This window comes from Lathyrus oleraceus, chromosome 1 (assembly GCF_024323335.1).
Source record: "Lathyrus oleraceus cultivar Zhongwan6 chromosome 1, CAAS_Psat_ZW6_1.0, whole genome shotgun sequence".
NCBI classification, from domain to species: domain Eukaryota; kingdom Viridiplantae; phylum Streptophyta; class Magnoliopsida; order Fabales; family Fabaceae; genus Lathyrus; species Lathyrus oleraceus.
The window spans coordinates 384,001,143-384,073,231 of NC_066579.1; the positions used below are offsets into that span (position 1 = coordinate 384,001,143).

The 72,089-nt window shown below is 38.6% G+C and overlaps 1 protein-coding gene and 1 non-coding gene across 2 annotated transcripts; one reads left to right on the forward strand and one right to left on the reverse strand.

Annotated features, from left to right (window-relative positions):
* The first annotated feature begins 9,485 nt into the window (after nt 1-9,485).
* Nucleotides 9,486-10,687, forward strand: LOC127138524 (protein SRC2). The gene has a single exon (XM_051064996.1). The coding sequence runs from the start codon at nt 9,599-9,601 to the stop codon at nt 10,547-10,549; it is 951 nt and encodes a 316-aa protein (XP_050920953.1). The 5' UTR covers nt 9,486-9,598; the 3' UTR covers nt 10,550-10,687.
* Nucleotides 10,688-21,451: 10,764 nt separating this feature from the next.
* Nucleotides 21,452-21,522, reverse strand: TRNAG-CCC (transfer RNA glycine (anticodon CCC)). The gene has a single exon. It is a non-coding gene; the product is annotated as a tRNA-Gly (tRNA).
* Between the last annotated feature and the right edge of the window lie 50,567 nt (nt 21,523-72,089).

The window sequence follows — 72,089 nt, forward strand, 5'->3', positions numbered from 1 at the left end:
AGAAATAAGTAGTCTTATCCTTTGGATGTAAAGGGACATCGTGGGGTCATCGATTGGTCATTGGAGGCAACATTTGTAAGGATACCTTAGCATTCGAAGGGACAATCATCATTAACTCGTAGGCTACAACGAAGGGTCATCGAGGGACAAAATCATATATTCGCAGGCGACATCCGAGGGACTATGATTTATCTTATAGGGACATGATGATTTAACCGAAGGGTCTTTGCTAAGTGTATCCTCACATTCGCGGGACATGACCGTAATACCGTAAGGCAACAAAGAGAGGGCCAAGATCATATATTCGAAGGCAACAATTTATAATCAGTTAGGTAATTAGGATGAATCTCCACAAGGGTATCCCACAAATAAAGTGGAATACCTAGCATGCTACCTTCTCCGGGAGTATGTGAGCCCTCACAAAATTCAGCAAACAGGTCAGAATACCAAATGGGGTGCGGTCAATAGTTGCACCGAACAAAGGAATCACAACAGTAATAATGTCAGGCAAATAATACACAGCTATGATAGAACATGTCAGATAAGCACAGAACAGAACAGAACCAAAAAAAACAGCGACTGTCATGTTCGCTACTGCCTCGCCTAGCGAAGGCTTGGCGAACGCTCGCTACCTGTTCGCTTAGCGATGTGCTAGCGAACGGCTGCGGGTTTTGAGTCTAATAACAGTACGATTTCAGCAAGCTCCAAACCCTATGGCATCCCTTACAGAAATTACATGGTTAAACATTCAAGACATCCATGCATACTTAAATCCACATGCAAAACCTAAGATATATTTATAAATTCAACCATAATATCACATGTAAAGTGGGAGCATGAAGCGGTAGTGGTAGTGCAAACCTGTTTGCAATTGAATTGCAACGTTGAATTGGCAGATCACTCTTAGGGTTGGTGTTGGGTTGAGTTGGGCGGAGGTAACCTTTGTGCAGATGAATTTCCTTCAGGGTTTCCTTTAGGGTTGCTCTGAATTCTCTTGGTTAGCCTCCAGGGTTTGCTGTCTATGTTTGTGTTTCCTTGCTAGGGTTTCTGTCCGTCTGTCCTCTGTCCCCCTTTTCTGAATGAGGTCTTGGTATTTATAATAGTTTTTTTGTGACCTGATGGGCTCAGAATGAAGCCCAAAATTTCTGGTATTCGCAAGCTTCGCTAGGCGAGTGGTGCAGCGAAGAGTTCGCTAGGCGAAGGATTTTGCTCGCCTAGCGAGCAAGCCATTTTAAGTCATTTGCTGGATTTGGCCACCTGTGTGCTGGGTCTTTGTTCTTTTAAGATCAACGTCTTGAAGAATGAGTTGGAGTGCCTTGAAAAATGTCTTGCAAGATTAACGGGCAAATTTTGGGGTATGACAGGACTGCCCATTGAAGGTAAGGTTGTTAATGGTAAAACCAACTATGCAAATTCAATTTGCATGGATCTCTTGGAGACTGATTTGTTAGATGATAACGCAAGAGGTCAAGGTATACTACTTTCACGCCTTAAGTCGTACTATAATAGTTTATACTTAGATGAGCATTCTACCGAAGATACTCGAATAATAAAAACTAGGTGTTACATTATGCTGTTAATTGGCTCGTTTTTATTTCCCGAAGGTAGTGGTTCTAGCATGCATATTATGTATTTACCTTTACTTAGACATGTAGATAGAATATGAAGTTACAGTTAGGGATCTGTTTGTCTAGCCTACCTCTATAGCTCCTTGTGCAAAAACTCACACAAAGACACATCTCCATTTTCTGGATGTGCTATTTTGCTACAAGCATGGGATTGGTCAAGACTACCGTCCCTAGCACCCGTCAACAACAACCCTTTCACATTTCCGTATGCACAAAAATAAGTTGTTTAAATTGCTATATCTTTACTTAATTATTTAAAGATTATTATCTCTAACTAATATTTTTTGACTTTTTGGTGTAGATGGTCTGCACGTGGTATGAGTTACAACAGATGTCCAAGACACTGTATTACTCAGTATCGCAATCTGTTGGATGACCTTCAACCGACAGACGTAAGGATAATAACTTAATTATTTCGTTATATTTTGTTAACTTCTTCTACCTAGATTATAATCCTATCTTCTTTCACATTTTAGTTCATTTGGTGTCCATACCTTAATTTGGATAATGACCATGAGGTCAACGCTGAAGACGCAGCCGTATGGACTGCATGCACACCGATCATATGGTTCACAACTGTGGAGATGCACAACAGTGATCGTGTGAAGTTGCAGTTTGGTATGCCCCAAAACATCCCAGATCCCCCAACTAGCCTAGGAGAATGGCATCTGCGCAAAGTTAACGACCAATGGAACTTCAATCCATGGCAAAGCTTCGCAAGATCGGAGTGTCGCAAATGGAAGCACCGCCATGACCATGTCTTAACTGACGCAGTCATGCCAACTGAAGAAAAACCAAGTCGTACTTATATGGCTTGGTACAGATCGGTTGGTTTTCACTTCATCGCCGAGGATATGTACTTGTACGACCCACGCCAGATGACTTACACACCTGACACCTCAACATCAAACCCCCAACAACAGTGTCAGACCGGATACACACAACCCCTTATCCGTCAAACCTTTCGTTCAACCAACACACAAGCATACAACCAAAATATGCCATACACCCAACGCCAATACCAAGAGCATACCGCATACCACCACCAACAAATTGACCATCAACCTGAGACCCAACATCGCTTCGCACCCACCCCATCACCCTATCAAAGTTGCCTTAGCCAAAACACCCAACGATCATTCAACACCAACCGCCCATCCTCCTACCATAGCCAAGAAGCCCAAACCTCACAAAACCAAAACATCCAACAACCATATCTCTACCAAACACCCCAACAACCTTTCCAACCTTTCCTCGACGCATTGTTCACACCCATGTCTCCCTTCAACCATCCCGGTGCCCACCAATGAGTCGACCACAACCCAACTTCTCTGGCATGGGTCATGAGCTCAGCTACGGCGGTACACCATTGATGCATACTGAAGATTATGCCGACTTGTCTGACTACCTCAACAGGCCTTCTCCTGTAGTAGGTAGTGACGCTCCTGGCCCATCAGATGCTCAAGCACCGGTACTGAATCATCAATGTGGGTTAGGGTCACGGGTTAGGGTAGCTAGAGGATGTGGGACCGGAGGTCGGTTAGGTGATCCCGATCATCACCATTAGGCTTTTTTGTGTAAACGGAAAATTTTATTAATATCAATTGGTCATATTTCAAATTTATCTATCACGTATACCATTTACAAAAAAAAATTGCATTTTACACTGAGGTGCCAATCCAATTGGCGCCTCCTATCAACTTATACACATGGGCGCAAATTGGATTGGCTAGGGCACATGCCCTAGCCAATCCAATTGACGCCTCCATTCAAGTATTTAAGAGGAGTCACCAATTGAATTGACGTCTCCTCCTAAAAATGGGGTAGTTTGAGAATTTTTTTGAAACTAGGGGTATTTTAGAAATTATGTTTGTAAAAAATTGATAAAGTACCATTGGTTACTTGTTTATGATTAGAAGTATAGAATTAAATTTATTATTTATAATAGTAACAGGAGAATATATATATATATATATATATATATATATATATATATATATATATATATATATATATATTAAATTGAAAATATAAATTTTGTATCACTATAATTGCATCTATCCTCTCTATAATTGCATCTATCCTCTTTATACCTATTACTTGTGTGATAAGTTATCTCAACACTTCTACCTTGGACTCTGTTCCATTACCATTAATGACTCTTGATATTTCGCATTAGTGATCCAAATTCCCATCTATTTGATCCACTTCTCATTAGTTTTTTTCTACATTTTAGATGCTTTCCGTTAAGAGGTAAATAAATGTATGTGACTTACAAATTAAAGTTGAAATAATTGAAGTCAAAGCATCTAAGTCTGCCACAAAGTGAGTTGTTATCCTCCATGATATCCTCCATGATAGGTGCTTGTTTGGATTAAATATTATTTCCTTCGTCTTATAAAAGATATTTATTTGTATTTTTTTATTTTTAAAATAAATATATCTTTAAAATATCATTATAATATTTTTTTATTTTTCTTCCGACTATTATATTTTTATTTATTAATTTTTACTCTTTTTAACAATTTTATTAATTATAATAAATAAAATTAGTTTTTAGTAAATGATACAAATTTTATCATTAAAAATAATATAGTGTTAAAAATTTTATAAATCTCAAATAAAATATTTATTATGAGATGGAAGAGATATACCAAAAGAACGGAATAATGATTCCCATAACATAACTTTTCTTTTTCTATGATTTTTTTTTCGTTTTTTAATTTATTTTCTAGTCATTGTGTTCGTATTTCTATGGAAGGATTATTATAATTTAAAATTCGACTAAGGTTTCTCTTCACGTTCTTTTTAAATTATACAAGATTCAATTATTTCCTTGAAGTTAAGAATTCTCTACATGTTCTTTCTTATTTGAAAAGTCTAGAATATGGCGCAACATCATCAAATGCGCGTCTAAGCCGTGGCGCGGGCCGCGTCGATATACTCCTTACACGTGACTTAGTGTAGTGGATTTCATTATTTCAACCAGTTTCACAATTAAGAAGTATCTCGAATATTCTATGGAACAGTATGACTTTTTTTTATGAAGAGATAATATTTATTGATAGGTAAATTAGAAAAAGTATAAATATGTAAGATACATATATTTTATATTTTTATAAATATAAAATACAGTAAGTTTGATTTCAATTTTAATAAAATAAAAATATTTTATTAAGATGTGCTCCTATTTTTTAAATAAAATTTATGTTATAATTTTTTTTTACAAATGTGATATATTTATAGTTTCACGGGAGCAATTAGAGCATATTATTCACAAAGTATGACGAGATCATATTGTTGACGAGGGGATGACATCGCCCGTGACGTTCTACTCGTCCATGATAGAAAATTTTGGAAAGTGGCATGTCTTAGTCAGAGATAATATAGAAAAAGAGTCGGGAGAATAATCCATGTCTCCATAGGAAATATGGATTCAACGGTCCATTATCATTACTAGGGTGGTTGGTTGTTATTTTAGAGAAATCATAAACTCATGTCTATAGCCCTTTATAAATGTCAACATATACGTCTATATAAATATCTCAGTCTTAGGGTTGAGATTGATTAATCCATTATGCACCAAAAACGCTTCAAATACAGAGCTTCTCAGTCTCATGAGCTTACTCCCATCTCACAGAAAACACCTATAAAACAAAGTTTCTCACTATTGTGAGTTTGCCCTAACACTTAGAAATACTAAATCCTCTGGCCACCTCTACCAGCATACGAGTGTCACACATATGCATTTTTTTAGCAAGTACATTGAAACCCACTATGGAGCTATGGTAAAACTAATATGGGCCACACCTTCTATTATTACTACCACTTTAACTATTTCTCTAGAAAATGTCCAATAAAAATCCAAGTTTCACAATTAACACCATTGACAGGAGGTTCACCGAGAGAAAATACCTCACATAGGTCTTAACTGCAAATATAATCTCCCCCGACCTCTCAGAAGCCATGCGGAAAGGGCCACTGTCCAAAATTGTTTTATCTAACCATGACGCTATCAGAGTCAACCTTCACAACAACGACCTCATGGTCATCATTGTGTAATACGATAACTAGGACATCAAGCGAGTCTTGATAGATTCAAGAAGCTCAAAAAACATTCAATTCAAGAGTACTTTCTAGAGGCTCGAACTCGATTCTGACGGTATTAAAGCATTATAGGGATCACTAGTAGGTTTGCCAGGCGAGCAGGTGCAAGTAATGAGTCACATAACCCTAGAAATGACCTACGGGGCATGAGCAGACTTTAAGGCGGTCAAAGTTAATTACCTCGGGGTGGATGCCTTATCGCCCTATAATTCATCCTTGGCATGTCGACCATCAATTCATTAGGGGCGATTATATCCACCTAATACATGATTCTGAAATACTTGTTACCCAGTGGGCGAGTTGGGATAGTCCAAGGATATCATGAAGCGCCCATGAATGTTATCATAGTAACCTGGCTATGTGGAAGGATGATGTCGCCCTTTTTCTCGAAGCAAAGGATATAAACACCGCGAGTTGGGATCCCAAATTAGGCGTGAAGAGTGAGAGACTCACGCCCACAAAAGATCTGAATGAGGTTCAGATAGGTCCTTTGGATCACAAAGTAACAAAGATAGGCATCTCTTTTTTCAAAGAAGAAAAGCGCGAAATAGTCGACCAACTCAAAAGAAGCATTGACTTGTTTTCCTGGACCCCCTCCGATATTCCAGACATAGATACTAGAGTAATGTGCCATCGTCTAGCCGTCGACCCCTCTGTGAAGCCAATGTCTCAAAGAAAGTGGAAAGTTGGTGAAGAGAAGAGAATCGCCATCGACAAAGAGGTAAATAAGTTAGCAAGCATTGGCCTCATCGTAGAAGTAAAATACTCAACCTGGCTAGACAATTTTGTCCTGGTGAAGAAATCATCAAACAAGTGAAACATGTGTGTGGATTTCACCAACCACAACATAGCCTTCCCCAAGGACCCTTATCCCCTTCCAAATATTGATCACATGATCGATGGGTCCTTAGGCTACATGACCCTGAGCTTCATGGACGCTTATTAGGGGTACAACTAGATTAAGATGGATCCACTGGATGCATCCAAAACAACATTCATGTCAAACCACAACAACTACTATTATAATGTAATGCCGTTTAGCCTAAAGAATGCAGGCCCACTTAACAATGACTCGTGGACGCAATATTCTCACAACAAATAAGGTGAAACTTGGAAGTCTATGCCGATGACCTGATATAAAAACTTCAGAGGGGCATAGTCATACAACATACCTAAAGGGTATCCTAGGATCATTCAGGAAGTATAACATGCACCTGAATCCCGCCAAGTGCTCATTCGGGGAGTAGGTAAGAAATTTTCTTTGTCTCATGTTGACTAATAGGGGGATTGAGGCAAACCTAGATAAATGTCAATCCATCATTGACATGAGAAGCCCCACCAATGTCAGTCTAGCAGCTAACAGGTCGCCTTGCGGCTTTGTCTCGTTTCCTCTCCTGTGCGGGCAATAATGCCTTTCTTTTATTCGTCGTCCTGAAAAAGAAGGGGAAGTTAGAATGGACCAGGGAATGCGATGAGGCATTCTTAAGAATAAAAACATCCCTCACATTGCCACATATCCTCACTCACCCAAAAGTAGGGTCGTCATTACTTCTCTACCTTTCAATCACAAATTAAGTGATAAGTTCAATACTCGTCCAAGAGACGAACAAGGCATAGCGGCCAACGTATTTCATAAGCAAAGTATTTAAAGGCGTTGAAGCTCGATATTAGAAGATTGAGAAATTATCTTTGGCTCTCGTTGTTGTAACACCCCGATTTAAGTATTCTCTTATTTAATTATTTATTTTATTTAACTGAGTATTTGATTTAAATAATTATTTTGTGAATATGTGAAATGTTTGGTCGGTGACGGTATTTGTGGTGTTTTATGTCAATTAATTAGGTTACTGGGAATTAACTAAATTAATTAATAATTTAATTAGAATTGGATGAGAAATTAAAATAAAGTAGTATATATTTTAAAGGCTAGAATTAATTAGGTTTTTATAGGCTTTTTTATCAGTAGGTGAGAAAAAAGCTTGGAAGGGAGAGTATTAGGGCTTAAGAAACTAAGGGTCTTGTCAGGCAGGCTCAACTTAAAGTCTCTCATGAAGGACTTCACTAAAGTTTGGCTCGAAGGACTCCTGAGGGACTCTATTGAATTCTTACTTGAGAAACTCGACTTAAAGTTTAGCCTGAGGGACTTAGAATCTCATCAGACAGGTTCATCTAAATTCCTCATCCGAGGGACTTAGAGTCTTTTCAGACAAGCTCATCTAAACACATCGCCTAAGAGACTTAGAGTCTCATTAGACATGACCCTTTAAATGTCTCGCATGAGGGACCTAGAGTCTCATAAGATAGGCTTATATAAATGCATAACTTGGGGGACTAAGGGTCTCATCATACAGGCTCATATAAACATTTCGCCTGATGGACTAAGTGTCTCGTCAGACAGACTCATTTAAATGCCTTTCCTGAGGGAATAAGGGTCTCGTCAGACAGGTTCAACTTAAAATCTCGTTTGAAGGACACAACTAAAGTTTGACTCGAGAGACTCAACTCAAAGTCTCACCTGAGGGACTTGACTGAAGTCTTGTCTCAAAGACTCAACTTAAAGTATATCCTGAGGGATTTAGAGTCTCGTCAAACATGCTCATCTAAATGCCTTGTCTGAAGGACTTAGAGTCTATTTTTTATGTACCGATAATCACTCACCTCCCTCATCAATCTTAAATGCCATATTCAATATCCTAGATGGATCCGCATATTCTCTCACAAAGCCTAAATTTTATCAATTATCAAGAAAATACAAAATTAAACTCTTTATAATTACAATTTTTTTATCCTTTTGTAGAGCAAGCTCCTCATAGCTCACTGAAATTTTTATTATTTTTCAAAAAATTCAATTAAACATCCGATAACATTTAACCATTCTTCTAAGCGTTAAGCATTTTTATTATTGACCATTTTATTATATTAAATAAAAGAATGAATAGTTAAATAACTTACAAAATTATCTATTTATAAAAAATATAAAAAAATATGTTTATGTTCATTATGATTTTCAATTTTTATTTATTTTAATTTCTAACTTTTAGTCCATATCTTTTAAACCAACTAATGTAAAACATACAATACAATTTTAATAGTAAATATATATAAAATGACAAACAAATTAATGAAAAATACAAAGAGAGCCAATTGCTCGCAATAATTTTTATTATTTATTTTTTAATCATTTTGTTATAATAAATGGAAAAATAAATCTGTAAAAACTTAAAACACTATTAATTAATAAATCTAAAAAATTAATATAAAAATGAATTAAATATACTTTTTTATAATTATCTTGGTTTTTAATATTTGAATCTCTAATTTTTGTAATTAATTTCAATATTCACTATTTATAAAAAAATGATATTTTTCGTCCTTATCTTATAAAAAATGATTGCAAGAACATTCTTTTAGTCCAATGAACACAATTTAAAAAAAGATATACACTAAAGATGTTTAAAAAAATTTAGGAATTAAGCGTTAAAGTTTTTCCTTAAAAAATGGTCAAAGAATGTATTATTTTATAAATAATAAAAATTTATTTTTTAACATATAATTACTAAAAATATATTATTATCATTTACCTAAAAATACTTGTATAAACATATATTTAATATTAAAAAATAGTCAACCGCCTCCATACAAAAAAGCAAACAAACTAAAATTAAAAATAGTTAGTAATAACTAATAAGTTAGTAACATTTTAAAAGTAAATAATAAAAACAGTATCTACTAGGAAGTTTCTTCTATGATTATTTTCTCAAATATAAATACCATAGGTTGCATCGTATAAACATCCAAACATCACAAACTTTATTATACACACAAATCATTCATCAAAATTTCTCTCTTTTCTGTTGATTTCCATGGAATATAAAACCCTAGAACTCAACATAATTTCTGCAAAAGATCTCAAAGATGTTAATCTCTTCTCCAAGATGGACGTATATGCTGTCGTTTCAATCTCCGGAGATCCTGTGAACCCACAGACTGCCACCACCCATATCCACCATAACGGCGGAACAAACCCTACCTGGAATTTCCCGATCAAATTCACCGTCAATGAATCTCTTGCTAATCAGAATCGTCTCTCTCTTGAGATTAAACTCATCTCAAATCGATCTGTTGCCGGAGATACCTTGATCGGTACTGTTCATATGCCTCTCAAGGAACTTCTTGAGAACACTTCCGGGGATTCTTTAAGGCAAGTTAGTTATCAGGTTAGGACAACCTCAGGGAAATCCAAGGGGAGTTTGAATCTCTCCTACAAATTCGGCGAAAATGTTGGAGCTCCGGCGACCAAGTCAGAGGTGAAAGGGAAACATGACTCAAAGATGGGGAAAGATGAACCAGTGTTGGCGTATCCTCCACCCGGAGTGGCGGCAGGGTCTAGTTCTGTTCCGTACGGTACACCGTATCCACCACCGCAACAAGCGGCTGGATATGGGTATCCACCACCGGCGACTGCTTACGGTGGATACCCACCTGCTCAAACCGGTTATGGCTATCCACCCCAACAACAACAACAACCGGGCTATGGATATCCTCCACCACAACAACAAGGCTATGGATATCCACCACAACAACAACAACAACAAGGCTATGGATATCCACCACAACAACAACCGGGTTATGGATATCCAGGGGCACAGAAGCCTAAGAAGAATAAATTTGGAATGGGTTTGGGAGCAGGGTTGCTTGGAGGTGCATTAGGTGGGATGTTGATTGGTGATATGGTGTCTGATGGTGGTGCTTATGATGCTGGATATGATGATGGCCTTGATGCTGGTGGCTTTGATGGTGGTTTTGATTTTTAATTTGTTTGTTTAAAGACTATTTTGTTTTGGTACTTGTTTTTATTTTTACTTTGAGGTTGCTTCTTGTGTTTCAAATTGAAGCTAACTTGATGTATATTTAGCTTTTGAAATATAAATATACTTTTCATGTTTGTGACATCTAATTTGGTCTTGTATGTATGTTTTCTTTTATCTTTTTTATATGTTACATGTTAATGTTTCATGTTATTTTGATATCAAATAAATTTAGTTTTAACAGTAAAACTTGCACCGCACTCCACAGCTCTTAGCTCCCGGATTGAAGCTTCCACCCTAATTTTAACATGCAAGCTTTATGTAGGGGTGGCAAACGGGCATGCCCGCCCCATTTAGGCCCGCCCCACAAAAGCCCACAAAAAAACGGGGCGGGGCGGGGCGGTCATAGTTGAGGATGTGGGCCTAAAACTTAGACCCGCCCCGCAAAAAAGTGAGGGCGGGGCGGGGAAAGCCCGCGGGCACTGCGCTATTTAAGCCTAAAAATGCATAAATTTATGTAAATACACGTGCCCGCAAAAGCCCGCGAAAAAAACGGGACGGGGCGGGGCGGACACATTTAAGGGTGAGGGCCTAAATCCTTGGCCCACCCCGCACAAAAGTACGGGCAAAACGGGCATGCCCGGCGGGCCGAGCCCGTTTTGCCACCCCTAGCTTTATGTCTCCTCAACCCAAGACGACCGACCTCTTTTGATTTGTCCACATTATTACACCCTACCGCATGATACTTTCTCATTATTCCTCTCACCCTAGATGAATTTCCACTACAACCTATGAATTTCTTCAATGCAATACTTAGGAATCATAGCCGTCATCATAGGATAAATAAGAAGAGCTTCTAACACACTTTTAGCTAAGGTTACCCTCCTTGCAAATGTCCATTGGTTACCCTTCCAAGAAGTGAGTTTAACATTAACTTGATATATAGAGATAATTTTCTTTCCTAGAAGTTTTACTAGTCAAAGGCACACGAATAATACCTTTGATATTTTTATTTTTTAAGAAGTAGAATGTTGGTGTATCTTGATATTTTTTTAAAAGTAGAATGTTGGTCTATCCAAAATACGAATAACACAACTCATTTGAGTATCTGTAGTCTTCCAAAAAAACAACAAATCAACTACAAACATAAGATGAGACATCATCCGTCCTCTCCTTCCCACCTTAAATGTTTTTCAATCCCGTTTATCCACCACATTCGAAATAACATAAGATAAATTATCTAAACAAATCATAAATAAATATGGGAAAATTGGATTTTTTTGACGAATACCTCAATGAGAGCAAAAATAATTTGATCTAGCATCATTCCACTTAATATTTGTTTCCACACTAGTAACCGCATGCATGATAACATTGATCATTTTACCGGAAACTTTATCTCCTCAAGAATCCTCCAAACAAACTCCTGAACTAAATTTGTCATAAGCCTTAAAAAGGTCCACCTTGATAGGAAAAAACCTTTTTACCTGTCAATTTAATCATGCTATGCACCAATTCTTAAGCCACAACAATATTTTCATGTATGTTTCTTCCTAGTATAAATACAGTTTGAAAAGGAGACACTAGAGTCCGAATACACTCCTTGAGATGCCCGATTATCACTTTACTCGCAACCGTTTTGCCACCTCATATATATATATATATATATATATATATATATATATATATATATATATATATATATATATATAACAAAAATGATGTTAGATTATATGAAAATCTCATATACTAAAAAACAAAAGAGGAAGGAGGAGGGTCAAACCCACACGGAAACCCAATGGAAGAAAACACAGAGGACTAAGAGAAAAGAAAGTTAGGAATCCCTAACTTGTTTCGCACAAGATCTTTTCTAATAATCATAGGACTTGTATTCCATAAAATAAATTTCTTAATGGAAAGCCCCATATTTACAAGAGAGTTAGCACAAGTGTTACCTTATTGGAATATGTGAGTGATCATAAAGTGCATAGTTTTTGTTGCAGCCACGTTATTACACCATTTCTTAAGGATCTTCGAAGGAACAATGTTGAGATCGTTGGAAGTCAATACAACCATTTTAGAGTCAATTTTGATCTAGAGGTGGTTCCAATTCCTAGTGCTAGCTTGCTCAATGGCCATAATAATGCCTATGAGCTCGACAAAAAGAGAGTTTTGAACACCTAAATTTGGAGCGAAGTGGCCAATGCAATCTCCTGCATTGTCTCTGAAGATTCCAACACAAGAGGAAAAACTAAGATTACCTAAAGACGAGCCATATGTGTTGCACTTGATCCAGTTGATAATAAGGGGCACCAAATAACCTCTCGGATTTGAGGAGCTTTTGGAGGATGAGATTGCACATGAAAGACTTTGAGGATAGTGAAATCCATCATCGAAGGGCCAATTGACAAAGTAGTTAGATTTCCGGTGATTTAAACTAAAGCAATGATAATGTTGATAATAACATTGTGAGATAAATGTTTGTTGTTGAACCTATTATGGTTCATGTAGTGCCAGATCGCCTTATAAGTGGACAAAATAGTTACAACAATCATCAATGCACATTGAGGACTTCATCTCTTCTTGCAAATATTCAAGGATGAAATGAAAGAAGTGGAATCAATGGTCTGATTGAAGATGTTATGGAGCCAATACTAGAGCTTGGAAGTAAAAAGCCAGTCAATGAAAAAATGTTTGGCATTTTCAGAAGCCTACATGCAGAGAGTGCACATGGAGAGAAAGAGCAACCTTTGATCATAAAATTGTCACTAATTGGCATATTCGTGTGAAAGATTCTCCAAATGAGGGTAGAGTGAGAATGAGGGTGTAGCGGTGTATTCGTCACTTCATGATTTATTGATTAAACCAAAAGCAAAGCATACAAAGAAATCGAGTCGCCACCGCACTTTTATTTATCCTAAGGAATGGCTAAAAAGCGAACAAAAGCCTAAGAAGTTTTACACATAGAAAACTAATGAAAAGATCAGAGAATCTGGGTAAGGGGTAAATTACGCAATGGGAAGGTGTTAGGCACCCAAAACGTCCTAGGTACTCCTAGGGAGCCCTTTTCACACTTGTTGTAAGAAAATGTTATTTGTTTTGAAAATATTATTGTGCAAACATGAATGGAATGATGAGAAAAGAATGTACAATTTTTATTGTTTTTGTGTTTGAACGGATGAACCCGTTGCCTACGTACCTTTCATCAAAGGTAAGGATCAAAACGCCGTAGTTCGTCTAAAAGATTTCCAAAAATTAGTGAATTCATTTTAAAACACAAGCCCTAAGGTTTTTCATTACCAATGGGAGAAAACTCAACCTGAATCAACAATCCACCATGCGAGGACGGCTTCAACATACTAGTGAGGAATTAACCCTATAATAAGTATGGAAGACTTACAATCAACTCACTAAGGATATGGTAAGATTTATATCAACCACTATGGTAATTGAAACCTATGGCTAATGTGTGAAAAACTTAACAAGAATGGACAAAGCCATCAAAACAATTGAATGGGTGAAGTTAATTGATTACGAATATTCACAAAATATGGTCAAGGTATGATTAAGATTCAATTCAGAAAGAAGTATTATCAAAAATGAAGTTTGAAAAATCAAGGACTTAAGGTCCAGGTTTCTAATTTGAAAGGCATGAAGATGTTTGCACAACAATTATTTCAAATTTTGAAAGCAACATGTGAAAAGGTTTAGGACAAAGAGGGCAAGGATAATGGAGTGTAAAACTTCTCAGAAAGGTTCACCTCTTGAGATCATATAGAAGATGATTCAAGTGTGTCCTTAGGAATAGGCAACAATGAGCAATAACAAATAAGCAAAACAAATGATACCGGATGCCAATAGTTGGGCTTATACCAATCTCACAAACAAAGGTGGATACCGGATACCAATAAATGGATTTACACCAGTCTCCTAAAACAAACAAGGATATCAAATGCCAATAGCTGGACTTATACTAATCTCCCAAAGCAAAACAAAACATGGATGTCAGATGCCAATAAATGGGCTTACTCTAATCTCCTAAAACAAAACAAAACATGGATGTCAGATGCCAATCTATCTGGGCTTACTCTAACCTCCACAGGATGATCATGGGAATACAAATGCCAACAACATGGTCTTACAATTGAATCCTCACATACAACAAACAAACAAAGTACTAGGCAAAGAGGACATGAATGGCCAATGAAATGGTCTTACACTCAATCCCTTCCAAATCATAGGAACAATGGCCAACAAGTGGACTTATAGTTGATCCCTCAATGGGCAAACAAAGATGTATCACAAGGATATGAAATGATGATCATGCAATAATGAACAATTAATGATGATAAATGCACTAAGGCAAACAAGCAAACATGTACAGATGAACCAATAAGCAATCAATGATTCAGTTATCACACACTATATACAAGCAATTAGGCTCAAGCAAGGGTTAGACTTTAAAGTCAACTGGAATGGGGTAAGTGTGTTCTTAACCTTAACATTGAGAGTCAAGGTGAAGCAGATGAAAGGATATGAGGGGTGTGCCTCATTGCTCTTATCCCTGGTCAGGGAGAGCTTCAAATGATAGAAGGTGTGGGAGTTCAGAAAGTTGGAACTCTCTCCACAAGTTAATGACTCTATAGATCTTGGGTTAAGATCCACAATGCTACAACATGTAATGTAAGCAAAGGGATGACACACAGAATAGTAGGAGATGGACTACACATCTCTTTTATCTACCAATTGCCTTATCAAAAGGACTTTTCCTGCTTGGGGACAAAGATAAACAATCACAAGCATTGCCTCTTAAGGAGGACTTCAGACAGGTGCCTGGCCAAGTAACAGGCCAGGTCTTCCAGACTACATGAAGAAGAGATGTTATACCTCAATGCTTAAGCTATCAAGCAAAGCAAAAGCAAGTTCACAAAGGAACTATAGCAACTAAGGTACCTGAAAACATCAAACAAAATTAGTATACTATCCAGACAATCAACCAACAATTAATGCAACAGACAACCAATATAGGCAAAGGCATAAGCCACAAGTCAATCCCAATTGAATCAACTTCAACCTACAAAACACACATTAGTAATCAAAAGCAAATATCAAATGCTCTCAAGATGAGGCATCATCAATTGTGTAACTTGTATGTGCAACCTGAAACAAAGCTTCAACCATGAGAGGCAAACCCTTAGGCCAAAGCCTAGAGTCAAAGATGAGGAAAAAATTTAAAACAGAACATGAAAATTTACCAAAATCAAAATTAATCAATCAAGAACAAAGTCCAATTGGTCTCATATCAAAACTATGCACCAAATCCATTTCATACACAAATCATGTCAAAGTGTGCAAGTTGAAAACTCAATGAGGTAAACAGAAAGAACCAAGGCAAATCAAATCAAAAATGCCTCAATAAATTCTAAGAAAAATCATGCCTAAACAGAACATATCAAAGGATCAACACACCAAAAATCATGGCATTTGGATGAGTATAAGCAAGTCAAAGAAATTCACTAAGTCAATGTAAGCATAAACAAGCTCAAACAAGGCCACAAATGGTATATCAAGTTCACACAAGCATAAAACAGTGATGACAAATGATAAATGATCCAAACCAAATCCAAAATGAATTTCAACATGTTAAGAATCAATGTACAAAATTTCAAGTCCATATGATAATGCACAAGAATTTCACAAATCATGGGAGTTCAACACTCAACAAAAGTCCAATTATGACCAACCAGCAAATAAAATCTCAAACAAATTGGAAATGAAGCTAAAAATTCTACAAAAATTCATGCTCAAATCTAACATCTAGAAGTATCCTCATGCAAAAATTCAGAGCAATTGGCATTTTAATGGCATGGAAAATAAAATCAGCAACATGAACAAGAAATGGTGTGACACACATTGTCACACCTCCAATAATCACATCATAACTCAACATCCAGAAATGCAAAAATCACAAACTCTATACCAAAAGATCAGTCAAGATGTCTAGATTATGCATGTAAAATTTCAGCTCCATTGGATCAAGCATCATGATTTCATAAAAGAAATGGCAAGCAATGTGCAAGAAATGACATGTAAACATAAACCCTAGGCAATTATTTTTTCCAACCGAGCACAAATTCTGGAAAAATATCCATAAAAAATTAGACATTACAAGAAACATGGAAAAAAAAATCTCATGTGAATTGGATTATTATTTTGAGAGTTATGATTTTTTGAATGGAGTGAAAAATTAAAAAAGAATGAATGAAAGCATGAACATGTATGCATACAAGAGGAAAATAATGCAAAAGCCAAAAAGGACAATGCCTGGAGCCGGAATCGAACCGTGCTCGAATTTTGAATATCCAGCGCGTGCTACCTAAACGCAGTCGTTTAGGACTAACCCTAGGCGCATGCATGCATGCTGTAACACGTGAATCCGCAGGTAACGCATGTGGATCCGCAGGTAAAAACGCAGCTAGCGCGATGAAGGCTGCAAGTAAATCCGCAGGAAATCTCCAGCGGTCAAGAACACATGAAGATCTTCATGATCTTCATACACGATTTTTCCAGAAAAAATGGAAGGTTCCAGAAACGTAAATTACGCATTGCATCTCAAAGATCTAACATTAGGCATGAATAATCAACAATTAACACGTCCAAAAACACTACATCAAGCATGAATCGAGCAAATCAAGAATCATCATGAAATATTCAAATCAACCGTTCTCTCTCATTTTGGCATGGTTTAACACGATTCAAAGCTCATTCAACTCAGCAATCAAAGATCTATATCATTAACATAAGAACAAGCAAGATTATGAGAATTAGTTTGTGACCTCTTGTAGCAACAGAAGCAGATTCAGCTGGAAATGAGCCTTGTGATGCTTGGAGAATCTTCTACAATGCTTATGGAGATGTTTAGAAGGAAGATCGAAGCTCAGCTATGCACGATTCTACAGTTTCAATACTTCACCATTGTTGTTCTCACTTTGAGCAATTCCAAATATGCACGAATTCAGGTGTTTCTTGGCTTGAAAATTGTTCAGTGATGATGCTATATGATGAACAGAGCAAGAACTATGCAAATGCTTTCAAGAAATGAGAGAAAAGATGAGAGAAAATTGAGAGAAATTTGAGAGAAAAAATTTGAGATCTGAATTTGTGAATTGTGGTTGTGATTTTCTGTTATGATTAGGCAACATATACTCCTAATTAATCAGACTCTAATCATGTTTAAACAATGCTAATACAAATTAAGAGAATTGGAGGTGTTTTGACAAATTGACATTTTTCACCCTTTCATGTGCATGGCATGCTACAGTGCGAATTTCACTTGAAACAAGTTTAAAAACCTGTTTGGATGCAAATGAGATTGATTGGAATTGAAAATCATGCATATTTTTCAAAATGGATATTTTCCCTCCAAAAATTCAAATTAAATTCAAGTAAAAATGCACTATTTTTGTGAAGAGAATTTGTAAAATATGATGCATGATTATGATAGTAGGGATCAAGAGTGAAATGCTCCAAAAAGAACCACATGAATTGGCCTTTTGGTGCAAAAGTTATGTTAGCTTGAAGTTCAAAATCCATTGCCAATGATTTGATCATAACTTGCCAACCACAAATGAGAAATGAATGTTCTTGGACTTTTTGGAAAGGTAAGAGCAAGATCTTCAACTTTCATGTTGGACAAAATTTGATTTGAAGCTTTCTTGATGATGTAAAGTTGAGGAGAAGACCTTTCCATTTTTGGCAGTTTGAAATTACAGGTCACTTACTATTTTTGGAAACTTTTCGTCTGACCTTAAATCCTTCAATGTTGATGTTTGACATGTTAAATGAGACTTGTATGGACATGAATGAGACCTCTCTAACCATCTCCCACCATCAAATCCCTGATTTTATGCACAGTTGACCACAGTTGACTTTGCTAGGGTTTTGGTTGACTGAACAATGCCTTGATGAATTTCAAGTCTCTACCACTTGAGATCTTGATTCCAAATGATATCACAACTCATATGAACTCTTGTGAATGATCCATGGTGCCCAAATTCTCAAGAATGGCCACCATCCATTGCTCAATGGCTGACTTTGACTGTCTTGACCTAATGGTTGCTTCATCTGCAAGTAACAAGGTTAGGTGACATATTTTTGTACTTTTGGTTAGTAAACAAATGAAAAGCAATGATATACAAATGCTACACATGCTTGGTGATCAAGAATCACTCTCAAAAGATAACCCACCCACAGGGAAGGAAGGCAAAGTGTACAATGATCCTTGAGGCAATGATATGATGTGATATGATGCCATGAGGGATCTTAGGGACAAAATTGGGGTCTTACAGAGGGATATCATGGTTCCAAAAGAGTTTATGCCAAGCCACCTGATGATGATAATGAGATGTGAAATAGTAAGCATCTTGCAAGGATAAATGACCAGAAGTTGTGTGGTTCCAAACAAGTCTATCATTATAAGGTGCCATGGGGATGACAATTTTGTTGATGTGACTAAGAAGGAAAGGGAACCAAGAATGCATAGAAGTAGGGACGTTCCATATCTTATTCGTTAGGCAATCTTCAATTATTGATTGTAGCTTAGTTACAATGTGAAAAGGGATGTTGTAAAGATCCACAAGACGCCCCACCTCAGTCTACTTATGATTCAAAAAATTGATGATGCTACCATTCCCTATGATCCAAGTGGAGTTCGACATCAAAGTTTGGAAATAAGGTTTTATCTCATTCCAAATGGATGATTAGATGTGGTATTTTACGTAATGATTATTCCTCAGAACCCTCTTCCTAAGTGGTCATTATCTCTTGTAGTGGAATCTTGTTGGAAAAAAGAGTTGTGATGATTTATGATATGTCTAGAGATTGTGTCATGATCAATGACAATCTGGTTGCCTATTCTGAGAGATGCAATCTTTTTATAAGCGTGCTTCATAGTGGCAGTTTTATGGAAGAAAGGATTGCACATATCCCGTTATTTGTGCCACTTGATCCTAGTTTTTTCTTGCCAAAAGATCTCTTCCCTAACTAGGGCCTGCCCCAAAATAACCTTTGCTTGCTCCTCAAGATTCATAAGGTCATCAGGTATCCCATGGTCACTGATTCTTTGTTGTATAAAGTCAAGATTGGTATTTTCATGACATACTTGATCATGAACTATTCCAAAAACATTTTTATTCCAAAATTTTAGCTCATATTTAAGCAACTTAAGTTTTGGTTTAAAATATGCATAGGGGAGCCAAAAATAGGATTGCTCCAGACTTTTTTCAACAATAATGGAACAATCAATGTAGGAGACCCATATTTTAAAAAAATGAATTGAGAAGCATGCTTGAGCATTTGAGTATGAAAGTCAAACAACAGGGGAAAGTGATCAGACCTTAACTTTGTTAAGGTGGAGAAAGAGATGGTGTTGAAGATAGAGATCCACTGTTAGCTACAAACAGTTCTATCCAACCCTTTCTCTGTGTGTTGAGAGCCACGTCTCCCACTAGACCAAGTGTATTTGGAGCCTTTGGTAGGAATACGAACTAGGTTGAGGTTGTTTGACCAATTAAGGAAATCTTCCATGAGAACCAATAATGGTGTTAAAGGGAGTTGATATTTGATATAATTTGGGATAGAGTAGACCATAAGGCTCTCCTTCTAAAATAGTATATGGAAGCATAAATACCACTTAAGGTCAAAAGCTTTTGATTGTCAAAAAAGGAAAAGGTAACCAGCTTGTCATTAGATCTTATTAGGGTATGGTTTAAGTGATTGGAACAAAAACACCAGATATTGGGAATCATGCCATGTCTCTTGTTGGTAGAAAAAAAATATTCATTTCAATGTTATGAAGACAATTATTAGGGATCTTGGAAGAGACATCCCAAGCCCAACAATAATACAAAAATCAGGTTTGTTAACCTTAAGAAGCTTTTTTAGAGCCAATCTAGGTAGGGAATTGGCTAGACCTCTAACATTTGAAAAAACGCATTTCATTTTTTTGAGTTAGGTGAACCAACTTTTGACCTAGTCCGTAAGTGAACTTTGAGATTGATGCCTTTGGTTTTCTCTTTTACTTGGCCTTTTGGAAGGGTTCCTCAAAGTTGAGGGCTGGTTGAAAGGAGTTTATAATAATGGTGATCCTATTGCCTTTAATAACTGTTTTGGGCAGCTAAGATATAGGTATGTCGCAAACATTATTATCCGCTTCATCGAAAGTTTTCATCTTGGGTGTTATGGGCGGTCGGTGGTTATTTTTGTAATTGTTGATTGCAAACACATCCATGGAATGATAACGACCGGTTGTTGGTAGGTTTCAACTGTTGTCGTCATTGATGGAGCTTGATTTGAACTTGCGATGAGGGTTTGTGAATAGTACGATTTTAGATTTTCTAAAATCGCTGAAAAAGACTTTCATTGTGTCTTTGAGTGGTCAATTGTCAAATTATATGAAAATCATTAATGAATTAAAGAAAATATAATATTAGAATTGTAAAGTTAATAAATAATTCACAAATCGGTGAGAAAAATGGTGATGTTGTAAAGAATGTTATCTATTTTTACTATTGGTAATATAAGATTTTTATTTATTAATTTTTACTATTTATTTTCTTTTTTTATCTATTTTTTAAATATATATTGGTTAAGGAAAAGTGTTATTATTATTATTATTATAAAAATAAATATCTTGTGGCATGGTAGGAACAATATATTACAATGTATATTGATGTTAAATTCATAAAAACAAAAAGAACAATCTTGTGACATGGTAGGAACAATCTATTACAATGTATATTGGACTACAACGATTGCAAATTGTACTATTCTCTTATGGGCTAAAAAGAGGCCCCCAAAAGCCCAAAAATAACCATGTTAAAAATGAGTTAACTGTTTAACATACAAAAATGCGCATCCAGGGAATCGAACCCTGGTCAGTACCGTGGGAGGGTACTATGATACCACTACACCAGATGCGCTTTTTGTTTTAATGTCTCGTTTTAAAATATATAGTATACTATAATAATATTAAACTGTCTTGCATATCTTTGTTTTTTAACAAAACCTTAAAAATAAATAGCATCAAATCAAAACACTGCAAAAAGAAAATATGGTACAATAGATTGCATCTTATGTGCAAATTGTAACCATACTACCTTTTCTAGCCGTTTCTTTTAATGTAACATTATACATAAATGACAATGTAAACTAATCACTATAAAAATTTCAGCCTAAGTTAATAAGTACAGCTAGGCTGGAATCTAATATCAACATTGTGAGTCATTTTTGTAAAAGAAAAAAAAATTGCAAGTCATTCTATGTCAAACATTACATTTGTAAGTTTTTTATAGATAAATATTGTAAGTATAAAAGAAAAAAAAATTGTAATTTTGTAACAATAATACATTGTAATTTTTTAAAATATTTTTTTCTTTAAAGTATTTTAGAATTCGGTTAGAAATATTTTTAGGGTAAAAACTTTAGAACAACGTCAATAATATTGCCCATGAAAGTAAGTATTTAAATATATTCTATCTAAAAGGAATCTTTCAGAGCATTTATATGACACGAGAAAATTTTAAATTTCACTTCTCCCATTACTAAATATTATATAACTTAAAAAAATTATGATGTTCATTAAACAATAGATGCATTTAAGGTTTTGGACCCCTTATTACTTTGTTGTTTCTGTGCTGGACATTATAAACTTGATTCATATTTGTTACACCATCATATCGCTCAACTTTTAAAATTGTGAGTATATTTTTGGAAGAACGTGTTGATTTTTCAACAACAATTCTCTATTTTTTCACTATTTAAACGACTGATAATATGATGATTTGCTAACTTACGATCTAATTCATGGTTATGTACATCTCACGACATATTAAATTTTCAAACTTTTATTGTTGTATAGTATTTACACACTTTGAAAAGAAGATTTACATTTTCTTGATCTGGTGTCATCACATTTCAACTTTTGAATTTTTTTTATATTGACCACATCTTTCACAACTCATCACAACAAATGATTGTCTTCTATTCTATTTCATGGAGTTTCTCATCGTCATGATGGAATTGAAAGAAAACTTGAAGGTAGAGAGAAAATAATATGAGTAAATCTATCTCACTGATTGAAGGGAGTTAGTTACATGGTGAGTATTTATATAGAATTTAGTTTCTAACAAAATTTAACTAACTAACTAACTATAACTTGCAACTAAATATCTAATGAGTAAAAAATCTTCTACATATGGTACATGCTTAACAATGGTGGACTGCAAGATGTATAAAGTTCTTAGCTTGTAGTGCAAAGTTTATATCTTCATGTACTTTAACACCCTCCCTCAATATTCATGTAAATCTCCATGCACAAATGCATTATTTACATCTAATTAGTGAAAACGCCACGAGTTTATAAAAGCCAATGCATGTAATGTCCTTATAGTGGTTATTTTTGCCACAGGTGAAAAGGTATCAAAGAAGTCAACCCCTACTTGATTGTAACCTTTGGCTACTAGTCTAGCCTTATATATCTTTATAGTTCCATATGTTTTGTACTTCACCTTATAGACCCATCCGCTACCAATAGGTTTGATGTTTGGTGGAGGATCAACAACAATGATATTTTCTTGCTTCTTGATAGTTATCTAGCTTAAAAACATTGGTAATGGACAAAGAAAAATGTTGTTATAAAGTAGAGACTGCACATGAAATCTGACAAGTGGTTAGGCTTTTGTGTAGGTCTAATGGATCTTCTCAATGTTTGAGGTCATATATATGTTCATTTGGTGATTCAGTCTCATTTTTGTCAAGTATTGAAAAGTGTTCCTTATTGTTTTGGTTGGAAGTATTAGTGGTTTGGATTTGGTAATGTTTAACTGTTATGACAAGCTCAGGTGTAGCATCATGATCAGAGTTAGGGGTGAACAAATTTGAACAATCCAATTGAAACCGACCGATCCATATCTGAAATATGTAGGTGTATTCTGTGGCTATGCTGGAAACTAGAATGAAAATGAATAATGCTAATAAAGTGAGAAGGATTTTTGGTAATAACTGGAACTTGCTAGATAACTATGATCACCATCCTAATGGAAGAATGTGGATTATGTGGAAGAAGGGGACTATAGATATTAGGATGTGGGAAAGCTCTGATCAATTCCTTCATTATGAAGTGCTTAATAATGAAGGTCAGAGACAATACTGGTTAACTTTGGTGTATGCCCATAATCAGTTAATTAATATAAGAGATCTATGGATGAACATAAATTGATTGGCTAACAATGTCTTGACAATGTATTAACTGAGATGGTTATAAGTGATTATAACAATGTCTTGATTGTTGCTGATAGAATTGATGGATGCCATGTGCAGATTGCGGAGTTGTGGATCTGAAAGATATGATGAATGTTGGTTTATTTGAACATGCTACCCAAGAGAAAAGGCACTCAATTGCAAGATCAACGCATAGATTAGTTGGTACATCATATCACTGAGTAGGAAATTTGGAATGCTCTTAATAAGATTCGAGATACTAAAGCTCCTGGTATGGATGGTTTCACCTCTAAATTATTTAAGGCAACATGGAGCATAACAAAAAATGATCTTATTGCTACTGTGCTAGAATTTTTTTAGGAGAATTACATGTATGCAACAATCAATTGTGCTATAGTGACTTTGATCCCAAAGTACACATATGATAAAACCATGAAATATATGAGGCACATAGCATGTTGCATTACTTTCTACAAAATCATTTCAAAATTTCTCACATTCAGATTAAGCAAAGTTATTAATGTAGTTGTAGATGATAGCCAATCTAATTTCTTGCCTGGTAAGGTCATCCATGATAACATCATCGTGGCTTATGAGCTGGTGAAAGGCTATAATAGGAAGTATATTTCTCCCAGATGTGCTATACAAATGGACAGTAAAAAAGCCTATGATTTAGTTGAATGGTCTACCCTGGAAGACATTATACAAGATATGAACTTCTCTAGAAGATTCATAAAGTGGATTATGATTTGTGTTACCTATTTCTTACAGGTACTTTATTAATGCTCAACACACTGAATTATTGCAGGTTAAGAGGGGGTTAAGATAGGGAGTTCTCATCTCCCCATTGCTCTTTATCTTAATCATTGAGTACTTACATATATGTTTGGGGAAGCTGATAGAGATTCCAGATTTTAACTTTCATCCCAAATGTGAGAAGCTCCAGCTCACAAATATTACCTTTGCTGATGATTTAATGTTATTGTTTAGATGTGATGAAACTTCTGTGTAGATTATGATGAGGGAGTTTAAGAAGTTCTCAGAGGCTACAGGTTTAAAGCCTCACCTAGCAAAGTGAAAAGTTTACTTTAGTGGAGTGCAGGAAGCTTATCAACAAGCTATTAGAAAGTAGACTAGGTTCTCCCAAAGAATATTGCCTTTCAAATACCTTGGAGTGCCACTCTCAAGTAGAAAAATATTTGTGCATCAGTGCAGACCTCTGATTAATAGGATTGTGGTAAAAATTAAGCATTGGACATCAAAATTAATTAGCTATGCAGGAAGACTGGAATTGATCAAAAGCATGTTGTTTGCTGTCACAAGCTATTGAATGCAAGCTTTTCCTTTATCCCGGAAAGTTACTCATGAAATTGAAATCATTTGTCGTAGCTATTTGTGGAGTGGATTTGATGTAATCACAAAGAAAGCCCCAGTAGTTTGGGATAAAGTGTGTGATCCCAAGAATGCAGGTGGTCTCAATATCACGTCTCTGAAAGAGTGGAATCAAGCGACTATTGGCAAAATTTTATGAAATTTTCAAGCTAAAAAGGGAAAGCTTTGGTTAAGGTGGATGCATGCTTACTAACTCAAAGGTTAAGATGTGATGAGTTGGAATATTACCTCTAATTGTTCTTGGATGTTGAGAAAATTTTGAAATGCATGAAGGTTACGACAGACACTAATTACTGAACTGAGATGGAGCAAAATAGAAAATACATGACATCAGAAATGTATAAAGTGCTTAGGGGGCTTAAGGAGCAGGTAAATTGGATAAAAATGTTGTGTAGTAATTGTTGGAACACAATTTGTTCATATCCTTTGAGTTTTGATGATAACAAAGCACTTAAAGAACAATTGGATATACTAATATATGTTCAAACGTGCATGATCATAAAGCTTAAAGTCTACTCATAATTGACCCTGATAAAAGCATTTGTTGACAAGCTGAATGTCTCAGATTCTGATGGATCATAATTGATGACTCTGAAGGATCAACCTCTGAAAGTTCAAACTCTGGTCATGATACTTCTGCCTCTGGTGACAACTCAGACTCTAGAAACCTCAACTTGAAAAGTTCAGCCTCTGGTCCATACTTTATCCCCATAGCAAACCTATCTTGTCAACATCAGACTTGGGGTAAAAGTTAACTAGAGTCCCTTAGTGCAAGGCTTAAGAAAAGATGATGTGACTTGTCTAGTTTTCCCTCCTCGTATGGTTTATACCTATTATGCATTGGACTATGTTATTACACATTGGTTGAATATCTTAATGGGATTTGTCTTCCAACGACTCTCTCTTGGATCTGCTGCATTTAAAAAGGTTCTCTTGTGCAAATAACTTTCCAACGACTCTTTTTATCTGCCTCTGCAAAAGGGAGCTGAATATTTGAAGGAAAATTGATAATCATCAAACATCTTACCAAAACAAACTAGATACAAAATTTGAGCTAAAGTTTCATATGTTTATTTGCACAAGCTCTTAATATTTCTTATCTTTGTATATCTTAGAAATCTTAAATGTTAAGAATCATTGTGGTTATTGCAATACTTCTATACTTCGAATTATGTATCAAAGTATAATTGTATTTATTTCTACTAAAAGTTTTGTTTAAAGTAGAGGAAGTCTCTTGCAAGGTTACTTGAGCAGTGAAGTCTTTTTCTGGTGTGATTGAGAAGAAGTCTCTTGCAGGGTTGCTTGAGCAGAAGTCTCTTTCTGATTTAATTGAGCAAAGTTATAATTAGTTTAATTATAGTGAAAATATCTTGTTGTACAAGGGGACTGGACAACTCTTAGTTTAAGAGAGGAACCCAAATAAGCTATGTGTGTTGATTTACTTCTCGTTTCTGATTGTTTATCATTCCGCTGTGTCATACGGTGAACTGACTTTGGGTGTTTTGCTTTGGAAAGCAAATGTCGCGGTTAGCAAGAGTCGCCACCGACTTTTCTTTTATCCAATAAGGAAAGGTGGAAAAGAACAGGAAAGACCTTAGTTAGATTTTGGGTTCGGGAGGTACATTATACAAAGGGAAGGTGTTAGCACCCTTTGTATCCATGGTTATCCATGGGCTCTTAATTGCTTGATCACTTAGGTTTTGTTTGGAAAAAGTGGTTGTGAATTGTTTAGAAAATGTTTTGAAAAGAGAATTTAACTTTGTAATGATTCTTGCATGAATGTATACAAAGTGGTTATCTCGTTTAGTTTGGAAAGTTGTTTAGAAAAATATAACTTGACAATGATTCTAGTACGACTATATGCCAAGTGGTGATTTTCTAATGGAGGTTTTGAAAAGTGTGAGGTGTGAAAAGTAGTTTTAGTTGCGAGTAAGCAATTAAGAGTTATACCTACCCAAGGTCTTTATGAGCATTTCCTATCCTTATGAGGGTAAAACTGTCCTTAGTATTGAGAAGTAAGTAGTTTTATCCTTTGGATGTAAAAGGGTCATCGTAGGGTCATCGATTGGTCATTGAAGGCAACATTTGTAAGGATACCTTAGCATTCGAAGGGACGATCATCATTTAACCGTAGGCTACACCGAAGGGTCATCGAGGGACAAAATCATATATTCGAAGGCAACATCCGAGGGACTATGATTTATTTTATGATGATTTAATCGAAGGGTCTTTGTTAAGTATATCCCCACATTCGCGGGACATGACCGTAATACCGTAATATCGTAGGGTAACAAAGAGAAGTCCAAGATCGCATATTTAAAGGCAAAGTTTTACAATTAATTAGATAGCCGTAATCGATTAAGTAATTAGGTCCACATTAAAATCGACGAAGTCAATACGTTAAAATCAGCTAGGGAATTTAGGATGAATCTCCACATAAAAATTAAATAATTCAGAATCCATCTCCATAAGGGTATCCCACACATAAAGTGGAATACCTAGCCGGCCGTTTCCTCGGGAATATGTAAGCCTTTACACAATTCAGCACACGGGTTAGAACATCGAGATAAAGTACAATTGAAAATTGCACCACAACATAAAAACAACAGTCATAAAGTCAGGCCAAATGATGCGGAATTATAATAAATCTTGATTAGATAAACATAAGGCAGAACAGAAAAGATACAAAACAACCACTGTCCCGTTCGCTCCTGCTTCGCCTAGCGAAGGCTTAGTGAATGCTCGCTACAGGCTCGCTTAGCGATGTGCTAGCGAGCTGCTACGGGTTTTGAATTTGATAGCATCATGATTCCGGCACCCTGAACTTTATGGCATTTAATTACAGGAATAGCATGGACAAACATTCAGGATATTCAGGCATACTTAAATTCACATGTGAAATCAAATTACATATCCGAAAATTTAATCATGATGCCTTATTTATGTAGCGATTACCGATTAAAAGCATCAAACAGTAGAGATGCGCAAACCTGTTTGCAATGGAATTGCAGCTTTGGATTGGCAAATCGGGTCGAATTGGGCGGAGGCAACCTTGGTGCGGATGAGCGGCCTTCAGGGTTTCTTTACTCGGAATTCTCTGAGTTGGTCTCCAGGGTTTCTGTCCGTCTTCGTCTTTCGTCCTCCGTTTTCCTTTTTCCTTCCTGACTGAAGCTTGGCTATTTATAATGCTCTTGTTGTGACCTAATGGGCTCAGAATGAAGCCCAAAAATTCTGATATTCGCAAACTTCGCTAGGCGAGCGTATAGCGAAGGGTTCGCTAGGCGAAGGATATGCTCGCCTAGCGAGCAGGCCATCTGTGACCTAATGGGCTCAGAATGAAGCCCAATCATTTTGGTATTCGCAAGCTTCGCTAGGCGAAGGAGTTGCTCGCCTAGCGAGCGAGCTAGTTTGGGCCTTTTTCTGGATTGGGCCTGTTGTGAGCTGGGCTTTTGTTCCTTTAAGGTCAGTGCCTTGCATAATAAGTTGGAGTGCTTCGAGAAATGTTTTGCGAGATTAATGGGCAAATTTTGGGGTATGACAGCTGCCCCTATTCAACATTCTTGAACCGAGAGAGTTAGGCTGGCAGGTATGCCATTCATGGTCTGGAGGTGGAAGATTATTGAACACTAGAATGCCCCAAAAATTTGCACTTGTCAAATAGTCTTGATGGAGATGGGCTTAAAGATGCCATCCAGGAAGTTTGATGATGAGAGCTTCAGATTGTGTCGTACGTTAGACGATATCCGAAGCCATGGGTATCATACCGGGTCATACGCTAGACCGTATAGTGAGTCCTCCATTGCTGTCGATTTTGCTGGGGAGTCAGAGTGTGTTATACGCTACTGGGGATAAGGGATCAGAATAGATTGTACGCTAGATCGTATCTGAATTGCAGAATGAACCGTCCGTTAGGCTGCATCTGGAGAGGTAAAGATCAGAACGGATCGTACGGTAGATCGTATCTGAGTAGCGGACTGAGTCGTCCATTAGGCGGGTGACTTCACTGGGGATGAAAGATCAGAATGGATCATACACTAGATCGTATCTGAGTAGCAGAATGAGTTGTCCATTAGGCTGTATCTGAGATATAAGGGTCAGAATGGATCGTATGCTAGATCGTATCTGAGTAGCAAAATGAGCCGTCCATTAGGCTGCATCCGGAGAAGTAAAGGTCAGACCGGATCGTACGCTAGATTGTATCTGAGTAGCAGAAAGAGCCGTCCGTTAGGTTGAATCTGATGATGAAAGGGGTAGTCGTACGCTAGACTACACTTCAGAAATGTACCGTACGCTAGGTAGCATCTGAGGACTTGAAGGTCTAACTGGGTCGTAAATTAGACCGTATTGGAGTAGTTGAAGGTCAGAATGGATCGTCCGTTAGATCGTATCTGAGTGGAAGGAGTCATATGTTGAGCTGAATCAGAATGAACCGTACGTTAGACTGTATCTGATCGTATTTGTAGATGCTGTATTTGCAATAAATGGTCGGGATGGGCTTAAAGATACCATCCTTAGGAGGATAATTAACCTGAAAAATAAAGTTAGCTTCATGCCATGTCATGATGCATGAGATGTTTTATGCTTTTGACAATAAATGCGAACAATGTATGCATGCGTATGCTGTGAAATGATGTAATGAATGAATTATGCATCTGAAAAGTTCTTCCCGAGGACTCTACTGGGGAAATAAATCTCAGTCTTCTGGTTGGAGATACTGGCATCGGTGATCCTTTCTTAGCTGGGGATACTTGATTCTGTCTGAAGGTAGAAATATTTAACAGAAGCCTGGCTGGGGGTGGAAGAGATGACCAATTTGTCTAGTAATGCCAATTGCTTTTGGGGAATAACTAGCTTTGCTGGGGAATAGAATTAGCAACGGATTCATTGGAAAGCATGGTTAGACCTTTTCCTCGATCCTGAAGTCTCGTAGTGATTGCTATTTCTATTTTATGCATGCATTTTTGGTACACATCGATCATATTCAAATGCACATATCAATTCAAATTAAATCAATGGACGTTTATGCAAACAAAACAGAAAAAGTAAAAACAAAAGCATCTTTTTGGAAATAAAATTATATTGATTTGAAAGAGGGCCTATAAACAGGCAATTTGTGTACACGGAGACAGAAATCCTAGTAAGAGGAAATTGTCGAGGACATAAAGAAAAGCTATGAAGGAAAAGCCCTGTTGATTTTAATTCTACTACTGTCATTATGTCTTCAAGCGTCTCATCTCCTACTGTCGGATAGAATAGATTGGCTTGTTCAGTCCCTTGAACCTGGATAAAGCTGTCTGAGAACGGGACATAGTCATATGCTTTTAATCCCTAATTTTTGCCTGGACCGCCCTTTCAGGTTTTCAGTCCACCAGGATACCCTTTTTTGCCCAAGCCGCCTTTTCAGGTTTTCGACTTGCCGGGTGTACATTTTTATATGTTTATCCCTAATTTTTGCCCGAACCCTTTTGGTTCGCCGGGATGCCCTTACTTTTGCCTAGGTACGTCGACCTAGCGGGTCTCGTTTATGCGTAGTATCTTTTAACTATGTCTGCGTTCACGGGATGTGGGAAGTCTTCGCCATCCATCGTAGCAAGTATCATGGCTCCACCGGAGAATACCTTCTTAACTACAAATGGCCCTTCGTATGTGGGAGTCCATTTGCCTCTGGAATCACCTTGTGGTAGAATGATACGCTTGATCACCAAGTCGCCAATTCGATACACCTGTCTCTTGACCCTTTTGTTAAATGCCTGGGTCATGCGCTTCTGATATATCTGTCCATGACAAACAGCCGCAAGTCTCTTTTCATCAATCAAATTTATCTGATCGAGTCGAGTCTGAATCCATTCATCCTCGTCTAAACCTGTCTCTTTCATGATTCTTAGAGAGGGAATTTGAACTTCCACTGGTAAGACGGCTTCCATTCCGTAGACTAAAGAGAAAGGAGTTGCCCCTGTCGAAGTGCGTACTGAAGTGCGATAACCATGAAGAGAAAATGGTAACATCTCATGCCAGTCTTTGTACGTTACTGTCATCTTTTGTATGATCTTCTTGATATTTTTATTAGCAGCCTCCACGGCGCCGTTCATCTTTGGCCAGTATGGAGAAGAGTTATGGTGTTTTATCTTGAACTGCGTGCAGAGTTCAATAATCATTTTGTTGTTCAAATTGGAGAGAGCAGGTTTTCCAAATGTATATTTGATAAGATCCATCTTAGAAATCAATAAAGTGGTATGATTCAACATATACTATCTTGGTCGGCGAGCAGCCCAAGCCAAAGCACAACAAGCTTTCTCGAGCTGTGAGTATCTTGTTTCACAGTCGGTAAACTTTTTGCTAAGGTAGTATATGGCATGCTCTTTTCGACCAGACTCGTCATGTTGCCCCAACACACACCCCATTGAATTTTCTAATACGGTCAAATACATGATTAGAGGTCTTCCTTCAACTGGTGGGATCAGGATCGGAGGTTCCTGGAGATACTTCTTGATTTTGTCAAAAGCTTCTTGACATTCGTCATTCCATATCATCTCTTGATTCTTCCTTAGTAGTTTGAAGATGGGTTTGCAGGTGGCAGTTAAATAGGAGATAAACCGGGCGATGTAATTCAGACGTCCCAAGAAACCTCTGACTTCCTTATCTGTACGGGGCACTGGCATTTCTTGAATAGCTCTCACCTTAGCCGGGTCAACCTCAATTCCTTTACCACTGACAATAAATCCCAAGAGTTTACCGGATCTTACTCCAAAGGTGCATTTGTTCGGGTTCAATCTCAACTTGTATTTCTTCAACCTCTCAAACAATTTGTACAAATGATCGAGATGTTCTTCTTCAGTATGAGATCTGGCTATCATGTCATCCACATATACTTCTATTTCATGATGAATCATATCATGGAACAAAACCACCATAGCACGCTGGTACGTTGCCCCGACGTTCTTTAAACCGAATGGCATTACTTTGTAACAGAAAGTGCCCCATTGCGTCACAAACGTAGTTTTCTCCATGTCTTCAGGTGCCATCTTAATCTGGTTATAACCCGAGAATCCATCCATGAAGGAGAATACTTTGTGTTGAGCGGTGTTATCTACCAGAACATCAATGTGCGGAAGTGGAAAGTCATCTTTGGGACTCGCTTTATTCAGATCTCTGTAATCGACGCACATTCGCACCTTACCATCCTTCTTCGGTACCGGTACCACATTAGCAACCCATTGGGGGTAAGAAGTAACAGCTAGAAAACCGGCATTGAACTGTTTCATAACTTCGGCTTTGATTTTCTCAGACATTTCAGGACGCATGCGGTGAACCTTTTGCTTAACAGGACGACAATCTTCCTTCGTTGGCAAACGATGCACTACTATATCAGTATCCAATCCTGGCATGTCTTCATAAGACCAAGCAAAAATCTCTACATAGTCATGTAACATCTGAATCAATCTTTCTTTAATACTGTTTTCCAAGCTTGCTTCTATTTTGACTTCTCTCCTGTCCACTTCAGTACCCAGGTTTACAATTTCGATTGACTCTTCATGCGGCTGTATAGTCCTTTCTTCTTGCAGTAACAGTCTGGCAAGTTCTCCAGGTACTTCACAATCTTCCTCACTTCCATCCTCGGCTTGGTAGATCGGATTTTCAAAGTCATAATGAACAGTAGTAGAACTATTATCAACAGGATCCAGAGTGGGTATGGATCTGCAATTCGTTACGTGAGTGTGTGTAAGAAAACATAGCTTTTTTGGAAGATGACAAGAAAGATAAAGAGCGCAATATTTGAATGCAAAAAATCCATTGATTTATTGAATATGAATATGCTTATGAAAATGACAAAACCCTTAACAAATTAGCTATTGTGCCCCGGGCATAGACACAATGCTTTAAGAAGTTCAATTATAAAAACTAAAAAAATTGCAACACTAAAACAGACAATAGCAATTACTCCTGACTAAAGGAAATCGGGATAGTGTCTTCAGCCTTCCAATTATTGAGTCCGTCACCAATTGTTGGGAAAATCCAGCTATCCAGATCGCAATCGCTATCAACATCTTCTACAACATTAATTTGATCTTTGACCATCTTTTCAGAGTTAAATCCCAGACCAGACTTGTCAGACTTGTATGGTACGTTGATCAGTTGACCCCAACCAGTACGACCACCATTTTCAACCACGGCTTGAGCGTCCTTCAGAGAAATCATGGCAGGAGGAGCACGGATAACCTTGGGCACACAGGAAGTCGGCTTAAGGACAGGACTGGTCGGAGGAACTACTTCAAATGACTGAGAAGGAGTCTCCAAGAATTCGCCATCCATCTCGACGTATCTGAAGGCCTGCACAGTACTGACAATGTACTCTTCTTCTCCACACACGGTGACAATCTTACCCTCTATTGGATACCTCAGCTTTTGATGGAGAGATGAAGCTACAGCACTTGCCCCATGAATCCAAGGGCGTCCCAGCAAGCAGGAATAGGCAGGACGGATGTTCATCACGTGAAAGGTAGTGTTGAAGACTTGAGGCCCTATCTTGATAGGGAGAACCAATTCACCGTGAACGACGCTTTTTGCACCGTCGTACGCACGCACCACAGTATCACTAGGTTTCAATTCGATGCTCTTACAGTCAAGCTTATCGGGTACAGCTTTCGGTAGTACATTCAAAGAAGAGCCATTATCGATCAACACATGAGCCAAGGTGATCCCCTTACACTCAATGGAGATGTGCAGAGCTTTGTTATGATTCTTTCCTGCTGGTGTCAGATCAACATCGGAAAAGCCTAGGCCATTGTCAACAGTCAGGTTAGCAACATAGTTTTCGAACTGATCGACAGATGTCTCCTGAGGTACATGAGCGGTCTTCAAGAATTTGATCAATGCATTGGCATGAGATTCAGAAGATAATAGCAAGGATAACATCGAAATTTTAGACGGGGTATGCCCCAGCTGTTCTACCACATCAAAATCACTCTTACGGATGATTTTCAGCGTTTCCTCCACTTCCTGCTTAGCAACATCTTCAGCAGTAACTTCGACCGGTGTCTTTGACTGAGAAGGGTTGACTGGTTCCTCGCCTCGAGTTTCAGGGACGGGAGGTGAGATTTCTGGAGAGAAGATCCTCCCACTTCGAGTAACTTTACTAGTCCCAACAATGTCATTAGGATTAGCAGAATTACCAACTTGCTTTACGCCATGGATGTAAACATCACCTCCATAATTCCACGGAATGGCTTTGCTGGAGGAATACGGTACTGGGCCAGGTGCAGTAATGATTAGGGGAGCCACCTTGGGCTCAGCAGTAATCTTCACTGGCGCTCTAGTAGCGGTAATCTTCACTGGAACTTTGGACCTAGCAATCACAGATATTTCTTCAGTAGGGTTTTCCACCTTAGGAACATTTTCGAAGAGAATTGTGCGATCATCCATCAGCCGTTGAATACCATTCCTCAACTTCAAGCACTCATTGGGTCGGAGTATACAGCGATCGCAATTTTCAGCACAACCTGGAAATAAACCAGCTTGCAATAAATTCTTCTTGATGATCAGGAGAGGAGATGTTAAATCAGCTACATTAGAAATGTGAGAATTGTCATCCGTAGCATTAACAGCCTTGTCATGATTAGGCATAGGTGCAGTGATGACGTTAGGAGTCTCCAGAGGCTCAAATTCAATTTCTCCAGCTTCGATCATATCCTGAACCTTATTCTTCAATGACCAGCAATCGTTTCTATCATGCCCGGGGCTATCGGAGTGATATGCACACCTGGCATTGGGATTATAACGAGAAGAAGCAGTGTTGGGTTTCGTAGGAGGATCTCCGAGGGTGATCAGATTTGCCTTTAGCATTCCCTGCAGTGCCTGTGCCAAGGTCATATTGATCCTGGTAAACTGCCTTCTTGGCTTGTCTTGTTTGGGCTGGAAGCTTTGAGATGGCGGTGCTGCAATCGTAACCGCTCCAATGGCATGGTCACGATTTTTCTTGTTACGACCCTTTTGACCGTACACAGCATTTGATTCATTCCTCCCCTGATAGGACCTTTTGGTGCTTGCAGAGGTAGTCGCCTGTATCTTTCCACTTCGGATGCCGCTTTCAACACGCTCACCTGTCAATATAAGTTCAGTGAAACCTGATGAAGAACTTCCCAGTAGATGGCTGTAGAATGGGCCAGTCAGTGTGCGGATGTCAGAGCTCTCGAGCTGATAATACCATTCCAACTGTGTGCCAGACAGACTCTCTTGGAAGAAATGGATCCATAGCTTCCTATCAGTGGTATGCGGCTGAATCTTTCTCACATAAGCTCTCAGATGCATCTGAGGACAGGACGCACCATCGTACTTAGTGAAAGTGGGGATCTTGAATTTGCGAGGAATGGTCACATCGGAGACCAGACCCAAACTTTCGAAATCCAGACCGGGCGCCTTCTGACCCTCCATGGCTAGCATACGTTCTTCCAGCAACTTGTACTTATCATCTCTTGGAGAGTACTGTTCATTTTCATAATCTTCATCGTCATCCTCAGGGTTGGAGAAATCAACATTCTCCTCCTCTGAATCATTCTCCGCCTCCTCTTCTGGACCATTCGGAATTCCAAACTTGACTCCCGCGGCCTGTCTTTTAAGCCTTCTTCCCGTGTTGATGTAACTCACAGCTTTCTTGTCTTTCTTCTTTTCGAGCAAAAGAGCCTTCAGTTCCTCCTGCTCTTTGGATAAGCTCAAGATCAACTCCTGGAATTGAGCATTCTGAGTCTGGAGATCTTTGACAGTTTGTTCGAGGTCCATTTTTCTGTTTGCAATGAAGACCGTGAGAACATTGATCCTTTAGAATACCTGTTATGCAATGTTATGTTATGCAATGCAATGTATGAAATGTTTTCAAGGACTTTTGGAATTTAACTTTTGCGTAAACCACCAAAAGGAGAGAAATTTTTATTAATAGTTTCTTTAATCATTGTTCATTACAAGAAATAATAATAAAAATACAATGAAAGCTCAAGTCCCCCAGGGACGGCTTCTTTTTGGGCGAAGATATGCATTGAGTCTTCGTTCCTCATTAAGTTGGCTGGTAAGTTCTGACATTTTCTTCCTTTCAGTACAAAACTGGGCTTCAAAAGTATCCCTTTCCTCTCTCAACTGGATCCAGGATCTCTTCAATTCTTCAACATCGGTAGGCATATCTGGATAAGGAATGATCTGAGGAGTACCTCCTTCAACCCCTGGTTCAACAATCAATGGTCCGACCGCAAGATATGGCATGACAAGTTCACGAGCTCTTGCGCGTACCCACCTGAGATAAGGTTCCATAGGAATAGAGTTTTTCTGTCCTAAAGTACTTCTTTTCACCATGCCCCAAGCTCGTACAAATCTTTGACGGAGACCTTGGGAATCGTTGTCATAGTCAAACACAGTGCCCTGGATAATTATTTCATGTGGACCATCTCTTCGAGCATAACCAAACTGGCGTAGGGCTAAAGCTGGGTTATAAGTAATACCTCCTCTTATCCCCAGGAGTGGTACATTAGAGAATTCTCCACAATGGTCAATGAGGGTAACATTTCCTTCGAGATGAGGACACCAACGGATGTCTGAATGGGAGAGTGACATTATCCTTTGAGACCATTTCAGATTTTGCTCATTCTTCAAGACTGATTGAGGAAGGTGTGAAATAAACCACCTAGACAATAGAGGTATGCAACACATGAGAGTCCCTTGCCTTTTCATAGTACGAGTGTGAAGGGACTGCAAAATGTCTCCAAGCAAGGTAGGCACAGGGTTATGAGTGAGAAATATCCTAATAGCATTCATATCTACAAATTGGTCTGGATTAGGAAATAACACCAAACCATAGATTAGTAATGCTATGATATCTTCGAAAGCATGGACATTCATAATTTTTAAGGATTCTCGGGCTTTATTTACCAGAAACTTGGCAAGTAAACCCTTAATTCCACTTCTTGTTACCCAATTGGTTTCAATATCGGACTTTGTCATGTGTAAAGTCGCGGCAACTTCTTCAGACTTCGGAATCTTTTCTAAACCACTGAAAGGTGTTTGATCAAGAATAGGTATCCCAAGCAGCCTGGAGAATTCTTCTAATGTGGGTACCAACTGATAATCTGGGAATGTGAAGCAATGATGTTTAGGATCGAAGAATTGGAATAGAACTCTCATCATATCTTCTTTGAAACCAGTGGTAACCAAATTGAGGAGAGAACCATGTTTCTTGATGAACTGAGCATGATCGGGAAGCTCTGACACCAAATCCTTTAGTTGAGGAAAGATTGCTACAAGATTGATCCGGATGGTCTTCCTGGAAGCCATAACCTGCTTAACAGAGCAAAGCTAAATCCCTAAGTCCTTGAAATGATTAGTACAATGTTATGATGCTATGATATTATGATGTTATGATATTATGATGTTATGATGTTAAATAAATAACAAGCACAAACAAGTCACATAACAATCATCCTTAGGTTTTAAGGCTTGCATGAGTTCCATGGGTAAGTACCCTCCCCACTGAAGTTTGGTTGGTTCAACCTGTCCTAGAATAGTAACCGGGTTCTAGAAGGATCTCCAATCATTGACCTTCCTTTAAGTCCACTTCAGTGCAACACCAAGTGGTTGACCGAAGCTTCCCTAAAGTCCAATCTCAAAGAGTGTAGTATCGAGTCTCAACCAACCCCAGTCGGAACCGAAGTCAGTTATCTCACTACTTTCTAATGGCTAGGATGAGTCAATTAAGGTTCTAAAGGTCTGGTTAATGCTTTGATGACACCACGCGGAAGCCAAAATTTTCCTCAAGTAAACATGAGGAACATCAGGACCTCCAAAGTGTCACATTAACCGTAGCCATCATTTTGACCATTCCAGTATACGCCGGATAGTCGCGATGATCTATTGCTACTTACCTAAGGTACACTAGATCCGGGTGTAGGATCTTTCACTCAAGCATAACATACCCAAGCAATCCCTTAAAAGTAAATCAGACAATTTAAATAAGTGATCTTGTTTTTAAGGTAACCTCTCTATAATCCCCAGCAGAGTCGCCAGTTCTGTCATACGGTGAACTGACTTTGGGTGTTTTGCTTTGGAAAGCAAATGTCGCGGTTAGCAAGAGTCGCCACCGACTTTTCTTTTATCCAATAAGGAAAGGTGGAAAAGAACAGGAAAGACCTTAGTTAGATTTTGGGTTCGGGAGGTACATTATACAAAGGGAAGGTGTTAGCACCCTTTGTATCCATGGTTATCCATGGGCTCTTAATTGCTTGATCACTTAGGTTTTGTTTGGAAAAAGTGGTTGTGAATTGTTTAGAAAATGTTTTGAAAAGAGAATTTAACTTTGTAATGATTCTTGCATGAATGTATACAAAGTGGTTATCTCGTTTAGTTTGGAAAGTTGTTTAGAAAAATATAACTTGACAATGATTCTAGTACGACTATATGCCAAGTGGTGATTTTCTAATGGAGGTTTTGAAAAGTGTGAGGTGTGAAAAGTAGTTTTAGTTGCGAGTAAGCAATTAAGAGTTATACCTACCCAAGGTCTTTATGGGCATTTCCTATCCTTATGAGGGTAAAACTGTCCTTAGTATTGAGAAGTAAGTAGTTTTATCCTTTGGATGTAAAAGGGTCATCGTAGGGTCATCGATTGGTCATTGAAGGCAACATTTGTAAGGATACCTTAGCATTCGAAGGGACGATCATCATTTAACCGTAGGCTACACCGAAGGGTCATCGAGGGACAAAATCATATATTCGAAGGCAACATCCGAGGGACTATGATTTATTTTATGATGATTTAATCGAAGGGTCTTTGTTAAGTATATCCCCACATTCGCGGGACATGACCGTAATACCGTAATATCGTAGGGTAACAAAGAGAAGTCCAAGATCGCATATTTAAAGGCAAAGTTTTACAATTAATTAGATAGCCGTAATCGATTAAGTAATTAGGTCCACATTAAAATCGACGAAGTCAATACGTTAAAATCAGCTAGGGAATTTAGGATGAATCTCCACATAAAAATTAAATAATTCAGAATCCATCTCCATAAGGGTATCCCACACATAAAGTGGAATACCTAGCCGGCCGTTTCCTCGGGAATATGTAAGCCTTTACACAATTCAGCACACGGGTTAGAACATCGAGATAAAGTACAATTGAAAATTGCACCACAACATAAAAACAACAGTCATAAAGTCAGGCCAAATGATGCGAAATTATAATAAATCTTGATTAGATAAACATAAGGCAGAACAGAAAAGATACAAAACAACCACTGTCCCGTTCGCTCTTGCTTCGCCTAGCGAAGGCTTAGTGAATGCTCGCTACAGGCTCGCTTAGCGATGTGCTAGCGAGCTGCTACGGGTTTTGAATTTGATAGCATCATGATTCCGGCACCCTGAACTTTATGGCATTTAATTACAGGAATAGCATGGACAAACATTCAGGATATTCAGGCATACTTAAATTCACATGTGAAATCAAATTACATATCCGAAAATTTAATCATGATGCCTTATGTATGTAGCGATTACCGATTAAAAGCATCAAACAGTAGAGATGCGCAAACCTGTTTGCAATGGAATTGCAGCTTTGGATTGGCAAATCGGGTCGAATTGGGCGGAGGCAACCTTGGTGTGGATGAGCGGCCTTCAGGGTTTCTTTACTCGGAATTCTCTGAGTTGGTCTCCAGGGTTTCTGTCCGTCTTCGTCTTTCGTCCTCCGTTTTCCTTTTTCCTTCCTGACTGAAGCTTGGCTATTTATAATGCTCTTGTTGTGACCTAATGGGCTCAGAATGAAGCCCAAAAATTCTGATATTCGCAAACTTCGCTAGGCGAGCGTATAGCGAAGGGTTCGCTAGGCGAAGGATATGCTCGCCTAGCGAGCAGGCCATCTGTGACCTAATGGGCTCAGAATGAAGCCCAATCATTTTGGTATTCGCAAGCTTCGCTAGGCGAAGGAGTTGCTCGCCTAGCGAGCAAGCTAGTTTGGGCCTTTTTCTGGATTGGGCCTGTTATGAGCTGGGCTTTTGTTCCTTTAAGGTCAGTGCCTTGCAGAATAAGTTGGAGTGCTTCGAGAAATGTTTTGCGAGATTAATGGGCAAATTTTGGGGTATGACACGCTGCAAACTAACTCTGTGTTTGGACTATGAACTTGTTCAGATTCTGAAGCTGGTCTTTTCAGTAGTATGAAAAGAATTAACATACACAATTTAACCGCCTTATTGTGTATTTTTCTCATCTTCAGTTGGCATCAGAGCATGGTCTGTACTATAACACTTAATAGTGGTGCGGAAAAGATCTTGAGAAAAATACATCATTCATCATGGTTGATGGTCCTGAAATAACTAGCCCTGATGGTGGTACTCTCGTGGTAATAATAACCATGATCAAAGTACATTTGGCCAAAAAAACTATATTGCTAGACCACCAACATTCAGTGGAGACTCAACTTAATTTGAATGGTGGAAGAGTAAGATGTACACTCACATCATTGGTATGGATGATAAGTTATAAGATATTTTAGAAGATTGCATTGACATTCAAGTCAATAGCGTTAGAATGGTCTCTGACAGAAAGTCTCTCACTCCTGGTCAAAAAAAGATAGACAGAAAGCATCATAGAGTGAGAGGTATTCTTGTTGATGCCTTGACTCATTCTGAGTATATAAAGATTATTGATAAGTCAACTGTCAAAACCATCTTTAAATCTTTTTGTGCTACCTATGAAGGTAATCAACAAGTTCAAGAAGCTAAAGTAAATCTTTTAGTTCAACAATATGAGCTATTCAGAATGAAAGATGATGAGAACATTGAAGCTATGTTCTCAAGATTTCAAGTTCTTGTGTCTGGACTTCAGGCCTTAAACAAGAGTTATACTACACCGCATCATGTCAAGAAGATTATTAGGAGTCTTCCTGCCAAATACAAAACCAAAGTTACTGCTATTGAATAGGCTAAAGACTTAAACACATTAAGTCTTGAAAGTCTTGTTAGAAATCTCCAAAGCCATAAGATGGAGCTAAACGGAGATGAGCTTGTAAAGCAATTTAAAACACTAGCTTAAAATTCTGTTAGAAGATCTAAGGAATCTTCTTAGACTAAGGTGCATAAAGAATCCTCTCATGATGAAGCTTCTTATGAAGAATCTGATGATGATGAAATGACTTTCATCATCAAAAATTTCAACACTTAGCCAAGAAGAAGAACATATTCTCTAGTAGAAGCATTGGCTTAAAAGGGTCTAGTTCTATAAATGATAAAGATGATCATAAGGGTTGTTTCAACTGCAAGAAGATTAATTATTTCATTATGACTATCCTGATCTGTTGAAGGACAAGGTCAAAAAAGGAAAACTTCCAGAAGAATAACTTCAAAAGTAAATTCAAGAAAACTCTCATGGCAATATGAGAAAAACTTGACGACAAAGAAGAAACTGACAAAAGTAAAGAATAAGCCAACCTAACTTTGGTTACCTCAACATTCTCAAATTCAGAATCAGAAGACGGTTTTGACTCAGATTCAAAAGACACATAAGAGGTACTTTATAAACTCTTTAAATCTGATTTAATTACTTTATGTCAAGATCTTATGGAAAAATTCCAGCAGAAATCCAGGCATATGAAAATTATAAAGAAGCAATATGGTCTTATAAGAGATGAGCTAAACTTCTCTAAAGACAAGATTGAAAAACTTGAAAGAGAACAAATTGATTTAATAAAAGATATGTCTGACAAACCTTTGGATAAGTAGGAATTAACTCTTCAAGAGTTTGTGATATATGGTTTCAACAGAACCAAACTTGCATCCATGATCTATGGTGTAAGTAAGAGCAAAGAAAAAGGTTTTGGTTTTCATAAAAAATCTTACAATCCAAGGAATGATACCTTGATGAAACCATCAGACCCTTCGTCTTCAAGTACTGCTCAAAAGGGGTTGAATGCTTACTTTATGTCTACTGCTGAAAATGGTAAAATTCTGAACCAATCAGAATCTATGATGGATGACTCACAAGTTTTAATGAAATCAGAATCTCAAACTAAAAGGTCAAAAGTTCTAAGTAAAATAGAACCTAAGACTTTCAAGTCAGAGGTTTTGAAAAATTCAGAACTCAAGGTTGTTGAATCAAAGGTTCCAAAAGGATTAGAAGTCAAGACTTATCCAAGACAAAATGTTTATAAACAAAAAGTGTAGAATGATTCTAGAACCTAGTATAAGGCTAAAGCTCAAAGCAAGAGAAATCAGTGTAAAACTAACCCAAAGGACACCTAAGAATATGGGTACCAAAGAGTGAAATTGTTTTTGCTGTAGATATGCTAAAGGGAAAAAGCAAAGTAACAACTGTTGTCTCAGGATAATGGTTTCTTACAACTTACAACCAAAATAAGGCCTATATACCAAATCCTAAGTCTGAAAGAGGAAGGAAATGTATAATCTGGAAGAAACCAGTAAGACAAGATTACCGGTACTACGAAGACTAAGGTTGTCCTAAAATGCTGATGCTTTAGACTCTTGATAAATCTCTGAAGTTCATCTAGCTGCTCTAGAATCTAAGAAGATTCCTGACGACTTTCTGAAAGAGTATTGTTGGAACAATGCGTTCCTCAAGAACAATCGCAATTACAGATTGGAAGTTACACAAAGAAAGGTATGACTATCTATTTATTTTTATACAGCAGTTTCTAATCCAATATGTTTTCTTTGTCATAAGAGTTTCCTATTTATGAAAGAAGAATTAAACTTCACCGTGAGTATTTATATAGAAGTTAGTTTCTAACATACTTTAACTAACTAACTATAACTTGTAACTAAATCTCTAGTGAGTAAAAACTCGTGTACATATGGTACATGCTTAACAATGATGGACTGCAAGATGTATAAAGTCGTTAGCTTGTAGTGCAAGGTTTCTATCTTCATGTACTTTAACACTATCAATATCAAAATTAGCCATCTTAATAATCATCCCAAAATCTAACTTATCATCTACCACACATACCCATTTAAGTATATGATCACATAATGTAAATATTTGTTTTGTGATAAATCTTTTCTAACATCAACTTTAGCATCATTGGGTTCAAGAAAACTTGACTCACCAACCTCTAGTACATTAGCAAATAACATCAAATCCAACCTTACATACAACCATTGCATATAAAAGAAACAAAGTCAAACAAACATTGCACTAGTTCTAAAGTGTTTTTTCAGACAAGGTTTGAAAGGTTCCAGAAACTTCTTTCAAAAGGATATCAACATTACCAAAATAAGAAAAACAATAATATGAATAAGTGAAAAGATATATTAATATATAACCTATAATTTAAATCAATGATGATGTTTACAATGTCGAAATACAAATTGATTCCAAAATCAATAATTAAATATGTGGGAATTTAAGAAAATTTAAGATAAAGTCTTTTTTTTGTTGGTAAATAAGAGGGTCATAGGCCCAAAGAAAGAAAAAACTACAAAAACACATCCCTGAAGGAGAAATCCCTTTCAATATCCTAGACTAATAACTTCTCAATAAAGCTAGGGGAAATAATCTAACGTTGTAAAACCCTATTTAATTTACACCCGATTTAGCAAGAGCATCCGCATACCAATTAGATTCTCTAAACACGTGCTTTACATAAGCTTGCTTAAACCTACTCAAAAGGCTCTCAATCTTCTTGAGCATCTCAAAACCTTCACTTATCCTAGATCTCCCCTGATTAATCTCTAACACAATTTCAGAAGAACCGACATTCACTTCTACTCTTCTGATCCCAAGGTCTCGAACTATGATCAAGTCTTCAAGCAAACCCCACAACTCATCCATGTAGCTACTGCAAATGTCTACATTCTTAGAAAAACCCTCCCAACCAACAACCCTTATCATCTCTGACAATTCCCCCACACCCCTAGCAACTCCCTCTATGCAAGCACCATCCACATGAATTTCACCATACCCAGGCTCAGAGGAACCCACTTAATGAGAATAACCTCCTTGTTCCTCCCAACAACCTTCTTATCATTATCAAGGTCTCCTCATATTCCTTTAACAACACAGACATATGAAATGTGGGGGTTAAAAGGCCTCATGAATTCCTCGTTATGTTCTTCTTGATTACACCAAAACCAAAGAGAATGACAAGCCATCGCCCAATACGAACTTCATCCTGCCTCCTCCTTAGTGATATGGTTAATGTTCAAAATGAACCAATCTTCCAACTCCACATAAAAAAGTAATTCTTTATATTCAAAGTCATTGTATTTACCCAAACTTCCCAAGCACAAGGACATTCACGAAAAACATGCAACATTGTTTCATTTCCATGCCCACACAAGCTACAAGCAGTTGCTCCAAGGCCCTTTCGACTCTTGCTTTGAATTGTTAGCAGCCTATCATGCTTTAACATTCAAACAAAAGTATTAATCTTCTAAGGAACTCTTAACCTCCAAATTCTCTTCCACTCATGATCTACATTAATGTTACCAACATGCATCATTACGCCATATAATTGCTTCACCGAACCAACCTCATGGGCCACTCCTTCTAGCATGAATTTATCTGGTTCGAGATCACCATTTGGAAGTTGAATATTGCTCATTTTATCTAAAATACAAAGATGGATCCAATGCTTCAACATTTGCAAATTCCAATCCCCCCTTTCTGTCACTAAATCGCGCACCTTTGCTCCTTGATCACTTGCTGGAATTGATTGCACATGGTCGCTTATACAAGTTCCAATCTCTAACCAACTATCTTTCCAAGTATCAACACTTCTACCATCGCTAATGAGCCACTTACCATGCTTTAATAAATAAGAAATAGACTTATTTATAGCCCTCTACAAACCAGATCCCGAATTCTTCCTGGTTCTGTTGCTGCTCAACTTCACATCTTTATATAGACATCTCAATACTATACACCACAAATCTTCCGCACCATTAATTAACTGCCAGGCCAACTTCATGATGCAAGCATGGTTCATGGCTGAAAGGTCCCTAAGCCCCAAACCTCCATTGTCCTTAGGCATCCTAATCGTATTCCAATTAACAACATGCATCTTCCTACCGCTATGAGAGCCCCCTATATAAAATTCCTTTGTAATCTTTGGATCTCTTCCAGGCACGACTTGGGGAGCAAGCTTGTCATCATCGGGTAAATCGGGATAGCCTTTAAAACAATTTTGGTTAGTGTAATTCGGCCAACAAACGACAAGGAATTCACCTTCCAACTCGAGAGTCTAGTTGAAACTCGATCCATAATATATTGGAAATCAGTTCTTCTCAAGGTCCTACCACTAATAGGGACCCCTAGATATTTCTCAAACTGATTAGTCTCTCTAAACTTGGATATATTGAGTAACTTATTCCTCAAGCTCCGCGTGACATTCCTCGAAAAGAGGATGCTAGACTTTTCCTCACTGACTTCCTGCCAAGATAAACTAAAAAACTTCTGCAATGTTTCCATCACACAAAAAAGCTGATTCTCTGTAGCTTCCCCAAACAAAAACAAATCATTCGCAAACATTAGATGAGAGATTCTAGGCCCATATGACCCCATCTTGACTGCTCTCCATTTTCCATTAACTACCTCTTGCTCAATAAGATGGAAAATTTATCCATGCATAACACAAAGAGCTAAGGCGAAATGGGATCTTCTTAACAAATAGAGTTTTGAATTTACATTCAATTTTCTTTTAACATTTTCTGAATCATATGATTCCATCATTAATTTTTTTTAACTTTCAATATATTTATCTTAAGAGTTCAAAGAGAAAAGTAATATAATAAATTACTTTCATGAAATGTTGATATAAAACTAATTTACACTATGTCCTTTAATCTTTTAATTTAAAAGTCATACAAATTATGATGAAACAACAATATAAATTTTACATCAATATTATTCTCATTTATTTATTTAATTCAGACACCAATGTAGAGGCACCAATGTTGAAGGGTGTCATTCCATAAAGTCATTCCCCGGTAGAGAATTGATCCCACATTCCTTATGTTTAGTACTTTGTTCTCAAAATAAATATCTTAATCCCCAAATTTAATATTTTTTAGGCAAAGTTTGGTACGAATCTCACAAATGCATAAACAAGCAAATCATTTTTGGTTAGCGTTAATCACACTTTTCTTGCGATTACTTTAACTACTAATAGAATGCAGAATAAATTCATATGTATAAACTGTTGGCGGTCATTCAAAGGTATCATAATTAATGGTAGAAGAATTATATTTATAGAATTGTATTATTTTATGTCATGCCAGCTTAGGGTTCTAATTCCAAAGGAATGATTGGATATATCATGACAAAGCATCACATATGACAGATCTCCAAACATGCACTCATCTTTTTAAAAATAGATGAATAAATCTAAGGTATTTTACAGGCATTCTTTTGAGGATAATAATTAAATCAAAAGGGTACTAATCTATCTAAAAATTTATGTAGTGGTTATAAAAAATTAGACATGGCATTCTTATAACCATAGTACAAAAGCATAAATAAAAATAAATAATCACAAAAATTGGCAATCTTAAAACGTAATCCAATTTAAATTATTTAAATAGTGAGTAAAATATATTATAAGTTGGAATTCTTATAATTGAGAGCACTAATTTATAGTGATGATAAAATTGATCCTCTATACGATGATAAACTTAAAGAACTTTTTATTAATTAATGCCAATGATGATAAAAAGAGTAGAGCAAAGGAGACGAATGCAGATGGTATGCAGGTTCTATAAGATGATTAAAATATATTTTTATTTTATTTATTTAATGATTATTTTATCTTAGAATTGCATAGGTGTTAAAGAGAGGAAATTTCCATAGAACACTCAAAAATTATTGTAGTCGATTTAAAATGGATATGGTTGCTGTTAAAAAAAACTAGATCCAATGAGGTTAAGACCAATAATACTACCAAGAGACTTAGATTTTGCAAGAATGCGGTGATTGAGGCTTGTGGGTTCGCATGAGGTATTTGGTTGATAGGGAATAGAGACAACTTACTTATTATCCTAGTTCAAGAAAATCAACATTTTCTCCATGTTAATGTTAGTGATGGTAATACTCAAAGCTGGTTGTTAACGATGGTTTATAGTGCTATAGAGATGGAGAGACGAGAGACGTGGTAGAAGATTAAGTGGTTATTTGCTAACATCTCATTACTTGGATGATGTTAGGCAATTTTAATGAGATTATGTGGCCAAATGAGCAAAAAAGGGAGGGGTGTGCGATTCAATTTTTCTAGATGTATAAAGTTTAGAAATTGGATTAATGATTTTGAAATGATGGAGGTGACTACCGCGGGTTCAAAGTTCACTTGGAAAGGATCCCAAAGGGGGGGGGGATGAAAATTTCAAAAATATTGACCGACTCTCTATAATGTTGAATGAAGACTCAACTTTCCAGAAGGGTTTTCTAGAGTTTTGCCTTGTATCCAATCTGACCATCATCCCATTATTGTTATGGTGCAAGGGGAGACTTTAAGTCATCCTAATTGTTCATTTAGCTTCGAAGCGTCTTGAATCATGCATGATAATTTTAGATCTTGGATGTGTGAAAAATAGACGTACAAGAGAGAGTTCATCTCGTTGTTAGATGGTATGACTACTCTTATTAAGGAGTGAAACAAGAACATATTTGGAAACACGTTCACACCTAATAAAGAGATCGTAGCTAGGTTGAATTACATACAAAATAGTTTGCACTATGGCTATAGTATTTATCTAAGGCTATGTAGTGTGATCTTCAAATTCAATTAACTCAAACTATTTATCAAGAAGAATGTCTTTGATTTTAGAAGATGAGAGGTAAGTGGATTCCAGATGGAGATAAGAATACTAATTATTACCACTCAAAGACTATTATGCGTAAAAGTTAGAAAAAAATCTCAGCCCTTAGAGATGAGAATAGAGACTAGGAATGTGAACCAAAGAAGTTGAAAGAGATGGCGATGCATAATTTTTCTAAGCTTTTTAAAATTCTGTTCTCAGATAACAAGATGCCCGACACATTGTTATGATAATATGTATGACAAGTGTAATGCATAACAAATGGAATAAATGTAGAAAGTAAAGAACACAAGAATTGGTAACCCAGTTGGTGCAATATCACATACGTCTGGAGGACGTTAACTCAATGAAAGAAAATTCACTTTTAATAGTAAGAAGTACAAATTTGTCTGATCTAAACTCTCCTAGTCCAATACCTCTTTTTCTAATACTACCCGTGAAATTTTACCCAGGACTCCCCATGAATATGAAACCTCTTTCACTTTCACTCAAATACTCTCTCAAGTGTTTGGATAGTTACAAGAGATTATGAATAATGGAACAAAACTATAACTCAAATACTCTATTCCCTAAACATAGGAATAAGATACAAGAATAAAGTATTACACAAAATAAAATAAAAGACTATAAACAAATAAACACACTTAGCTTTTTTATGCAAGGTCTGAGTCTTCACAATGGAGAATTCATCCTTAAATAGCAAAAAGGTCCAGCTTAAAAAGCCTATTAGGGGTTTGGTCTTTGAACACAAGTGGGCTTCCCAAATGCACAAGAAACCAATCTTTCATTATGTTGATTAAAAATATTTGATTGATTAAATCTTAATCATACCATAATACTTCAAATCCAAACTTGCTAGAAATGATCTTTTAGAAAAAACATTGCAATTCCAAAAAGCGCATAAATGATTAAATTATGATTAGATAAATAAGGAAACAAATCCTTAAACATCGTGAGGATCACTCAGTTAGTCTTGCGTGCAAAGCAACTTAAAGTGAGACATGATGTCTCATAGAGTGCGAGACATTATATTTAACACATTGCTTCCTTACTGACGTATATTGATCACAGAGAGACAGGATGTCTCACATCATGACATAACGTCTTGCTTTACATGTTTCCAATAAAATGACACAAATCATATGTAATAACAAACTTTCCCTTTGGTCAATTTTTAGGCAAATACAACATGCAATATGAGATGCACCATCTTACAAACATTCTTCAAGACATGTTTCTCAATATATCAGAGTGTAGAGAAACTAATCAAGAAACATGTTAGCTAAGGATACAATATCTTCTTAAGAGCAATATTAATAGAAGATCTCAACACACCATATCATATAAAAGCAACAAGACTTGAATTTTCATGTGTTTCCCCCTATTTTCCACAAAATGGACAAGGGGTATTAAAGGAACATCCATCCCAAAATGGGCAAAAGCACCTAAAAAACAAAAGAACCAACCCAATAATTGAAAAACGAAGTATTATCCATCCCATGTAGGACATCCTTATAATAAGATACCCACACATGGGTAGAGACTAGAATCCTACCAAGTACTTGGCTAAAAAACCATTAATCAACAAAAAATTCATCAACCAGCAAAATAGAACTCAAAGTCACAAGAGGAGGCATATTTGTACTCATATTCTTCACCACTTTCTCCATTGTCTTGTACATTGTGTTCACTTGAGGTCTTAACATCGTTCTCCACATCCTTCCCAGCATCACGTCCTCTAGCATGGGAGGTGGAAGCTTCAAACACTATGGGATTCATGATTCTAATGAGAACGTCCACCTTACTCTTCTTAGACATGAATGTGTTAATTATGTCTTTAATAGTCCTGGAGACATGCATAAGCTCATTTACTAAACGTCCTCCTGAAACTTCTGACATATGAGGGACCTCAAGAAGGTTAACACATGTTGACAAATCAGCAACACCAAAGTCAAGAAGGTTAGAGAGCACTATGTATGGGACATGCTTCCCGATAAATAACCTGTAACTAAAATTTAGGGGTGAGGGGTGGGGGGTGGAACCTTGTTTTGCAGGTGATATGATTTTAACAAGGACATCAACCTTTGATGATGACAATTAATGTCTTCTGACAAATCAAGCACAAACAGTTAAGCGAATAAAGATTCAAACCTAATCATTAGGGTTTGGTGGACTTGACTATCCGATTATGGAAATCAAATAAAGTGTAACTGAAGCCTCGTCTCAAGATCCTCAAGCAAGTGTAGGGTTTGATAGACTACATGTTTACAACCGATTAAAATTTTGAAATATAATCGATTGTATTTTAAAAAAGGGAAGAAAATATATCTTGCCATTGCACATCATTAAGGTGTTCTCCTAATTGTTTGTGACTCAATTTTGAGCTGAGCTAATTGATTGGACTAAAGTGCTAACCGATTGAATAAGTCAAAATTTTACCTGTAACTATTTTGACAACTCCCAATTCATCTGGCACAATTTCAAGATATTTTCTTGAAGAAAAACATTTTTAAAAAGTGTTTTAGTGTGTGTGTGTCATACCCCAAAATTTGCCTGTTAATTTTTATGATAAATTGATTCATGCATGGCATTCATTTCACATTTGCATTCATTCATTAGCATACATTCTCATATAAATTATAAATTTTAATTTGTTTATTATGTGATACAGATATAAAAAATAATAATAATTTTAATTCATTAGCATACTCTGTTAAAATCATCTGCCATCTTGTTATTCTTCCGGAGAGAGCAGGTTTCTCAAATATATATTTGATAGGATCCATCTTAGAAATCAATAAAGTGGTATGATTCAACATATACTGTCTTGTCGGCGAGCAGCCCAAGCCAAAGCACAACAAGTTTTCTCAAGCAGTGAGTATCTTGTTTCACAGTCGGTAAACTTTTTGCTAAGGTAGTATATTGCATGCTCTTTTCGACCAGACTCGTCATGTTGCCCCAGCACACACCCCATTGAATTTTCTAACACGGTCAAATACATGATTAGAGGTCTTCCTTCAACTGGTGGCATCATAATTGGAGGTTCTTGGAGATACTTCTTGATTTTGTCAAAAGCTTCTTGACATTCATCATTCCATATTATCTCTTAATTTTTCCTCAGTAATTTGAAGATGGGTTTGCAAGTAGCAGTCAAATGGGAGATAAATCGGGCAATGTAATTCAAGCGTCCCAAGAAACCTCTGACTTCTTTATCTGTACGGGGAATTGGCATTTCTTGAATAGCTCTCACCTTAGCCGGGTCAACCTCAATTCCTTTACCACTGACAATAAAGCCCAAGAGTTTACCGGATCTTACTCCAAAGGTGCATTTGTTCAGGTTCAATCTCAACTTGTATTTCTTCAACCTCTCAAACAGTTTGTATAAATGATCGAGATGTTCTTCTTCAGTATGAGATCTGGCTATCATGTCATCCACATATACCTCTATTTCATGATGGATCATATCATGGAACAAAACCACCATAACACGCTGGTATGTTGCCCCTGCATTCTTTAAACCGAATGGCATTACTTTGTAACAGAAAGTGCCCCATTGCGTCACAAACGTAGTTTTCTCCATGTCTTCAGGTGCCATCTTAATCTGGTTATAACATGAGAATCCATCCATGAATGAGAATACCTTATGTTGAGCGGTGTTATCTACCAGAACATCAATGTGCGGAAGTGGAAAGTCATCTTTGGGACTTGCTTTATTCAAATCTCTGTAATCTACACACATTCGCATCTTACCATCCTTCTTTGGCACTGGTACCACATTAGCAACCCATTGAGGATAAGAAGTAACAGCTAGAAAACCTGCATTAAATTGTTTCATAACCTCGACTTTGATTTTCTCAGACATTTCAGGACGCATGCGACAAACCTTTTGCTTAACAGGATGACAATCTTCCTTCATCGGCAAACGATGTACTACTATATCAGTATCCAGTCCTGGCATGTCTTCATAAGACCAAGCAAAAATCTCTACATAGTCATGTAACATCTGAATCAATCTTTCTTTGACACTGTTTTCCAAGCCTGCTCCTATTTTGACTTCTTTCTTGTCTACTTCAGTACCCATATTTACAATTTCAATTGATTCCTCATGCGGCTGTATAGTCTTTTCTTCTTGCAGTAACAGTCTGGCAAGCTCTCCAGGCACTTCGCAATCTTCCTCACTTCCATCCTCGGCTTGGTAGATCGGATTTTTAAAGCCATAATTAACAGTAACAGAATTATTATCAACAGGATCCAAAGTGGATATGGATCTGCAATTTGTTACGTGAGTGTGTGTAAGAAAACATAGCTTATTTGAAAGATGACAGGAAAGATAAAGAGCGCAATATTTGAATGCAAAAAGTCCATTGATTTATTGAATGTGAATATGCTTATGAAAATGACAAAACCCTTAACAAATTAGCTATTGTGCCCCGGGCATAGACACAATGCCTTAAGAAGTTCAATTGTTCATAATAAAAATTACAAAACTTGAAACACTAAAATAAGCAATAACAATTACTCCTGACTAAAGGAAATCGGGATAGTGTCTTCAGCCTTCCAATTATTGAGTCCGTCACCCATTGTTGGGAAAATCCAGCCATCAAAGTCGCAATCGCTATCAGCATCTTCTACAACATTAATCTGATCTTTGACTATCTTTTCAGAGCTAAACCCCAGGCCAAATTTATCATACTTGTACGGTACATCGATCAGTTGACCCCAGCCAGTACGACCACCATCTTCAACCACGACTCGAGCATCTTTCAGAGAAATCATAGTAGGAGGAGCACGAATAACCTTGGGCACACGGGAAGTTGGCTTTATGACAGGACTGGTCGGAGGAACTACTTCAAATGACTGAGAAGGAGTCTCAAAGAATTCACCATCCATCTCGACGTATCTGAAGGTATGCACACTACCGACAATATACTCTTCTTCTCCACACACAGTGACAATCTTGCCCTCTATTGGATACTGTATACGTGCGTTTTCGACGCCATGAGATTTGGTGTAAGAAATGATGTTTTCGACAAATGATGACATGGGTTGGAACGATTTGATTAATAAGTATGGTTCGATACTTCGACAAGAGGGAGGTTTCGTCATTTCGACAAAGATATTTGCAGTTAGAAAGGTACTTTCGACAAGACACGGAAGACATTGCAGTATGTTGATAATTCGACAAAAATCCTGAAAGAAGACGTCATTTCGACTTAATGTATAAATTTGAATTTAAAAAGTTGTGACGTTTGGCAGAAGACGCGTGGAAGCATCTGGCGAAAGGAGGAAAGCCATGTGTCGTAGTTTTAGGATTTAGTCGTTAATGACAGTTATGTTATTTATGTATATAAATAGGATAGTTGTTGTCAGAATAAAGGTGTGAAGAATTACTTATACAAAATTCCTGAAAACACTCAAAGTACCCGTGTGAGAGAAAAGAGTCATATTTGGAAAATGTATGTGTAAACAAACACCAATTCTTTCAAAGTTTATTTTATAAAGTTCAAAGTTCTTTACAAATTCCTTTTATGTTTTCCAGTCATTTACCTTTCTGCACTTTCTATTTTTCGACACTTTACATTTCATCGGTTAATTTCTGCTATTTACTTTATCTTGTTAAATTTACATCTACTTAACATTTTAATCAACATATTTCGACATAAAACACTTAGAGAACAGAAATGAAAGATATGAAAGTGATTTTAGACATCTTCAAGACCATCTAAATCTGCACATGTCCTAGGATTTGTGTGGTTGATCCTGCAAGTGACCCAATTCTACAAGTTTTGGTAAACCAGAGGTTGTTCGCCAAATTTCACAGCGAACAAATTGGCACGCCCAGTGGGACAGTGCAGAAATTTAGAAAGTTAGATAATCACTAATCAAAATTTGTTCTTCATTGTATGAGACTGAGAAGCGGTAAATTAGCCGTGTCCGAAGTAGAAATACCTAAAAGAACAAGAGTAAGGAAAATGGCGAACCAGCCAAATAATCCTAACGAATCCATCCCAGTATCTAACCCTGTCCCTTCGACAGAAGGCAATATAGGATCGGTCCCTGTGTCAGAGGCTGTACCTTCGTCAGCGGGGTCAATACCAGCGGTTTCGATGTCACAAAACGCGCCTAGTTCGTCCTTCAGGGCACAACAAATGCCCATTGGGACACCCCCCCCTGTGGGAAACACTTCTAGGCCTTTTGTAACGAATTTCACCATGCCTCCGCCTGGTAGGGAACAACCCTTCGGAATGCCAACTTCGGTGATGGCAAATTTACATAACTCCCCGTTAATATATTCAGACTCGATGGCCAACGTGTCTTCACCCTTACAAGGGTCAGGATATGGTGGAAACGTGAGTAGACTGAATCAACAACCACTTTACGTGCCGCCGATAACAAATAATTCGGCGCAAGTAATTAGACAGCAGATGGACGAGAGTAATCATGATATGGTCCAAATGTTGACGCAACAAATGGGAGCGGTGTTTAATCCACTAATACAAAACACCACTCAAACAAACCGAGTATTGGCAGCGCAAATGACGCGCATTGCTGATTTCTTTGGAGTCCCTCAAACTCGACACAGAGAACAAGTGATGCATAACCCAGCGGTAGCGGTCCAGGAAGAGCCTACGATAAACCAGATACCGTTAGACAATCCTCAAACGAACGTCAGAAACCAAGAGGATGTAGTCGAACAGCCTCGTGTCGAAATCCCCATTCCACAAGAGCCTAGAAGGATAGTAATCCAGAGAGGCCAGGACGCGGATGCTGTATTGCAACAACGGATACGGTATAATAATCCGCCCGTCGAAAACAACTTGGCAGCCATGGTCGAAACGATAATGGCACAAAATGGGATGAACATGGGTTTACAAAGGCCTAGTTACGCATCCCCACTATCAGAATACATTCTGCAAGAAGAACTGCCACCAAGGTGGAAAGTCCCTAAGTTCACAAAGTTCTCAGGGGACACTAGTGAGTCCACTATAGAACATGTGGCACGTTATCTGATCGAGGCAGGGGAGATAGCCCGTAACGAAAATTTGAAAATAAAATATTTCCCTAGTTCCTTAACAAAAAACGCGTTTACTTGGTTTACATCTTTGCCTGCAAACTCAGTATACACGTGGACCCAATTAGAAAGGTTGTTCCATGAACAATTCTACATGGGACAAACAAAAATAAGTCTGAAAGAATTAGCCAGTGTCAAGAGAAAACACTCCGAACCAATAGATGATTATTTAAATAGGTTCAGATTGCTAAAGGCTAGATGTTTCACCCCAGTGCCAGAACATGAGTTGGTCGAAATGGCCGCAGGGGGACTAGACTATTCTATAAGGAAGAAACTAGATACCCAGTATCTGAGGGATATGGCACAATTAGCGGATAGGGTGAGACAGGTCGAAAGGTTAAGGGACGAAAAATTCAGGGTAAATAAGAATAAAAAAGAGAGGGTAGCCTACGTAGGGGTTCGCCAAGATGATGAGTTCGACGAACACGAACCAAGTAGCTTCGACGAACAAGAAATCGACCTAGCAGAACTAAAACAAGGGCCACCTTATTCGTGCAAAGTACTAACTCCGTCGAACGGAAACCCAGTCGAAACCAACGATAAGTTCCCCAAAAGGACTTATACGTTCGACATCACCAAATGTGACGAAATTTTCGATCTGTTGGTTAAAGATGGTCAATTAATAAAACCACCAGGCGCTAAAGAGCCGCCTATGGAACAACAGAAAAAGAGAGGTTTTTGTAAATACCATAATTTTCTGGGCCATAAGACGTCTCGTTGTTTCCTTTTCAGGGATCTCGTTCAAAATGCTATCCGTGACGGAAGGCTGAAGTTTGGTGACAAACCAAAACAACAGATGAAGATCGACTCGAATCCTATGCAAGCAGTCGAAGCCCACTACGCTGAACCATCCGTCGTAAACATGGTGGAGGCCGAAGTTGCTCCTGATGGCAATTTGGAAATGGTGGAAGCCCCTGGAAGCTTCGACGCAAACGTCAACATGGTCGATATTACTGATGATCTCGCAAGCCAGAAAAGAATAGAAACTACTGAAGGTTTCGACAAGAAGGACGGTGACAATGCTGTCGAGAATGTGGAGTTTCGACAAGAGGAGAATTGGGACCGCTTGGGACAGCCAAGTGGGAAATATGATTTTCTTGTGAAGTACAACGCGCCGGCAAGCTCTCAGATCGACATCGACACAATCCAACCAAGCGGTTGGGGAGATGCTTCTTTAGAAAACAATGAGGAAACAGTCGACGAAACGGAGCATACCCCTAATACGAAGGAGAGGGTTACTGAAGACCCAGCGGTTGAAAACAAGGCTGCTGAAGGCTTTGATTCTACCAAAACGAAGAATGGTGATATCGCCAACTGCGTCAACACTATGGGGCCTTTCAGTAAAGAAATCACCAGAATCAAAGCGGAAGCCGCTAACGGTCCTTCGAAGCCCGTGATCAGTGGGATTCTGCGTAGGACAATGGAAGACCCCAGAAGAAACTGGAACAAATGCTGTTGCAAACATGGTCCCAGGACCATATCTTGGTGCTGCTGCCCAGAGAAAGAATTCGACAAAACACCACAAGGCGTCGAAGGCGAAGAAGAGAGGCTCATCAGGAAGATGAACGAATTAAGCATCGCCGACGAACGAAATGTTGGGGTAAATATGGTAGAAATATCTCAGAAGGACCAGGTCGAAGAGGGCGAAGATCGTCGTCGAAAAGAGTACCAAAGGCTGGCGTACCCTAGAGAGGAGGAAAACTTAATGGAATTCATCAAGAGGTGCCAAAGGATGAAAACCGAAGTGATGTTGTGCCCACGCTGCAGTGCAGTCTTCGACAGGAAGGCAGCAACCAACCTGGAAGCGGTGGATAAGACCAAAAGGAAAGAAAGTTGGGGAACAGTGAGATACGACCCAAGGAGAAGTAATCACCACCAGTGGGGGCACGGAGAGAGACGCCAGAACACCTATAAACCATCTGATAAAGCCACAGACGACAAATGGGTTCAACCCATTAGGGACGCCCAGGGGCAGAAGAAATGGGGAAAGTTCGAAGTTCAGAGAGGCACGTCGATGGAGGGCAAGAAGGAAATGGAAAAACACAAGCCAAGACCATACCCGTCAGAGAATTACAAAGGCAAAAATCCCATGTCCAGGTCCCAATGGAGGAGGTTCCAAAGGCAAAAGAGGGCAGAAATGGAGATGGCGAAAAAGAACATGAATGGTCCAAACGAAGTAGAATCTAGCAACAATCGTCAGACAAGGAGCAGGAAAGAGACTCCCCTCCAGATCAATCCTAGCAGAGTTGTCGAATCGGTGGCGTCGAAAGAGAAGATGCGGGAAGATGATGAAGTAACCGACAGTTTTAACTCTGACTCAGAGGCATCCTTCAACGTGATTTGCAACGTGGTCTCTGTTCTCCCTAGAGACTATGATAGAGTCATGGAAATTGAGGATGAAGGAGACGAAATGGAGGAAGAAACAATGGCACACAAGCCCGTCTGCTACTATGTGATGAACAACGGATGCGTCGAAGAGCAGAACGCTTTTTTCGAAAGACCAGACGACTCCATGAAAGCGCATTTGAAACCTCTGTTTATAAAAGGAAAGGTGGAAAATGTCGGCGTGAATAAGATACTGGTGGACGGGGGAGCGGCAGTGAATTTGATGCCCCACTACATGCTGAAGAAGATTGGAAAAGACGATTCGGACGCGAAGCCCCACAACATGGTGCTGTCGAATTACGAAGGGAAGATAGGAACAACTATGGGAGTCATCCAAGTGAACTTAACTGTAGGAACCATAACAAGACCTACGATGTTCATAGTCATCGCTTCAAAGGCCAACTACAACCTGCTGCTTGGTAGGGAATGGATTCACGGCGTAGGAGCGGTACCCTCTTCAATGCACCAGCGGATAGCCATATGGAGGCCAGATGGAATCGTCGAAAACATCGAGGCTGACCAAAGCTACTTCATGACCGAGGTAAACACCGTCAACAGCCAAAGCTTCGACAAAAACCTGGCTCATATACCTCCCTACAGTCCGGCAGGATTCGACTTGAAGACGACAGACAATGCCTATTGTTCCATGTACCTGCATCCAACGCATGGATTCCAATGGGATAAAGAAGTGATTGGCGAGACTTACATATGGGGTACCACTCATATAGCGCCGACGGGATGGGGGAGTGAATTTGACGATGACGAGTGAACAATCAGCGATTGAAAAGATTACGGCTTACATAGCCGAAAACAAATTAAAAGAGGCCCTTGAGGCTGAAGTAAAAAATGTGGCTGCCGAAGCCAACCAAGAGAACTCCAACAAACAATGTCCCCAAGAAGACGTTGCGGAAGATCACATCACCAACCAAATGGGCGGATGGCAACATCAAAAGCTTGACGCCATTTACGACGACGAACCTCTGGGGTTCGAAAAAGACCCAGTGTCAACTAACGAGAAGATGGTGGCGCAAGATCCTTTAGAAGAGATAAACTTAGGAGCGGGGGCAGAACATCGACCAACGTACATAAGTGCGAAAATGGACCCCCAGTTCAAGGTCGAAATAGTCCAGTTGCTGAAAGAATTCAAAGATTGCTTCGCATGGGATTATGACGAAATGCCTGGTCTTGACAGAAGTCTGGTCGAAATGCAGTTGCCAATAATGGAAGGGAAGAAGCCAGTAAAGCAGACTCCGAGACGCTTCGCACCAGAAATCCTGTCGAAGATAAAAGAAGAGGTCGAAAGACTTCTAAGATGCAAGTTCATCCGCACAACCAGGTATGTCGAATGGATTGCAAATATTGTTCCAGTAATTAAGAAAAATGGCAAACTAAGGGTATGTATTAATTTTCGAGACTTAAACTCGGCTACCCCAAAGGACGAATATCCTATGCCAGTGGCAGAAATGCTCATAGATTCCGCAGCCGGCCATGAGTACCTAAGTATGTTAGACGGATACTCTGGCTATAACCAAATTTTTATCGCCGAAGAAGATGTTCCTAAAACGGCTTTCCGTTGTCCTGGAGCCATAGGAACGTACGAATGGGTAGTAATGCATTTTGGTTTAAAGAACGCTGGGGCGACTTACCAACGTGCCATGAATTCCATCTTTCACGATTTCATCGAAACTTTTATGCAAGTGTATATTGACGACATTGTGATTAAGTCTGTTTCAGGAAAAAAATCATATAGATCATCTTCGACAATCCTTTGGAAGGATGAGGAAGTTTGGTTTGAAAATGAACCCACTTAAATGTGCTTTTGGTGTGCAGGCGGGTGATTTCTTAGGCTTTGTGGTCCATAAGAAGGGGATCGAAATAAACGAGAATAAAGCCAAGGCCATAATGGAAGCGAAAGCGCCATCAACCAAAAAGGGGTTGCAGTCTCTGCTAGGGAAAATCAACTTTCTCAGAAGATTCATCTCCAACCTCAGTGGGAAGACACAAGCTTTCTCTCCTCTACTTCGACTAAAGAAAGAAGACTTCGCATGGGGGCAAGAACAGCAAGCGGCTTTCGACAAAATCAAGGAGTACCTGGCTAATCCCCCAATCCTGATGTCTCCTTGCAGAAAAAGAAATATGAGATTGTACATTTCGGCATCAGACAAAACATTAGGAAGTATGTTGTGTCAAGAAGATGAGAATGGCGTCGAAAGGGCCATCTATTATCTCAGTAGAGTCTTGAACGATGCCGAAACTAGATATAGCATTATAGAAAAGCTATGCCTATGCGTATATTTCTCTTGTATTAAACTGAAGCATTATATAAAACCTGTCGATGTATATATTTCTTCCCATTTCGACGTAATAAAGTATATGTTATCTAAATCTATTTTACATAGTCGAATTGGAAAGTGGGCTTTAGCTTTAACAGAATACTCCTTGAAATACCTGCCTTTAAAAGCAGTGAAAGGACAAGTGGTCGCTGATTTCATAGCGGACCACTCTATAAACGAAGACGTGGAATACGTCGAACTGGAACCTTGGAAACTGTACTTCGACGGTTCCAGTCATAAAAACGGAACGGGCGTTGGGATGTTGATTATTTCTCCTGAAAAAATTCCAACAAAATTCAAGTACAAAGTTGAAAGTCTGTGTTCAAATAATGAAGCAGAATACGAAGCGTTGATCGCTGGACTTGAAATCTTGTTGAAATTGGGGGCAACGAGAGTCGAAATAATGGGTGATTCCGAACTAGTAATAAAGCAGTTGACGAAAGAGTATAAGTGCGTGAAAGAAAATTTAATCATGTACTTTGTAATAGCCAATAGACTTCTCAAAGCATTCGACAACGTCGTCTTCAGGCACATTCCCAGGTCAAAGAATCAAGAAGCGAATGATCTTGCTCAACTAGCGTCCGGATACAAAGTGGCGAAGGAAAAGTTAGAAGAAGCCATTGAAGTCAGAAGAAGAGTCGTATCCACCAAGTTGTCTCCATCAGATCTAGAGTCAATAAGATTAGGATACGGTGACGAAGAAAACTTTGAGATATTCAACATGGATGATTCAGGAATAACAGACTGGAGAAAGCCTGTCAAGGATTATCTACAAGACCCAAATCAGAAAGCAGAAAGAAAGATAAAATACAGAGCTTTGAGTTACGTACTTTTGGGAAATGAATTGTTCAAAAAGACTGCAGAAGGAGTTTTGTTGAAATGCCTGAGTGAGGATGAAGCCTACATAGCCTTGTCGAATGTACACAGTGGAGCGTGTGGCACGCACCAAGCAGGTCACAAAATGAAGTGGCTTTTATTTCGACAAGGGATGTATTGGCCAACAATGCTGAAAGATTGTGTCGAATTCGCAAAAGGTTGTCAGGAATGTCAAGTACATGCAGGCATACCTCATGTCCCTGCAAGTGAGTTGCACTCAATTATAAAACCTTGGCCATTCAGAGGATGGGCGTTGGACTTGATCGGGGAGATTCGACCAGCTTCCTCAAAAGGGCAAAGGTACATTTTGGTTGGGATAGATTATTTCACAAAATGGACCGAAGCCATACCATTGGTGAATGTGGATCAAGAAGCAGTCATAGACTTTATCCAAAAATACATAATTTACAGATTTGGGATACCTGAGACAATAACAACAGATCAAGGATCTGTGTTCACTGGTAAAAACATGCAGAAGTTTGCACAAGAAACAGGTTTTAAGCTCCTTACTTCGACACCTTATTACGCTCAAGCAAATGGGCAAGTTGAAGCAGCCAACAAGGTAGTGATAAACTTGATTAAGAAGCATGTGGGGAAAAAACCTAGAAATTGGCATAAGACTTTGGATCAAGCCTTGTGGGCTTGTCGAACGTCCCCCAAAGAGGCAACGAATTCGACTCCATTCAAGTTGACTTACGGACATGATGCAGTTTTGCCAGTCGAAATATATCTGCAGTCAGTTAGAGTGCAAAGGCATCATGAAATCCCATCAGACACATATTGGAGTATGATGATGGACGAACTAGTTGATTTAGACGAAGAAAGATTGCGCGCGCTAGACCTAATAAGAAGACAAAAGAAGAGAGTCGAAAGATTTTACAACAAGAGAGTGAGATCCAAGATCTTCTTAATAGGTGATCTTGTGTGGAAAGTAATCCTTCCTATGGATCGAAAGGATAAATTGATGGGAAAGTGGTCTCCTAAATGGGAAGGACCTTTCCAGGTTTTGAGAACATTCTCGAACGGCGCGTATGAAATAGAAGAGATAGAGAAGGATAAGAGAATCCTAAGAATAAATGGCAAGTATTTGAAAAAATATAAGCCTATATTGCAGGAAGTAAAAGTAGTAACAGAATAAGTGCAAAACATAACTGTGATAAGATGGGCCAAATAAAAATGGCATTCAAGAGTTATTACAAAGAAAGCCTCAAAGGGCTGAGAGTTGCTAAATAAATTCGACTAAAAATTAAAATTGGCAAAAGTATCCTTCAAAGTGGCGAACTTCTGCCTCTGGAGTTGGAGTCGATGATCACAAAGACTTTTGTGAGTAGAGAGAGTCTCAATCTCCTGACTAAGTTGATGGGCTTTCTCTGCATGTCGAATACCCACCCTCAATTCTTCGTCAATCTCGCTCTGCTTGGGTTGCTGAATGGATGCCCTACGTTTCTCCTCTTGAGAGATCTTTTCTTGAAGTGCTGCTATCTGTGTTTTCCATTTTTGAATATTGTCATTGCAAGCAGCAACTTCTTCGACATATGTTTCAGAGAGCTTTTGCAATTTTGAAACTTTGTCAGTCGAAGTCGAAACAACATCCCATTCAGTAGTTTGAGTTTCAGACTTGGAGGAGATTTGATTGGTAAGATCCCTTTGACGATGGAGATCTGCAGTGGCCAAGTCAATAAGAGTCATCAGCTCCATCACAAAACTTCCAATCTCAGCAGAAGCTTCCAGGACATTCACTTGCTTCAGAATTTTCTTAAGACCAATTTGAGCAAGGGAATTTTCTTCCAAGACTTTAAACAAATCGACATCAAGGATTTTCGTTTTGATTTTGGTCAGGAGGTTGCCAAGTGATGGTGCTTCAGAAGTTGCCCCAGAAGTGGTCGAACTGCTCTGAGAAGAATCCTGGAAATTGAAACGGGTGCTAAGCATGGCTTTCAGGTACTCCAAAGGTCTTTGTACTTTGAGATTTTCAAGCTCCTCACGAGAGAAGCTGGTCGAACCAGTTGATTTGCTACTCCCTTGGACCCGGTCAGGAGCAGGTGGAGTGTTTCGCGTCGAAGTATGCTCGACCTCTGTTCGTTTCGACTGGTTGTCCCCGTCTCTGGCAGCTCCATCTTCAGGGTCATCTTCGACCACAACCTCCATTTCAATATCATCACCCTGAGGTGCAACGTGCAATCCTGGATGAGGAGGAGATTCATCTTCAGAGGCGTCACCCACTGTAGTGTCGAATTCTTCTACGGTTTGCATATCATGGTCACTTGGGGGGACATCTTCCTCTGGGGCTGTTTCCTCCAGAATTTTCTCAGGCGTTTTTCGACGACCACTTGTTCCTAAAAATAAATTCTAAGATTTAGAAGGAAAGACGTAGGAAAAGTAAAACATATGCTGTCGAAATAAAAATTACCTCAGGAATTTCAGTATTAAAACTGGACTTCCCACTCCCCATATCTTTCGACTGAGGCTTGGCAGGAGAAGCACTGGCAGGATCCTTCCTGATTGGGTTAGCAATGGACCTTTGGGAAGAGACCTTCGTGAGTTTCTTTTTCTTCTGAGGGGGAGGGATTAACTCTGGAGATTCATCACCAGACTCTTCACTAGGGACTTTATCCTCTTTTCTCTCCTCTTCACTCTTCTTCTTTTGGATTGTTGAGGGTTTTCGACTTACCTAGTCATACAGGCCAAAGCCAGTTAGTCTTGAATAATGGAAGGAAAATAATAAGAAGAGAAAAAGTTTTGTACCTTTGTCGAAGGCTTCTTAGCAGTACTGGGCGACGCTTCGACAGCGGCTTTCTTAGCAGGGATCTTCACGGCTAAGGAAAGAAAGAAAATTCAGAAACAAATATAAGAGATACATGATAAGACAGTTAGAATAACAGAAAGAAAAATCATATTTTTCTGTGAACACCTTCAAGAATGGTATCTTCCACGCGAACGTGTTCTATTCCAATATGAAGGTGTCCCGGATATTCGCCCAGATGATACTTAGTCGGAACCACACGCTCAGCAGGTTTTTGATACTTTTGACGAAGAATTTTCATAAAATCCCCACAAAGGAACCAGTCTGGAAGTGGAAAACCAAACGCCACCCCAAAGTCAGCAGTTGGCAAAGGAGGAAACTTTGGTGGATGACAATTGAAAGCAAGGTCATAGCGCGCCTCTGGTGAAAGATTGGAAGGCAATGACAGTTTTTTAAACTTCTCTGTCAATTTGCGTTTTAATTCAGCCGCTGCTTCGCATATGGTTCGACTAAGATCATCAGGTCTATACGCAGTTTCAAAATATTTTTGAAATTTCTGTATTTCCTTAATATGTCGTTGAATACCTTTTTTGGTCCGATCCTGCACAAAAGCGAAAGCATTTGTCAAATGTGTAGCAAAAGCAGCTACGTCGAAAAATTTGTTGGAATAATAATCCTTCCACCATTCATCAAACTCAGGAGTGCATAAGAATGATGGTCGAAAAATAACTGGTCGAATGTCGAGAGAAGCATCAGCTAGTTTCTTCGACAGCTCTTTGCCTTCGTCTTCAGTATGAAGGGAGTTATAAAAGATGATGGACCCTTTTTTGGGGAATATAGGTTGAGGTTTGATTTGGATTAGACCAAACTGTCTAGAAACAAGGTTGGGTTGATAAACTATCAAAGCAATTTGGTTTTTAGTGGTGTTACGATAAGAAAAAAGGAGCCTAGGGGTCAAGAACGATTCCCAAACATTCAGAAATGTGTTTTCGTCCTTTTGCATCTCCAAGGGCAGTTGTTGGGTAAACCACTTAGGTCCAATCTTTCTATCAGCAAAAGGTGCCATGGTCGAAGTAAATTGATGACTTTTAGCAAACATCATAACATAGCCTTTAAAAGCTTGTCGAAGGCTGATTCCTTCATCAGTTGGCGTTAATAGCACTAATCTTGGCCATTCGACAGTCCTATTGTTTACTTCTTCTTCATCTATTTCTGGTGCTACAGGAAGACTAGCTTCAAATGTGGCATTGAGCCATAGTTGCAAGAGCCAAAAGGGTCCTGATAAGTTGATTTTCCCTTGGGTTTTGGTGTTCTTTAAGAAATGCACACTCTCACTCAGAGATTCATAGAGATTCGCCAGAATCATTTCGCTCAAACATAGTTTCGTGCCTGCATGAAGCTGATTGGCTATGGTGATAAATCTCTTGGCAACTTGAAGAGAGCGAGAGCAGAACACATATTTGGATAGCCACAGTGTTAGAAAAGCTATATGTTCGACATCTAAGACTTCAGCAGTACTCTTATCGTGATAATAGGACATGAATAAGGAGTAGGGTGCAAGGCTAGTCTCGAAAGCAATGGTATCTTCACTTAAGACAGTAGGATCGAAATCTATACCATTGGGGTGAAGACCAACAATGGCTGCTGCGTCGAAAAGGGTAGGCGTAACCATCCCACAAGGGAGGTGGAAGGTGTTGTAAGTACTATCCCAAAAGTAGAGAGAAGCCAAAAGCATATTTGGACAGATATTGGGTCCTACTCTAGACAATTGGATAAGGTCGAAAATACCTACTTCTTTCCAGAAAGACCCTTTAACTTTTTCGATTTTATCTAACCAAGATATATAGTCAGAAGGATCTTTCGACCATGGGCAGGTTCTAAATATCCTGGGAAAATTCAAATAGGTTAAGTCCAACTCTTCAATATCTGTCGAACTCGATGAATCTTTTTGTTCTACAACTTTCTCTTTAGGCTGAGGTTTTCTTCCAGCACCTATGGGTTTTGTGTGAAAGTAAGATGGAAAAAATTCTCTTAAATGCTCTGGTTTAATCTCTGGGTTTGGAAGGGGACCTAACATAGCGTGATAATTTCCAGAAATAAGAACAGGGATTAGTACCTGAGATTTATAGATGCAGTCTTTTTCCTTTTCGTTTGGAGGTTCCGGAACATACTGTTGATTTCCAATGGTCATTGGCCCTTTCAAATCATGCACAGGAGGAAAAGATGAGTCTTGTTTCTTCTTGGAGTGTTTACTGCTTGAGGGTTTTTGAGGCGCCATTGCTGAAAAAACTGAAGAAGATTTCTCAGAAAATGTGAAAAGCTTGAAGAATGGGTATGAAGAAAGGAAATCTGAAACGTAAAAGGGTTTAAAGAAAAGGTTTATGGGTATTTATAGGAAGAAGATGTTGAAACGTTTTAGATGGTGATGGTGTTAGTGGGACACGTGGCCATTCCTGATGGAAATGATAAAGAGGTGGAAGTTGAAAAGAAACCATGATGTGAGGAAATGATGGAAGTAGATTGTGAACGTGGGCTAGACGTGACATTGTGGAGAAAGTGTAATGATGAACCTGCATTGGGAATTGAGATTATCAGACTTGCATTTAATGAAGATTAAATGACATGGCATCAAAACACTGATTGACAACAAATGACTGTTTCTCCAGAACAACGGTCGAAACGTCTTTGCTGGGGGGCAATTTGTATACGTGCGTTTTCGACGCCATGAGATTTGGTGTAAGAAATGATGTTTTCGACAAATGATGACATGGGTTGGAACGATTTGATTAATAAGTATGGTTCGATACTTCGACAAGAGGGAGGTTTCGTCATTTCGACAAAGATATTTGCAGTTAGAAAGGTACTTTCGACAAGACACGGAAGACATTGCAGTATGTTGATAATTCGACAAAAATCCTGAAAGAAGACGTCATTTCGACTTAATGTATAAATTTGAATTTAAAAAGTTGTGACGTTTGGCAGAAGACGCGTGGAAGCATCTGGCGAAAGGAGGAAAGCCATGTGTCGTAGTTTTAGGATTTAGTCGTTAATGACAGTTATGTTATTTATGTATATAAATAGGATAGTTGTTGTCAGAATAAAGGTGTGAAGAATTACTTATACAAAATTCCTGAAAACACTCAAAGTACCCGTGTGAGAGAAAAGAGTCATATTTGGAAAATGTATGTGTAAACAAACACCAATTCTTTCAAAGTTTATTTTATAAAGTTCAAAGTTCTTTACAAATTCCTTTTATGTTTTCCAGTCATTTACCTTTCTGCACTTTCTATTTTTCGACACTTTACATTTCATCGGTTAATTTCTGCTATTTACTTTATCTTGTTAAATTTACATCTACTTAACATTTTAATCAACATATTTTGACATAAAACACTTAGAGAACAGAAATGAAAGATATGAAAGTGATTTTAGACATCTTCAAGACCATCTAAATCTGCACATGTCCTAGGATTTGTGTGGTTGATCCTGCAAGTGACCCAATTCTACAAGTTTTGGTAAACCAGAGGTTGTTCGCCAAATTTCACAGCGAACAGATACCTCAGCTTTTGATGGAGAGACGAAGCTACAACACTTGCCCCATGGATCCAAGGGCGTCCCAGCAAGCAGGAATAGGCAGGACGGATGTTCATTACGTAACAGGTAGTGTTGAAGACTTGAGGTCCTATCTTGATAGGGAGAACCACTTCACCATGGACAACACTCTTTGCACCATCGTAAGCACGCACCACAACGTCACTAGGTTTCAGTTCAATGCTTTTACAATCAAGCTTATCGAGCACAACTTTCGGTAGCACATTCAAAGAAGAGCCATTGTCGATAAACACATGAGACAAGGTGATCCTCTTACACTCAATGGAGATATGCAGAGCTTTATTGTGATTCTTTCCTGCTGGTGTCAGGTCAGCATCAGAAAAGCCTATGCCATTATCAACAGCCAAGTTAGCAACATAATTTTCTAACTGATCGACAGATGTCTCCTGAGGTACATGAGCGGTCTTCAAGAATTTTATCAACGCATTGGCATGAGATTCAGAAGATAACAACAAGGATAACATCGAAATTTTAGACGGAGTATGCCCCAGCTGTTCTACCACATCAAAATCACTCTTACGGATGATTTTCAACATTTCTTCCATTTCCTGCTTGGCAACATCTTCGGTAGTAACTTCGACTGGTGTCTTTGACTGAGAAGGATTGATTACTGGTCCCTTTCCTCGGTTTTCAGGGGCGGGAGGTGAGATTTCTGGAGAGAAGATCCTTCCACTTCGAGTAATTTTACTAGTCTCAACAATGTCAACGTCATTAGGATTAGCAGAATTATCATCTTGCTTTATGCCGTGGATGTAAACATCACCTCCGTAATTCCACAGAATGGCTTTGCTTAAGGAATACGGTACTGGGCCAGGTGCAGTAATAATTAGGGGAGCTACCTTGGGCTCATCAGTAATCTTCACAGGCACTCTAGTAGCAGTAATCTTCACTGGAACTTTGGACCTAGAAATCACAAATATTTCTTCAATAAGGTTTTCCACCTTAGGAATCTTTTCAAAGAGAATTGTACGATCATCCATCATCCATTGAATACCATTCCTAAACTTCAAGCAATCATTGGGTCGGAGTATACAGAGATCGCAATTTTCAGCACAACCTGGAAATAAACCAGCTTGTAATAAATTCTTCTTGATGATCAGGAGAGGAGATGCTAAGTCAGCTACATTAGTAACGTGAGAATTGTCATCCACAACATTAACAGTCTTGTCATGATTAGGCATAAGAGCAGTGATGACATTAGGAGTCTCCGGAGGATCAAATTCAATTTCTCCAGCGTCGATCATATCTTGAATCTTATTCTTCAACAACCAATAATCGTTTGTATCATGCCCGGGGCTATCGGAGTGATATGCACACCTGGCATTGGGATTATAACGAGGAGAAGTAGTGTTGGGATTTGCAGGAGGATCTCTGAGGGTAATTAAATTTTCTTTTAGCATACCCTGCAGTACTTGTGCTAAAGTCATATTGATCTTGGTAAACTGCCTTCTTGGCCTGTCTTGTCTGTGTTGGAAGTTTTTAGATGGCGGTGCTGCAACCGTAACTGCTCCAACAGTATGATCACGATTTTTCTTGTTATGACCCCTTTGACCGGACACAACATTTGATTCATTCTTCCCCTGATAGGACTTTTTGGTGCTTGCAGAGGTAGCCGCCTGTATCTTTCCACTTCGAATGCCGCTTTCAATACGTTCACCCGTCAATATAAGTTCAGTGAAACCCGATGAGGAATTTCCCAATAGATGGCTGTAGAATGGGCCAGTCAGTGTACCCATGAACATGTCCACTAATTCTCGATCAGTCATAGGGGGTTTGACTCTGCCAACCAAGTCTCTCCATTTTTGAGCATATTCTTTGAAGCTTTCTTTAGAGCCCATAGTCATATTCTGCAGCTGTAGCCGAGTAGGCGCTAATTCAGAATTATACTGGTAGTGCTTGTAGAAAGCTGTCGCAAAATCAGTCCAGGTGCGGATGTTAGAGCTCTCGAGCTGATAATACCACTCTAACTGTGTGCCAGACAGACTCTCTTGGAAGAAATGGATCCATAGCTTCCTATCAGTGGTATACGGCTGGATCTTTCTCACATAAGCTCTCAGATGCATCTGAGGACAAGACGCACCATCATACTTAGTGAAAGCGGGGACCTTGAATTTGCGAGGAATGACCACATCAGAGACCAGACCTAAGCTTTCGAAATCCAGACCGGGCGCCTTCTGACCCTCAATAGCTAGCATACGTTCTTCCAGCAACTTATACTTATCATCTTTCAGAAAGTACTGTTCATTTTCATAATTTTCATAGTCGTCCTCAGGGTTGAAGGGATCAGCATTCTCATCTTCCAAATCATTTTCTGTCTCATCTTCTTTATCCTTCGGAATTCCAATCTTGACTCCTGGAGCCTGTCCTTTAAGCCTTCTTCCCGGGTTAATGTAACTCACAAATTTCTTGTCCTTCTTCTTCTCGAGCAATAGAGTCTTCAGTTCCTCCTGCCCCTTGGATAAGTTCAAGATCATCTCCTGGAATTGAGCATTCTGAGCCTGGAGATCCTTGACAGTTTGTTCGAGGGCCATTTTTTCTGTTTGAGAGGAAGACCGTGAGAACATTGATCCTTTAGAGTACCTGTTATGCAATGTTATATTATGCTATGCAATGTATGAAATGTTTTCAAGGACTTTTGGAATTTAACTTTGTGTAAACCACCAAAAAGGGGAACTTTTATTAATAATTTCTTTAATCAATGTTCATTACAAGAAAAAATGAAAGCTCAAGTCTCCCAGGGACGGCTTCTTTTTGGGCGGAGATATGCATTGAGACTTCATTCCTCATTAAGCTGGCTGGTGAGCTCTAATACTTTCTTCCTTTTAGCATAGAACTGAGCTTCAAAAGTATGCCCTTTCCTCTCTCAACTGGATCCAAGATTTCTTCAATTCTTCAACATTGGTAGGCATATTTGGATAAGGAATGATCTGAGGGGTACCTCCTTCAACTTTTGGTTCAATAATCAGAGGTCCGATTGCAAGATATGGCATGATAAGCTCACGAGCTCTGGCGCGTACTGTCGCATCCTGCGAAAAATCAACCGGCGAGACTCGAAAATAAAAACACACAGAGCCGCCACTAAACGTTATTTATCCCAAGATAGGGAAAGGAAACGCTCAGAGAAACCTGGAAAGACATGGTCTCGCGACCAAAGAGAAAGGGTAAGGGAGTCGGTTACGCGAGGGGAAGGTATTAGCACCCCTCACGTCCGTCGTACTCGACGGGATCCACGTTCTAAGAAAAGAAAAGGTTGCTAAACATCACACACACACACAAGGGAACGCAGGTGGGGTTAAGAGAAGGGAGCTCGATAAGGTATCGCACCTTATGCCTACATATCTTGTCTGGAACAAGAATCAGAGCCACTGTAGTTCGGCTTACGCACGCCAAACAACACAAAACAACACAAACAAGCAAGAGTGGCAAACATGGAGCCCGACAACCACTTGATGGAATTACGTCAGCATCCGAACCAAAACACACTCAAAAGGGCAAACGTGGAGCCCGACAGCCAATCACTGGGCTTACGTCGGCATCCGAACCCAAAACACACAGTCAGATAACAAGTAAACACACGCAAAAAAGAAAAAGGTTGCCCGGAGTGGTCTCGCACGACCACCTGCCTACATACCTCGTCTGGAACGAGGATCAGGGCGATGTAGTTCCCCTGAAAGGGACTGAAAAAACATGCAAACTAGTAGGGAGTCGGGAACTCGAGCCTACAAGTCATCAAGCAAGCAAGAAGAGACGCTGAGACGTCAGAAGAAACATCACACACAGACTAACAGGGAGTCGGGAACTCGAGCCTGATAGCTGCCAAACAAAACACACGCAAAAAAGAAAAGGGTGCCCGGAGTGGTCTCGCACGACCACCTGCCTACATACCTCGTCTGGCACGAGGATCAGGGCGATGTAGTTCCCCTGAAAGGGACTGAAAAAACATGCAAACTAGTAGGGAGTCGGGAACTCGAGCCTACAAGTCATCAAGCAAGCAAGAAGAGACGCTGAGACGTCAGAAGAAACAGCACACACAGACTAACAGGGAGTCGGGAACTCGAGCCTGATAGCTGCCAAACAAAACACACGCAAAAAAGAAAAGGGTGCCCGGAGTGGTCTCGCACGACCACCTGCCTACATACCTCGTCTGGCACGAGGATCAGGGCGATGTAGTTCCCCTGAAAGGGACTAAATTGCTAACCAGAAACCGGGGAAAGATACACAACTAGGGAGCTGAGACTCGAGCCTAATGTTGTCATGCATCGTTCACCTAAGTTCGGTTTTCTATCTTACTTGCATAAGCAAACTAACCTAACCAGGAAAGAAGCTAGCACACAAGCATACAATCATATATCATCAAATGAGAACAGGTATCTCAAACAAGCATGTCGATCAAATAATCACAAAACACCCACTATAACCAAACAAGAGGCTCAATCAATGGGGTTTGACCGCCGAAGCGAGTCGTCTGTACAGGCTGGTTTTGCTCTTAACCTTGCCATTACGAGGCTAAGGTGCAGCAGATGAAAGGATGAAGTGAGGATCAGACCTCACAGCTCTTATCCCTAACCAGGGAGAGCTGACAAATGAGCATGGGTCCAGAATAGGGGAACCCTTCTATACTCGATGACTCTGACTCAATGTGCACTGCACAAGATCTTGGGCTTTTGATCTCAATGCTACAACCATGTAATGGGAGCAAGGAGAAGACTCACTGAATAGTGGGGGACAGGTTGCTTGTCCCTACCTTCCACCAATTGCCTTACTTGAAGGACTTTTCCTGCTTGGGCTTAAAAATAAACATACACAAGCATTGCCTCTTAAGGAGGACTTCAGACAATTTGCCCGGCCCGGTAACAGCCGGGTCTCCAGACTACATGAAGTAAGAAGATTATACCTCTATGCAAGTTGCTTAAGCAAAGCAAAGCAAAGCAATAGTTCACAAGGAACTGAGCAACTAAAGTACCTGGAAACAATCAAACTCAGTCAGTAATCAGACAGACAAACTGTAAAGCAAACAGTTAAACAGCTTAAACAATACAACACAAAGCAAGCCCAAGGCTTAAGC

Coding starts and splice junctions, on each gene's coding strand:
- LOC127138524 (XM_051064996.1), top strand. CDS start 9,599: ATGGAATATAAAACCCTAGAACTCAACATAATTTCTGCAAAAGATCTC.